Source organism: Castor canadensis, chromosome 4 (genome assembly GCF_047511655.1).
Source record: "Castor canadensis chromosome 4, mCasCan1.hap1v2, whole genome shotgun sequence".
NCBI classification, from domain to species: Eukaryota; Metazoa; Chordata; class Mammalia; order Rodentia; family Castoridae; genus Castor; species Castor canadensis.
This window is the reverse complement of record NC_133389.1, coordinates 135,032,995-135,105,083: the sequence shown is the minus strand read 5'-3', so window position 1 is coordinate 135,105,083 and position 72,089 is coordinate 135,032,995. Positions and strand designations below refer to the sequence as shown.

Sequence of the window (72,089 nt, the reverse complement as noted above, 5' to 3'; positions counted from 1 at the left end):
GGAGGGAGGAAGGGATGATGTCGGGAAGGAGAGAGGGAGAGAAAAGGGAAAGAGAGAAAGAAGATACTCAAAGAACTATAGGAAGATGTATGAAAATGGAAATGTCAATAAACACTTAAAAAAAAAATCCTAAAGAGCAACCAAAAAAATTTCTGGAGATGAAAGGTACAACTGAAGTAGAAAATTCACTAGAACGATTTGAAAGCGGATTTGAGCAGGCAGAAGATTCAATGGGCATGACAGAATTGAAATCATCATATTTGAGGAAGAGAAGGAAAAATTACTGAAGAAAAGTGAACAGAGTTTAAGAGACCTGTGGGACAGTATCAAGCATATGCATTGTGGAAATCCCAAAGGGAAAGACAGAAGAGGGGACAGAGACTATCTGAAGAAATGATGGCTAAAAACTCTCCAAATTTGGGGAAAAAAAAAATACAGATGGTCCCCAAAATACGATGGTTCAACTTTAAAACACTAAACTTTATAACAGCATGAAAGCAATGCTCATTCCGTGAAACTGAGCTTTAAATTTTGAATCTTGTTCCTGTTCCCAGCTCATGATATGTGGTTTGATACTTTCTTGCTATGATGAGCAAGCAGTAGGTGTCCGCACATCCAAGTCAGACCCATGGTCACAAAGGAAAACAACTGATTTGCTACAGGTGGGAAGCTATGACATCTGGTAGATAAAGTGTATTAGATTTACAATATTTTTAATTTTTAATGGGTTTATCAGGACATAACACAGTGATAAGTCAAAGACCATCTATATAAACATCCAAGAAACAAACTTCAAAGAGGAGGAATACCTACATACATTGTGATCAACTTTCTAAAGTCAAAGAGAGAAACTTGAAAGCAGAAAGAGAGGAGGCAATTCATTATATGCCAGGGATCCTCATAAGATTTTCACCAGATATTTCATTAGAAACTTTGGAATTAAAAATGTGAGGCCCTGCCTCAAATTAAAAAGGAAAAAAAAAAAAGGAAGAAAGTGGGTTGATATGTTGGAAGTTCTAAAAGTGGGGGGGGAGGGGGCCAACCAAGAACCCCTAATAATACTGTCCTTCAAAAACAAAAGAAAAATTAAACAAAAGCAGTTTATTATCACCACCTATCCTGTAAGAAATACTCAGGAAACTCCTGAAGAGTGAAATGAAAGAACACAAGACAGTAATTCAAAGCCATAAGAATGATTAAAAATCTCAATAAAAGTAAATACATGGATAATTTTAAAAGCGAATATTATTTTAACAATGGTTTGTAACTCTACCTTTTGTTTTCTACCATTTAAGAAACTACCACATTTAAAAAATATTATTGTTCTAAAGCTTATCATTATTGTAACTTTGATTTATAATTCCACATTTTGTTTTCCATATAATTTGATACCAATGTATTTAAAAGAATTAGTTTATTTGGGGGTGCATGATATGTAAACATGTAATTAAGTGTAACAACTGAAACAGGAAAGGACAGAGCTATAAAGAAATAATCTGTTTATATGCTACTGAAGTTGACACAAATTAAAGTTATAGTGTTACTGAAACAAAATTAGAAATAAGGGCAAAATAGTTTCTGCTGGGTATTGGGGGGGAGAGGGAGGGGGCGGTGTGGGTGGTAAGGGAAGGGGTGGGGGCAGGGGGGAGAAATGAACCAAGCCTTGTATGCACATATGAATAATAAAAGAAAAATGAAAAAAAAAAAGTTATAGTGTTACAATGTAAGATGTTAAATGTAATTCCCAGGTTAATCACATGAAAGAGCTATAGATAATACACAAAAGGAAATTTAAAAGGAATTTAAACATTCCATTACAAAAACAAGTCAGCTAGCCAGGTGTGATAGTATATGCTTATAATCTCAGCGCTCAGGAGGCTGAGGCACAAGGATCATGAGTTAGAGTCCAGCCTAGGCTACAGCAAGGTCCTGTCTTAATAAAATAAATAAAATAAAAATACAGTCATGTGGACTGGAGGCTGTCTCAAGCAGGAGAACACCTGCCTAGCAAGTGTAAAGCCCTGAGTTCAAACTCCAGTACCACAAAAATACAGCAATGCAGGAAGTGAGGGGGAAAAAAAAAAAAACTAAAAGGCAAATAGAAAATAAACAGCAAGGTGACAGAAACAAGTCCCTCCTTACTAATAATTACATTAAATACAAATGAATTAACTTCTCCAACCAAAAGACAGAGGTTGGCAAAATAGATAAAAATACATGATCCAAATATGTATGTTGTCAACAAGAGACTCACTTTCCATGAAAGCATGGAAAAAAGATATTCCATTTAAGTAGTAACCAAAGGACTGGACTCAATTATGCTAATATCAGACAAAAATAGACTATAAATTAAAAAGGTTATAAGAGACAAAAGACATCATATATTAATAAAAAGTTCAATCCCATAAGAAGATGTAATAGCTACAAACATCTCTGCACATGACAGACCATCAAAATACAGGAAGCAAAACTGATAAAACTGAAGAGGAAAACAGGAGGGAGGATAAGAGTAATAGAGGTGGTGAATTTGATCAAAGTATACTATATGAATGTATGGAAATATCACAATGAAACCCATTTGAACAACTAATATATGCTAATAAAAAAGAAAAATATAAAGTAAAAATGGTCCTAAAATAATAATTGGGCTTAAATATCTTACCCCCAATAGTGCATAGAACAATAAAGCCAAAAATAAGTAAGGAAATAAGGAACTTAACACAATAAACCAACTAAATATAATAGATGTGTACAGAACACTATACCAAGCAACAATATGCACATTTTTCTCATATGCACATGAAGTATTCTCCAGGATAAGTAAAGCCTAAAAGATTTAAAAGGATATCATACAAACTATCTTTTCCAAGTACAAAATGAAGTGATAAATGATTAAGAGAATTAAAATGAAAATTCACAAAATTGGGGAGATTAAACACACAGTATTTTAAAACCAGTGGATCAAAGAAATAGAAGGGAAATTAGAAAATAGTTAGAAGCAGGCTATGGGTGTGGCTCAAATGGCAGAGTGCTTGTCACTAGGTTCCAGGTTGTGATTTCAAACCCCAATGTATTTATAATTACAAATGTTTGCATTAGAGCATAAGATCTCAAAACAATAATCTAGCCTTATAATTAAAGGATCAAGAGGGTGGGGAAAAAACCCTAAACTCAAATAATATGCATTACAGCAGAAATAAATGAAGAGAATAATGAATAGAGAATAGAAACACAATAAAACAAAAAAAAAAGAAGAAATTTTGAGATCAACAAAACTGACAAACCTTTAGTCAGACAGACATCTAATTTTGAGAGAGAGAGAGAGAAAGAGAGAGAATATATACTTAACCTACTAAAAACCACAAATGAAAGTGGGGACAATGCGACCGATTGTATAGAAATAAGAAGAATTCTATGTACAATTGAACATGAATAACCTAGATAACCAAGATAAATGGACAAAGTTCTGAGAAATACAAAACCTATCAAGACTAAATAATTAACAAATAGGAATATGAATAGACCTGGAGGACATTCAGTCATAAGTCATTAATTAAAACTCCAAAGAAAAGTCCTTCATGATACTGTCACGGGCCTGATTGTATCAGATGAATTACACCATTAAAAAAAAGAACAAAACACTTTCCTATAAAAGAACTACCATCAATCCACTCAAACTTTTCCAAAAAATTAAAGAGGAGCACCTCCAAACTCATTTTAAAAGGCTGCATTATCTTACAATATCAAAGCTAGATAAAAACACTATAAGAAAAGAAAATCATAGTCCAATATCCTGGTCACAATACACCATGACTGAAGGGGATTTATTCCTGAAATATAGTGACAGTTTAATACATGAAAATCAGTGGAACACACATTAATAGTATGAATGGGGGAAAACGTGATCATCAATTGATACAGAAAAAGCATCTCAAAAAATTCAACAACCTTTCATGATTAAAAGTCAAGAAACTAAGAAAAAGTAAACTGTCTCAACATAATTAAAAGCCCTAATTGAAAAACCCACAGTAGGGCTAGGGATATGGATTCAACATGGTAGAACACCTGCCTAGAATGTCTGAGGCCCTGGATTCAATCCCCTGCAGAACTATCAAAAACACAGAAAACAAAACCAATGGTGAAAAACTGAGCTGTTCTCTAAGATCAGGAATAAGGTAAGAATGTCCTCTCACCATTTCTATTTAACATAGTACTGGAAGTTCTAGCAAGGGCAAGTGGAAAGAAAGAGATATAAAGGAATCAAACTTAGAAAGAAGTAAAATTTTCCATTTGTAGATGATAATGTTTTGTTTGTTGAGACATGGTCATGTTAGGTAGCCCAGACTGGTCTTGAACTTGTGATCCTCCTACCTCAGCCTCCTGAGTGCTAAGATTGCAGGGGTACACCAGAAGATATGATCTTCTAAAAAGAAAATCCAAAATAAAACAGTGGCCAGGGAGGGTTATTATTTAATGGCTATAGTTTCAGTTTTGAAAGATTAAAAGAATTACACAGCTGGATGCTAGTAGTGGTTGTACATTATAAATGTAATTAATACCACTGGAAGTACTCTTAAAAACTGAGTAAGATGGAACTGGGTGCCATTGGCTAACACTTGTAATTCCAGCTATTTTAAAGGCTGTGATTAAAGAGAGATCCAAGCTGGCAACTAGGGTATGACAGCAGAAAGCCTAAGCTCCGTGATTCCAAAACCCTCCCTGAGACACTGGAGCCACACTTGGGTAATTCTGACTGCTTCTAACCAAAATAACTGCCGTCACATTAGGTGCAGGAAAAAATTCAAAGACTGACCCTCAAATCAGCTTTAATTGCACCTAACAGCTGCAACCCAGGGCACAGCCAGCAAGGCAGGTCCAGCCATGGGAAATCCTCCTCCCCTAAGGCGATTTTTTTTCTTTTTTCTTTCCTTCTCTTCTCCTTCCTCCATCAAGCAAAATAAAGCATCAACCAGAATCAAACTTTCAACATCCTGAACCCCCTAACCCGTGGAAACCCTCCCTACACTCTCATGAGCTTCGTGAGTTCCTGTCCTACTGACTCCCTGGGGACAACTGGAGATGCAGAAAGGACAAAAGATAGAAGACAAACAAGCAGGAAGTTGGCATCAGGAGTGCTGGGCAACTCAGATGGAGACGCATGACAGCCTTGTTATTTCTTTTTTACTTCTTTTACTTTGCTTCTTTTCTCTATTCTTTAAAACCTTACTTCTTTTAAGTCTCGGTCAGTCCTTAGACTCACACTGTCCCATGTTTTCTTTAATAGCTCTTAAAGTCTCAGTCCTCAGACTTGCAATGTCCCATGTTTCCTGTAATCTCTAGCATAACTTCTAAAGTCTTGGTCCTTAGACTCTCAGACACACAACAGCACCGGTCCCTCTCACTAGCAGCCTGCCGCTTCTAAAGCAGCCAAGCAACCATGTCCTCCTCCACTGAGTCTTTTATATACAGTGGCAAACAAAGAGGTGGAGCAACAGTTCTTGGGGAGGGCATGACATCATAACACAAGAAACCTGCAATGAGTATTCTCTGAACATAAACATCTTAGGAAAAACAGCTGTGCTGCATTTTGCCCTCACCCTCTTCTGCAACTGGGCCCTGCCAAATTCAGCCTGCAGATTATTTGACATAGGTGTGCTTATGTAAAGTTCTCATAGGCTTCTCATACTCTGCTCCCTACCACGCCATGCTGCACTGAGAAAATCTGGAGCCATTTCTCACTGCTGCAGCCACCAGCTCCAAACCTGCCTGCACATCAACTGACAGAACAAACAGGTGAGCACCATGCACCACATGGGACTCCCCTATCTATTCCCAGGAACATAAACCAGTGCAGCCCAAGGCAGTCTGATTCCCCTCCAACAAAACTGAAAAACAAACACCTTTAATCTACCACAGAAAGCAGAGGGGACTGGTGGAATACTCAACCTGCACCAGAGAAAGGGGGCTTGGGAAGGAGCTAAACTTAGCATTGAACATTCAGTAAATAAATACAGGAAAGGCAGCAAAGACTGACAGCAGGCAGGCAATAAGCCACTCCCCAAAACAGGGCAGGTAATGGATCACAGAACTGATCTTCTCAGCCAGAGAGCAGCATCCAAAACCAAACAGTACTGCAAAACTGAAAAACAAACAACAAACTGTAATCTAGCGCTGACAGCAAAGGCAGCGGGTGGCACGCTGAACCTGCCCCAGAGAAAGGGGGTGGGGCAAAGAACTAAACTCCCAATGCTGAACTCCCAGTAAACAAACACAGCAATAAGCCACCTCCAAAGCAGACAGCTCACAGAGCTAATCTCCTGAATCAGAGGCACCATTCAAAATTAAACTGTCCCACCTCACTAGGGCGGAGCTGACCAAACAGCTGTAGCTGGGAAAAATAACAGCACTGACAACCCTGCATGACCTGGCAAACCTACCTCACCTCACAATTTCAATTAAACTGGTAGACAGAACAACAAAACACTACTTGCAAGCCAATCACCAAGTGAGACCACATCAGAGCTTCTGCTTATATGCCAATACCAGGACAGGATGCCAGAGGAGTAACTCCAGAACTTAAACTAAGACTGAAATTCTATTGTTCCTGAACCTGGTGGTTTTTTATTGTTTGTTTGTTATATTATTGTGGATTTTTAAATTTTTATTCCTTTTTGTTTCTTTCTGTAACATCAACTTTGCAATCACTATCTTCTCATCCCTACTCTCACCCCCTTCACTCCTTCTCTGTGCTCAAAGCAATTGCTCTCCTTCCCAACTACTCTTTCTGCCCCTTCTCATCAATTCTGCCCCCCCTGCCCTCACCTTCCCCTCCCATTCTCCCCGATCACCAGACTACCCCTCTTTCCTACACACACAGCACCTGCTGACCAACCTACTGTACCAACTTTACCCAACCCCAACCCACTGCAATCCCTGACACAAGCACCCTACACTACAACAAAAATACAACAAAACACACACAAGGGCCACAAAATCCATCAGTCCAACATCGCTTCCCCCACTTATCCACTCCACTTCCTGCCTCCCCTTTCAGTGCCACCCTAACCAATTCCCCAAATTTCTATAGCTTGCCTAATGAACATTAACCCCCCAACTCCTGCTGTTGATACATAACACCACCAAGGGGTGTTCTACATAATATATAAATAACTGGTGAGGTATTGAACCTGTGAATTAGTTATTGCAAATTATACCTCCAGCACAGGGACAAAAATAACACACCAACCTAGCTAACAACCAAGACAGTAACAACACAAAAATTAAATCAAGGGAAAGAAAAACAGGTGACTAAAATCACCAACTAGCCAATCAAGAACATAGTTTCACAGTACCAAGTAGAGCGATGGGAAGAAGAAAAAGGGATGGAAACCACTCTACTCAAAAAAGTAATTTAGGGGGAGATTCCAATATGGTGGCTAGAGGGAGGAAGGAGAAAGCATGCATCCTATAGTGAAATATTGGTGAGAAGCTGGAGACACACCTTGCAGGCAAAACCACCGAGAAAAGGCAAAACTTTGACCCCTCCACACGTCTAGACAGCGGAGAGAATCTCCACTTCATGTTAAATGGAGAAACCAGGAGGGCCCCAGGGCCGCCAGTCACCCATGCCCAGATGGCTTAGGAAGACACAGACAAGGCAAGCTTAGCGGTACCGTGGTACTCCCACAGACAACCCTGGGCCACATCAGCATAGCCCCCTGGACAGACCGACCTCCACCTGAGGAAAAAAGAGAAACTGAGTAATAAGCAATAAGAACAATGAAGACACGTGGGAAACAGGGTGGGGGGCACTGAGTGCCGAAGGGGGGGGAAGGGAATCCTTCCTGGGACTGTAAATAAACAAGCCAGGCCTGGCCGGAGAGTGTGGGAGCGGGGGCATGCGCCCAGAACCAGGAGCAGGAAAATTTGTGAGAGTGGCGGAGGGTGGAAAACTCCACAGGACGAAGGGAAGACCCACCTCCCATGTGAGCTGTAAACAAACATGGCAGCTGGCAGGGACAGCAGCACCACCCAGTAATCAGGAGCAGAAAAACTTGTAAAAGTGGTGGTGGGAGGAAAACTCCATAGGAGAAGGGGAAGACCCACTTCCCATGTGAGCTGTAAATAAACACGCAGGACAAAAAAAGCGAATGCAGTGTCACCTCCCCCAGTATGCTTGGAAAGGGGAAAGCTTGTAGAGAGGCGCATGCACAAGAGAACTCTGAGTAAACAAAGCCTGCAGGGCCAGGTGAGTGCTAAGCTCACCCCAGAGATCTGCATAAATAACGCCTCCAGCAACAGCAGGCTGACAGCAGTGGGCAGGCAAGCCACAGCCACAGATACCATTCACAGAACTGTCTCCAGACACTTTTTTTCCTCTCTCCCTACCTTTGATGAGAAAACAACTGAACTACACCTGCATGCTGAAAAACTTACTGCAAATGTATAGCATTTGAACTTGGGACACTTTGTGGGGTTTTTTTTATGTCTCTGTGTATGCAGTTTTGTTCTACTTTATGCGTTCCCTTCGATGACACAACTACAGAACAACATCTGAGGCACCAACTCCAGGACTGGAGACTGAGACGGACACCAAAATTATTAAGACTGAAACTTCATTGCATTTGAACTTGGAGTTTTTTTTTTTTGTTTTGTTTTCATTTTTTTATTTACATATATATATTTCATTCACTTATTTTTAATTTTTATTCTTATCTTTATTCTATTTTTTATTGTCAATACTCTGTCTCTCTAATGCCAGTTCAGCTTACTATCGATTAGTACACCAACGCTCCCTGTTTATATCTTTGAAACTTTTTTGTTTGATTCCTTGTTTTGTTTTTTCCTACTTGTCTGTTTGTTTTTCCCTCTTTCTTCAACTTCTTCCTTTCCATCTCCTCTTACCCTTCCATTCTAAATATTACCACTAACATTATTACAAGCTAGAAAATACTTAATTGCACACAGTACAGGGACAATAACACCACCAAGGACAATGACGGGAAGACAGAAAAAACAGGAAAACCAATTTCCCCACAGCAAAAAATTAGTACAGGAACCAGAGAGAAATAAAGAAAACAGATACTCAGATCCAACAAAATGAAGATAAACTATGCCAAAGAACCCAATGAAGCCCACAAGAATAATTTAAAAGAAGACATACTACAGGTACTCAATGAGAATTTTATAGAGATGATACTGGATAGGGTCAACCAAAATGTACAGGAGACACTCAAGAAATTCCAAGACAACAAAAATAGAGAATTTGAAAAAGCAAAAGAAGAAATAAAGGAAACCATAGAAGCAATGTATAAACGCCAAAGTGAAACAGAGAACACGATTAATAAACAGATAAATGAACTCAGGACAAAAATAGACAACATTAAAGAGGAAACCACCCAGGATATGGAAAAGCTCAGAAAAAAAGAACGAAACAAAACTGCAAAACAAAATGGAAGGCCAATCCAGCAGAATAGAACAAACAGAAGACAGAATCTCAGAACTTGAAGATGAAATGGTAATTAAAGGAAAAACCAAGAACTAATAATTAAACAACTCAAGACTTGTGAAAAGAAAATGCAAGAACTCACTGACTCTATCAAAAGACCAAAGTTGAGAATCATGGGCATTGAAGAAGGAGAAGAGGTACAAGCACAGGGACTGCGTAATATATTCAACAAAATAATAAAGAAAATTTCCCAAATCTAGAGAAAGATATTCCCATACAGATGAAAGAGGCCTCCAGGACACCAAACAGACCAGATCAAAACAGAACTACCCCACGACATATCATCATTAAAACAACAAGTTCAGAAACTAGGGAAAGAATATTGAAGGATGTAAGAGAGAAAAAACAAATAACATACAAAGGTAAACCCATCAAAATCACAGCAGACTTCTCAACAGAAACATTGAAAGCAAGAAGAGCGTGGGGTGAGATCTTCCGGGCACTGAATGAAAATAACTTCAACCCCAGGATACGCTGCCCAGCAAAACTATCATTCAAAATAGATGGAGCAATAAAAGTCTTCCATGATAATCAGAAACTAAAACAATATGTGACCACAAATCCACCACTACAAAAGATTCTTCAAGGGATTCTGCACACAGAAAGTGAAACCCAACTTAACCATGAAAAGACAGGCAGCACCAAACCACAGGAAAAGAAAAGGCAAGACAGTAGAGAGTAACCTCAACTTAGGTACACACAATCAAACCTTCAAACAACTAAGACAACTAAATGACAGTAATCACCACATATGTATCAGTAATAACACTTAATGTTAATGGAAAAAATTCCCCCATCAAAAGGCACCGCAAGAATTTGTTGCTTACAGGAGACCCATCTCACTGACAGAAATAAGCATAGGCTAAGGATGAAAGGCTGGAAGATTTACCAAGCCAATGGCCCCTGAAAACAGGCAGGAATAGCAATACTTATCTCTGACAAAGTAGACTACAAACCTACATTAATCAAACAAGATAAAGAAGGACATTCCATACTAATAAAAGGGGAAATAGACCAAAAGGAAATAATAATCATCAACCTGTATGCACCCAATGTCAACGCACCCAATTTCATCAAATATACCCTGAAAAACCTAAAAGCATATATTAACGTTGTGGGGGACTTTAACACCCCATTATCATCAATAGATAGATAATCCAAACAAAAAATAAAGAAATCCAAAATCTAAAATATACAATAGATCAAATGGACCTAGTTGATGTCTACAGAACATTTCATCCAACTTCTACACAATATACATTCTTCTCAGCAGCCCATGGAAACTTCTCCAAAATAGATCATATCCTAGGGCACAAAGCAAGTCTCAGCAAATATAAGAAAATAGAAATTATACTGTGCATACTATCTGATCACAATGCAGTAAAAGTAGACCTCAACAACAAAAGTAAAGACAAAAAACATGCAAACAGCTGGAAACTAAATAACTCATTACTTAGAACAATGGATCATTGATGAAATAAAAGAGGAAATTAAAAAGTTCCTGGAAGTCAATGAAAATGAAAACATAACCTACCAGAACCAACCTATGGGACACAGCTTAAGTGCATATATTAAAGACTGAAAGATCCCAAATCAATGACCTAATGATACATCTCAAACTCCAAGAAAAAAAAGAACAAGCAAACCCCAAAACAAATAGGAGAGAAATAATACAAATAAGAGCTGAAATCAATGAAATAGAAACCAAAAAAAACATACAAAGAATTAATGAAACAAAAAGTTGGTTCTTTGAAAAAATAAACAAGATCGATACACCCCTGGCAAACCTGACTAAAATGAGGAAAGAAAAAACCCAAATTAGTAGAATCAGGAAGGAAAAAGGGTAGATAACAACGAACACCATGGAAGTACAGGAAATCATCAGAGACTACTTAAAGTACCTATATTCAAATAAATTTGAAAATGTTAAAGAAATGAACAGATTTCTAGATACATATGATCATCCAAAACTGAACCAAGAGGAAATTAATCACCTGAATAGATCTATAACACAAAATAAAATTGAAGCAGCAATCAAGAGTCTCCCCAAAAAGAAAAGTCCAGAACCTAATGGATTGTCTGCTGAATTCAATCAGAGCTTTAAAGAAGAACTGATACCAACCCTCCTTAAACTGGTCCATGAAACAGAAAGAGAAGGAAAACTGCCTAACACATGTTATGAAGCCAGTATTACACTTATCCCAAAACCAGGCAAAGACACCTCCAGAAAGGAGAACTATAGGCCAATCTACTTAATGAACATTGATGCAAACATCCTCAACAAAATAATGGCAAACCGAATTCAACAACACATCAAAAAGATTATTCACCACGACCAAGTAGGCTTCATCCCAGGAATGCTGGGGTGGTTCAACATACGAAAATCAATGAACGTAATAAACCACATTAACAGAAGCAAAGACAAAAACCACTTGATCATCTCAATAGATGCAGAGAAAGCCTTTGATAAGATCCAACACCATTTCATGATAAAAGCTCTAAGAAAACTAGGAATAGAAGGACAGTACCTCAACATTATAAAAGCTATATATGACAGACCTACAGCCAGCATTATACTTAATGGAGAAAAACTAAAACCATTTCCTCTAAAATCAGGAACCAGTCAAAGATGCTCACTATCTCCACTCCTATTCAACACAGTGCTGGAATTCCTAGCCACAGTAATTAGGCAATAAGAAGGAATAAAAGGAATACAAATAGGTAAAGAAACTGTCAAAATATCCCTATTTGCAGACGACATGATCCTATATCTTAAAGACCCAAAAAACTCTACTCAGAAGCTTCTAGACATCATCAATAGCTATAGCAAGGTAGCAGGATATAAAATCAACATAGAAAAATCATTAGCACTTCTATACACTAACAATGAGCAAACTGAAAAAGCATGTATGAAAACAATTCCATTTACAATAGCCTCAAAATAAATCAAATACCTAGGTGTAAACCTAACAAAAGATGTGAATGACCTCTACAAGGAAAACTATAAACTTCTGAAGAAAGAGATTAAGGAAGACTATAGAAAGTGGAGAGATCTCCCATGCTCATAGATTGGTAGAATCAACATAGTAAAAATGTCTAGACTCCCAAAAGTAATCTACATGTTTAATGCAATTCCCATCAAAATTCCAATGACATTCATTAAAGAGATTGAAAAATCTACCATGAATTTTATATGGAAACACAAGAGGCCACAAATAGCCAAGGCAATACTCAGTCAAAAGAACAATGCTGGAAGTATCATACCTGACTTCAAACTACATTACAAAGCAATAATGATAAAAACAGCATGGTACTGGCACAAAAAGAGACATGAAGACCAGTGGAACAGAATAGAGGACCCAGATATGAAGCCACACAACTATAACCAACTTGTCTTTGACAAAGGAGCTAAAAATATACGATGGAGAAATAGCAGCCTCTTCAACAAAAACTGCTGGGAAAACTGGTTAGCAATCTACAAAAAACTGAAACTAGATTCATGTATATCTTCCTATACCAATATTAACTCAAAATCGATCAAGGATCTTAATATCAGACCCCAAACTCTAAAGCTGATACAGGAAAGAGTAGGAAATACTCCGGAGTTAGTAGGTATAGGTAAGAACTTTCTCAACAAAATCCAGGCAGCACAGCAACTAAGAGACAGCATAGATAAATGGGACCTCATAATACTAAAAAGCATCTGTTCATCAAAAGAAATGGTCTCTAAACTGAAGAGAACATCCATAGAGTGGGAGAAAATATTTGCCAGCTACACATCAGAGAAAGGACTGATAACCAGAATATCTAGGGAACTTAAAAAACTAAATTCTCCCAAAACTAATGAACCAATAAAGAAATGGGCAAGTGAACTAAATAGAACTTTCTCAAAAGAAGAAATTCAAATGGCCAAAAAACACATGAAAAAATGCTCAGCATCCCTTACAATAAAGGAAATGCAAATTAAAACCACACTAAGATTCCACCTCACCCCTGTTAGAATAGCCATCATTAGCAACACCACCACCAACAGGTGGGAATATAACCTAGTACCCCCAGTATGGAAAAAAATTTGGAGGCTACTTAAAAAGCTAGACATTGATCTACCCTTTGATCCAGCAATACTACTCTTGGGGATATACCCAAAAGACTGTGACACAGGTTACTCCAGAGGCACCTGCACACCCATGTTTATTGCAGCATTATTCATAATAGTCAAGTTATGGAAACAGTCAAGATGCCCCACTACTGATGAATGGATCAAGAAAATGTGGTATCTATACACAATGGAATTCTATGCAGCCATGAAGAAGAACGAAATGTTATCATTCGCTGGTAAATGGATGGAATTGGAGAACATCATTCTGAGTGAGGTTAGCCTGGCCCAAAAGACCAAAAATCATATGTTCTCCTTCATATGTGGACATTAGATCAAGGGCAAACACAACAAGGGGATTGGACTTTGAGTACATGCTAAAAGCTTTAGCACACAAGGGAGGGGTGAGAATAGGTAAGACACCTAAAAAATTGGTTAACATTTGTTGCCTTTAACGCAGAGAAACTAAAGCAGATACCTTAAAAGCAAGTGAGGCCAATAGGAAAATGGGACCAGGAACTAGAGAAAAGGTGAGATCAAAAAGAATTAACCTGGAAGGTAACACACACGCACAGGAAATTAATGTGAGTCAACTCCCTGTATAGCTATCCTTATCTCAACTAGCAAAAACCCTTGTTCCTTCCTATTATGGCTTACACTCTCTCTACAACAAAATTAGAAATAAGGGCAAAATAGTTTCTGCTGGATATTGAGAGGGTAGGGGGGAGAGGGAGGGGGCGGAGTGGGTGGTAAGGGAGGGGGTGGGGGCAGGGGGGAGAAATGACCCAAGCCTTGTATGCACATATGAATAATAAAAAAAAAAAAGAAAAGAATATAGAAATATAAAGACAGCATTTTTATTCAATATTTCACTTAGAGTCAGCCCTTCATTTCCATGGTTCTGTGTACTCAGATTCAACCAAATGTAGATAAAAATGTTGGAAAAAATTACATCTATTATGAGTATATACAGACTTTTACCTTATCAGTTTCCCCTAAACAATGGAACAACTATTTACATTGTATTAGATATTCTAAGTAATGCAGAAATGATTTAGAGTGTACAGGAGGATGTGCATAGGGTATATAAAAACACTATGCCATTTTATATAAGTGACTTGAGTATTGGATTTTGGTATCCTCAGGGGCCTAGGAACAAACCCTCACAGACACTGGGGAACAACTGTCCTTGACATAAATCATTATTCAGGACTTTCAGGAGGTTGTTGAATACTACAGATGATAGGAGACTGGTTTTTTTTTTTTTGCTGATTCCAATGATAACTATTTTACTGTGCAAGAAAATGGTGGTTACTGAACTTTTAGCTAATTTTCATTACTATAGACAGTTTTTATTAGGAAAGACATTTTCATATTATTGATTACTTTTATGATATCTATGTAGATAATGCAATCCTGATTACAATATGAACTAAATGATGAATGGATTAAGAAAATGTGGTATCTATACACAATGGAATTTTATGCAGCCATGAAGAAGAACAAAATGTTATCATTCGCTGGTAAATGGATGGCATTGGAGAACATCATTCTGAGTGAGGTTAGCCTGGCCTCCCTCATATGCGGACATTAGATCAAGGGCAAACACATCATATGTTCTCCCTCATGTGCGGACATTAGATCAAGGGCAAACACATCAAGGGGACTGGATTTTGAGCACATGATAAAAGTAAGAGCACACAAGGGAGATACAAGGATAGGTAAGACACCTAAAAAATTAGCTAGCATTTGTTGCCCTTAACGCAGAGAAACTAAAGCAGACACCTTAAAAGCAACTGAGGCCAACAGGAAAAGGGGACCAGGAACTAGAGAAAAGGTTAGATCAAAAAGAATTAACCTAGAAGGTAACACACATGCACAGGAAATTAATGTGAGTTAATAATAAAACAATAAAAAAAAGAGAAAAAAAAATTTTTTAAAGTAATTTAATACAGGATTCAGAGAGAAATGAAGAAAATGGATACCCAGTTCCTGACCCCAACAAAACAATGATAAGCAACACTAAGAAACCCAGCGATGCCCACAAAAACACCCTCAAAGAAGAAATCACTGAGAATTTCTGGAGAAGATGCTAGACACTCAAGAAATTTCAAGGCATCAAAAATAAAGAACATGAGAAGACACAGAAACAAACAAATGAACTCAGAGGCACCCTAAATAAACACCAAAGTGAAAAAGAGAACACTAGAGAGATAAATGAATTAAAGATGAAAATAAAAAATAATAAAGAGGAGGTGACCCAAGATATGGAAAACCTCAGAAAAAAGAACCAAACAGAAACATAAAACACAGTGGAAGGTCACTCCAGCAGACTAGAACAAGTAGAAGACAGTTTGAGAACTTGAAGATAAAATGGAAATTAAAGAAAAAAGCTGAATTTTAGTCAAACAACTCAAGAGCTGTGAAAGGAATATGCAAGAACTCAACAACTCCATTAAAAGACCAAACCTGAGAATCATGGGCATTGAAGAAGTAGAAGAGGTCCAAAGGGATTTGTAATATATTCAAAAAAATAATAACAGACAATTGGTACAGGAAGCCTCTAGGACACCAGACAGACTTGACCAAAATAGAACCTCCCTGTGGCATATTATCATTAAAACAAGCACAGAGAACAGAGAAAGAATACTGAAGGTTGTAAGAGAGAAAAAACTGATCAATATCACAGATTTCTCAATGAAAACTTTAAAAATAAGAAGGGCATACAGTGAGGTATTTCAGGCACTGAATGAAAATAACTTTAACCCTAGGATACTCTACCCAGAAAAACTATCATTCAAAATAAATGAAGCAATAAAAATGTTCCACAAGCAGAAACTAAAACAATACATAACCATCAAGACACAACTACAATAGATTCTATAAGAAATCCTACACACAGAAGATGAAAGCAAACAAAACCATGAGAGGACATGTAGTATTAAATCACAGGAGAAAAGACAAATAATCAGAGAGTAGCACTGATTCAGCTGCACACAATCAAACCCTTAAAAAACAAAAACAATTAAATGGCAGGAATCACAACATACCTATCAATATTAACACTAAATGTCAACATACTCAACTTCCCCATCAAAAGACACTGTTTGGCAAACTCGATTAAAAAGGGAGATCCAATAATCTGTTGTTTACAGGAGACCCATTTCATTGACAGAAATAAGCACTGGCTTAGGGTGAAAGGCTGGAAGAAGCTTTATCAAGCCAATGGCTCCCAAAAGCAGGAGGAATAGCAATTCTTTTATCAGACAAATTAGACTTCAAACTTACATTAGTCAAAACAGATAAAGGACACTTCATACTAATAAAAGGGTAAATATACCAAAAGAAAATAACAATTATTAACCTATATGCACCCAATGTCCGTGCACCCAATTTCACCAAACATACTCTGAAGGACTTAAAAGCAACACAGTGGTAGCGGGAGACTTTAATACCTTCTTATCACCAATAGGTCATCCAAACAAAAAAATCAATAAAGAAATTCTAGAACTAAATCACACCATAGATCAAATGGACCTAACTGGTGTCTACAGAATATTTCATACATCATCAGCACAATATACATTCTTCTCAGCAGCCCATGGAACTTTCTCCAAAATACATATCTTAGGGCACAAAGCAAGCCTCAGTAAATATAAAAATAGAAATAATCCCCTGCATTCTATCTGATCACAATGCATTAAAACTACAACTCAACAACAAAACTAACAGCAGAAAATATGCAAACAATTGGAAGCTGAATAACACATTGCTCAATGATCAGTGTGTCACTGATGAAATAAAAGAGGAAATTAAAAGGTTCCTGGAAGTTAATGAAAATGAAAACACAACTACCAGAACCTATGAGACACAGCAAAGGCAGTCTCGTAAGAGGAAAGTTTATAGCCATGAATGCATATATTAAAAGGACAGAAAGATCTCAAATCAATGACCTAATGCTACATCTCAAACTCCTAGAAAAACAAGAACAAACAAAACCCAAATCAAGCAGGAGACAAATAATAAAAATAAGGGCTGAAATTAATGAAATAGAGACCAAAAAAACCATAAAAACAATCAACAAAACAAAAAGCTGGTTTCTTTCATTGACAGACCCCTGGCAAATCTAACTAAAATGAGGAGGGAAAAGACCCAAATCAGTAAAATCAGAAACGTTTATTGCAGCACTATTCATAATAGGAAGTTATGGAAACAGCCAAGACACCCCACTACCAACAACTGAATTAAGAAAATGTGGTATTTAAACACAATGGAATTTTACTCACCCACAAAGAATGAAATTTTGTCATTCACAAGTAAATGGATGGAACTAGAGAACAACATCTTAAGTGAAGTTAGCCAGGCTCAGCAGACCAAAAATCTTATGTATGTTCTCCCTCATATCCAGATTATATACCTAAAACAATGCAGTAATATTTTTGGACATGCGTTACACACTAAGAGGAGAACACATACAGGAGGAATAGGAAAAGGGAAGGAAACCTAGAAAGTATTTGATGTGCCCACTGTAGAGGAGCTAATAAAGCAATCTTAAACTGACAGAGGCCACTATAGGAAGGGGACCAGGAAGTAGTGAAGAGGTCTGATAGAGATGAACCAAATTTGGGTTGCAATATACATGTGCATGGAAGCAATGCCAGGAATCTCTTTGTATAGTTATCCTTATCTCAAGCTAGCAAAAATGCTACATCTTTCTTATTATCTCTTATGCTTCCTCTTCAACAAAATTGGAGAACAGGGTAAAACAGGTTCTGCCTGGAAATGAGAGTGGTGGGAGGGAGGGAGGGGCATGGGGGAGAGATGGCCCAAATAATGTATACACATAATAAATGAATAAACAATAAAAAAAAGAAAGAAATTTGGTCTCACGAAGAAAAAAAAAAAAGTCTGTGATTGGGAGTATCATGGTTTGAAAGGCCTAAAGGGGGTACTGCCAAATCTCATCTCAACCAATAGCCTGGGGCAGTGGTTTATGCCTGTCATCCCAAGCACTAGGGGAGCTGAGATGGGGAAGATGGTGATTCCAGGGCAGTCTGGGCAGAAAATTTTACAAGAACCCACCTCAACGGAAAAAAGCTAGGCATGGTGGTACACACCTGTCATCTCAGCTACAGCAAGAAGCCTAAAATAAGAGAATCTCACTCCAGGCCAGTCTGGGCAAGAAAGCATCTCCAAAATAACCAGAGCAAAAAGGGCTGGACGTGTGGCTCCAGCAGTAGAACACCTGCCTAGCAAAGACAAAGCTCTTGATTTCAAACCCCAGTACCACAAAAATTAAAAAACAAAAATAGTAAGGTGGTAAATTTTATGATACGTAATTTATCACTAATTACTTAGTTCAGTGCTGGGTATCAAACCAAAGGCCTCAAGCATGCTAGGCAAGCACTGTACCACTGAGTTACTACAATCCCCTTAAAAAATTTCTTTTTCTGGCAAGTATTCTGAACACTTTGGTAAGTCATATGCATCACAGAGAATAGAGAAAAGCTGAAAAATTCAGAAATTGCCACATTGGTGAAATTATGTGGGGTCTGTTGGTCTGGAACATGTTGGGACAGCCCCTCTCTAAAAGTAAATCATTGCACTTTGCTCCTTCTACTGCTAAAAAGATACAGCCCTTGGCTGATTAAAAAATAGCTTCCACCATTTCCAAGGTGACTCAGAAGACTTTAATAGGTCCCAGAGTTAGAGGGCTCTGGAGCAAGTACAGACTGCAGTACAAATAGTCCTGCCATTTGGGCCATATGAGCTGCCAAACCTCATAATGCTAGAGATATCTATGGTGGACTAGAATTCTATATGGAATCTCTTGCAAGCCCTGATTGCAGAAGTCATAATACAAATCTCTGTTTCTGTAGCAAGGCTAGTCTTTCTGCATTCTTACCTTTCTGTAGCAGTTAACTATTGGCTGTGTAAAACAGCTCCTGGCATTCCACTGGTTCCTAGCAGGGACTTAGCACCTAGCCATCAATTACATCATAGTACATCAACTACAGAGCTACCCATCAAAAGCTGGGTATTATCAGATCCACCAGATCCTAACACTAGATCAGCACAGTAGCAACTCATGGTACATTCATCTTGGGGCCCAAGAAGTTCTCAAAGCTCCAAATTAACAAGGCAGTGGAATACACAATGCCACTTAACCTCCAAAATATCAACACCTCTCCCTAATCTCACAAGCTATGATTTCAGTGGGATTCACTTACCATATGCTTAGGACAGACAGAAAACACAGGCGTGGCTCACAGAGGAGTCAGCCTGGTATTTTACTTTAAACCAAAAGTTACTGCCATACTAGACTCTAAGCAGGTCTTCTGAAAGAGAAAATCAACCCATTTGACTGAGCTTTAAGCAACAAACCTGGGCAGCACTTTGGTCTAGTGATGTGATATCAAATATTAAATGCTCACCACAGATGATAAACATTACCTATTTAGTTATTCGGTTTGCATTCATTCCTCGGGAAACATGTTCCCTGAATTCTTGTATCTAGGTGATTTATGAGACAGTGATTTTTATCCTTAAAAGTCAGTTTTGCTTCATATAGTCTTCTGCTCACATTTTCATTCCACATATATCTTAAATGTGTTAATCTTTTTTTCCCCCCTGAAATAGTGCTGCTGTTAAGTCTTGTTCTTACAAGTCCCTTGCTATTTGTGCCAAGATAGCCAAACCTGAAGTTTGTATTTTGCTGTTGGTTTCTCTGGATAATATTCTAAGATAGGCAGGGTGCTCATCCAATATGTAGTTCCAAACCTTTGCGGGGTTTAGCCAGATAGTCTTTTGTTCTGTACATATGACATATCTTTTTCTTTTCTATTTCTAAAATTTATCATTTCCCTATTGATCCTTATCTCTTTTCTTTCTGATTTCCAATTTAATTTTTTTTTTATTTCTATTTTTGCAGTGCTGAGGACCAAATCCAATACCTCGTGGATGGCAGGCACGCACTCTACCACAGAGCCACCTCGGCCTGCCATCCTCCATTCCTTACGTGCCCTTCAAGGTACTCTCTTATTCATCTGCATTTGTTCATTCTAGTTTAATTTTTAATTTCTGGGCCATTTTTCCTTCTACTTCTAATACTTTCTCAAATTTTTCAAATTGATTTTTGCTATTCTTTCACATCTTGTTCTAGTTTTTACCCATTTTATGAGCATGACTTTCTGGTGTGCTCTCAATGTCTATGGGAGTGTTAGCTTTTACTCCTTTTTTTTTTTTTTTTTTTTGGTAGGACTGGGTTTGAACTCATGGCTTCGCACTTGCAAAGCAGGCATTTTACCACTTGAACCACACCTCCAGTCCATTTTGCTCTGGTTATTTTAGGGATGGAGTCTCTTGAACTTTTTGCCCAGGCTGGCCTTGAACTGAGATCTTCCCAATCTCAGGCTCCCAAGAATTAGAAGCATGAGCTAAGCACCTGGCTCTTATCCTCCTTTTTTTTAAAAAAATGTAAGTTAGTGAGACTATAATCTTTTGTTATTCTTATGTGAATCAGTTTCTGAACTTTCAGAAGGAGGCTTTGGTTCAGGACCTTTCTAGCTTTACAGGGATCTCACTTCTCTTGTTTTTGTAATTTCAAAAAATACAGAAGCTTTCTTCTTGAGATTTCCCTGGCACTATTTAAGTAAATGTGATAGATACAAACATACGTAAGATGGTATTGGGGGAAGCAAATCCCAAATAGAGCAAACAAATATTTTCAGCCAAAAATCAAATTTCGTGTTCCATGAAGGCCTATGCACATAAAATGTACCCTCCAATAAACAACAAAAACAGCCCTTTTATAAAAATGTATATAACTCCAAGTTATATACAGTGAAATTTATACCTAGCTCTATCTTAAAAAATTGAGTTTCTTCAAGTAATGAAACGGGATATAAAATATAATCTTATTTTTAAGTTGAAAGAAAAAGACTTCAATATATAAATTTTTGGATGAACTGGGCAGGGTGGTACATACTTATAATCCCAGCACTCAGGAGACCAAGGCAGGAGAACTGCAAGTTTCAGGCCAGCCTGGTCTACCTGGCAAGACCCTATCTCAAAACAAAAAAAGATAACAGTTAATAATAAGTGGATTTTCAACCATGCTGGTACATTCCTTAGTATCACTTCATTTCAGAAAACTTAATTTTACATTCCTGTGATTTTAAAAACCTATCAAAATGGTCCATATATGTTCTTTTAGTTAACATTTATAAAAATGTATTAAAGGAAAGATGCAGATTATCTAGAGTATTTCAATTAAAAACCTCTTCTCACAAGATCCACAAGATCCACTTTGATAGATTTACTGGCCAATGGGGGATAATTTGAACTAAGAACAATGACAGCAATTGAATGAAACAGCAAATTAAAAAAAAAAAAAGCCACAAGTATAGTGATATAAAAAAAAATGGTTTTTAGGCTTATAGGATACCACTGGTGGTTACCAAGGCACCAAAATATTACTCTGAAAAGTAATAAAGGGAAAGGATTAACTATTTACTATTATAACCAATAATCCTAGGAAAGCAAAGATCTTCTATATAAAAGAATTACAGCTTGCAAATTCAAAAACAAATTGAAGATTTAGGAAAATCACTATTTTATAGTCCTTAGTGAAATAACAGATACAGGCAAGCATCAATAATACAGACTTTTAAAAAAATATTATGTATAAACGTTACAGGAAACTTTATAATAAAGGTGTCAGCCTTCTGCTTGTGTACCCAATGATTAAGCAAAACATCATTAAAAGTTAAACTACTAGAATTGAATGCTTCTTGACTTAATATAACATGTACCATACTACTACCAAGTATTCTTGCTAAAACAGTGAACTCAGAGTCTAATCCTCTCTAGATTAGGTAACTTCTAGTACATGGAATAAGTGACAAATAAGCTGAACAAAAGCAAACTGACTACAGACTGTGGAGCATTATAGGCAATTCACATGACTGCTTCAACAAGTCATGGTGTTTGACAGTGGAGAGTAGAGGGAACTAATTAATTAAGATATCTAAAGACAAACTAATGAGTAATATTGTATAGACCTAGTTTAAATCGTGGTTTGAATAAACAAATATTTCATTCTGGAGACAATTATGAAATTTTTAAATGAACTGGACATTTACACATCAAGAAAATTATTAACTGTTAAGTGAAACATTAACATTGTTAATTATATATGGAAATGTGTTTTTTTAATATCTCAAGTATTTAGATTTAAAATAACATTAAAATGTGCTTTAAACAAAATAAAAGAGTAAAAAAAAAAAGAACTAAGTATGGTAAAACATAACAGTAATTAGAGCTGGACTACAGATATATGAAAGTTAAAGACATTTCTATGTTTCAGTAAACAACTAAAACTTTTTATAACTAATAATAAATCACCAGTTCAAAAAATATTTCAGTACTTATAATTGACAAAGTTTATTATCAAGAAACTTTACAAGTAGGTTTTTAAAAAGAATGTTTGAGTTTTATAACACTAAAAGATGACAATCCATGACAGGACATATACAAAGATAATTAAAATATTAAATACTATCTAAAATAAAAGACCATAATTCAAATCACTAATTATAATCTTTGTGTCTTAATAGAAGTGGTTGTAGTTCTCATTCATGAAATCTACCACCTTCTCATGAAGATTAGGAAGCCTCACCACAAAAATCAATCATTTAATTTACAGTTTTTTATGCTTAAGCATGCACTATCACAGAAAGCACAAATCCTATTTAGAGTGATTTTTAGTTTTCTTCAAAATGTATCTCAAGCATTTTTTAAAGTGCAAGCTACAAACAGGCTGTATCCTTAAAGAAAGAGGCTTCTGAAAGAAATAGCTGCTATAGATAATTAACACTGCCACCAATGGTTATACAACTAACCAAAGGAAACTGGCAGTAATCTGATTTAGTGTAGCAACCTCCGCCTTGTAGATGAGTTCTTAGCTCTTATTATACTACCAGCCAAACATGTACTCCATTGCTTTGGATACAAGACTTTCATCTTTTTTTGGTGTTTGTCTGTCAGAAATAACCTGTTTAAAAAAAAAAAAAAACACACATACACATAGGAAAAAAAGAAATGTTAGGTTACAGTTTCTTCAGGGATGGTCAATTTTACAATTAATGGTTAATTTAAATACTAAAATGCAGCTGTAATACTGAACAGAATATTTTAAAGATCAAAATTTAGGAAAAAAAAGGGAAATTTGGGATTTAAAACATCTTTATGCTCCTAAGAATGGCAAAATCTCATTCCTTTTGGAAAAGCAAGTAACATTTCCTCCAATTAGAAAACTAAATTTGAAATGCTACAAGAAATGGGATTTTTAAATACAGGTTAAAAGAAATCAATTATATAATGATCTCCAAACTTCAGGAAAATCAGAAAGACCTGCATTTAAATTCAGAACTCTTGCTAATTAATAAGGAACAACAATATACTGAATAAAAGTCACAATTTCTTCCACTGTTCTACAAAAACCATCATGAACTGTAATCGTGTTTGAAATGAGCACTTTCTTTCTGAATAGTAAGAGCTGGCCAACGCCTTCTTTTGATAACCAAAGCTACTCCAACCTAAGGTTTTATAACTTGGGATATATCATCAGTTTTGTCATCATTTAACACGGTTTTTTGTTTGTTTGTTTCTGGTGGTATCGAGGTTTGAACTTGAACTTAGCAAGTGCTCTACCACTTGAGCCACCCCTACGGTTTTACCTGGATTTTAATATTCTAACATGACAGCAATGTGCACAATAGACACTTTGTTATATATGCAAATACAACTTAGAAAAACAACAGACCTGCAAAAAGGTTTAAGAAATGGCAAGGAATTGTTTTTTTGTTTGTTTTTATTTTTGTTTTTATGATGTTGGGGAATCAAACCAAAGACCTTGCACATGGTTGGCAAGTACTCTATCACTGAGCTACATCCCCAGCCCAGGCAAACTTTTAAACTTTTAAAGAATTCAAAACACTTTCTAACTATCTAAGATTCTAACTTTAAAACAGGAAATATAAGAAGTTTAATGACTCCCACCAGGAAACCAATCTTTCAAATACCTGATAGTCACTAGTAGAAGCTTTGTACGCTGTAGCAAGAGGTCTCATGGTAGAAATCCTAGGAGTACTTCCAGGCTGTGTTGGTGTACCTAAGGTCTTGATTGGTGGTGTAAAGGCTAGAGTTGGAGATGACAAAGCACATCTATCACTGCTTTCCATAACACTCTGGAGAAACAAAGAAACAATCCCTTATTTTAAACAGAACATATATTATTCAATATTGCACAAAACTTCCAAAGAAAATTTTATTAAAGAAGGCATACTTTATTTGAAGTAACTAACCTTCAAATAACTTTAGGTTTGAGAACATGCTTCTTGGCTAGCATCTGAGATCTGCATTAGAGCCAGAAATCTCAGTTCAGTTACCTCAAACAACCCCAATACAACTATAAACCACAAGAATAAGAATCTCTTAGCAAATACTAGGAAAACTCAGCAAGCACAAAAACAGAAAATTCTTGGGGAAACCTGAATTGGAAGTGAGAATCCAAGCCTAAAGCTATTTAGTACCCAGTAACCCCAAAGAACCCTCTACCCTCTGCGAACAGCCGTTACAGCACAATACGATACAGCAATTATACAATCACTTAGTAAAGGCAGAAACATGCTTGCTAACAGCTTGCCAGGAACAAGCACAGTGTCCAGTATGAAGTAAAAAGTTAGCATATACTTATTGAAATATGTACACAATGATTTATAAGCCAGGAAAGAAAGTTTAAACTACACCTAGTTATTTTTTTAATTTATGTTTTTGTCACATGTTATGATTGATTCACTACACAAGTTTTGATTTTTCTTCAAGATAGCCCTTTTTAAAAGATGCTTAATGCAGTTGTCCTAAGAGATGATAACACATCAACCAAGAAAAAGCCCCTCTACACAGTTACATAATGTTGTAAAATCTCATTAGCAACAAAATAGCTATTAGAAAAGTCCTGAGACTTGCACAGTTACTTCTGTAAGGTGACACTGTTCCCAAAAGAATGATTGCTAACAAGGCAGCACACAGAACTCAGTATTGTTTAATAAGGATTTAAATACAAAATAATTTTAAATATTTTGAAAAAGAAGAGTAACAAAAAGATTCAGCTACTTAAAAGCTAACCATCAGCTACCATTTTTGTGAAATAGTTCATCCTAAAATAGCACTATTCCTTTAAAGTATCTAAAATTTTTGATGTTGCTTTGTACAACAGAGAATGGGTTAGTAGTCAAGAGACCTAAAAACCTAGACCTCATTTTTAAGAAAGCTGAACAAGTTATTTATGCCTTCTTGGTCTCTTTTCTTAATTTAAAACTGAAGGAGTTGGGATTGATTATCTCCAAAGTCTTATGATTTAAGTATTTTTGGCTTAGTACAAGAAATACTTTAAAATCCTATCTTAAAAAAGAGGCACAGAGAGGCCAGGTGACATAATCACCAACGTCAGTATTTGTCTTATGCTCTTCATATAGATTAAGTTAATTTCTTCATATTGCCCAAAAACTTACTTTATCTATACATGGTTTCACACCAATCATGATGGATTCTCCAAATATCCTCCCATCTTTGCTTAAGGCTTTCCGGGCCTGCAGTTTAGATTGATAACGAATATGCATCCAATTTCCTGTGTTAGACATCTGCAAAGAATGAAGTCTCTTAAGATAAAAAACATATAAAATCTACACCTAATAAATTTCACTAAAAAATAGAAACATGAGACTTTATACTTGCACTTTTTATTTGATGCTCTGTAAAATACTGTATTAGAAATCAACAAAAATCCTATGAAAACAGTTTCAATGATCTCTATCCAGCTTCTCAATTCTAGAAAATAAGAGTATATGGCAAATATTCTCTGAAAGTAAAGTAATTCTCAAAAGAAAATTATTTCTTGTAAAAGATTCTTGCTATGAAAAATCTTATGAAAAGACACTTGCTATGAAAAATTTTAAAAATTTATTCATCAACACAATTTTGTGTAGAAGTTAGTTTACAGTTCTGGAAAAAGAATTGATATGTATTGTGCAAAGTACAAACATTGTTTTAAGTCCTCTATAAGATAAAAACCTCTAAAAGCTATAAATTCAGAACTTCCACCTCTTCCTTTATTCCCAATAAAGCAAGCTCAAATTAGAAAGTAGTACTATAATACATGGTATAATCCATCTTTTTTAAGAGACTGAACTATTTAAGAAAATAGGAATGGATCCTGAAACTCTCACTCACTTATCTTCTGTTTTTATTCATTTTCCTCAACTATGCAATTTTGAGTCTTACAAAATTTTAAACAAAGAAAAATTTAAATTTAAAAATACATACAAAATTCAGAAATAGTTTTCTCTTAATTCACAGCTTCTTTTTCCTTAGCCAAAATCTTAAAATTGAAAAAAAAAAAAAGTAAGCCTTACCACATGTTTTAAGATATTTCCATATTGTGCAAATTGTAGCAGTATATAGGAAGCAGATGCTTGCGGAAACCTGAAAAAAAGTTATCCAAGCAAAACAATCAACTTCCACTATTGATACAAAAGCAAGTTACCATAGTTACAAGTATTTCTAAATAAATTATTCCCCCTAACTATCTAGAACATTAAGAAGATAACCCAAACCATCCTGGTTTCTTCTACGCAAGCTGACTCTGTAAATGACCAGGCAAATAGCTTTTTTCTTTTCTCAAAGGGAAATATCTTAAAGTTAGTTTTGACTCAGCTATGCTCCATCCCCAGATCCTGTATCTGAAATTTTCAAAATTCTCACTCTCATAGCCATTATCACAGATCTTCCAAAGCACCTATGAAGCTATACTTCTGTAGATAATGTATTTTACAGCAGGTGTGTTCATAAGCAACATTTAGGTATATATGGTTATTATAAGGGAAAGAATTTTAAATTACATCGTTACCTGAGTACTACCTAAGTTTTCTGAAATTTAGCCCTCAAACAGACAAACAAAAAATTCAACACCAATAACAATGATATAGAATCATTTAAAAGAAGGGTAATCAAAAATTTAATGCCATATCTTTATAAGGGAAAATTCCTTATAAAGTTCTGTGTGATCTGAATATTTTGCAATAAGATTACTACTTTTATAGTCTAAACAATAAGGCTATTTTCTATTTGAAAACAATAGCTATCAGCAGTATAAAAATCATTTATCTGGAAGTTCTTTAGCCACATACATAAAGTAATCTAGAGTTGGACTAGAACACTAAATGAGTCAAAATATCAATGAAAATTAAGCACATTAAAATTTATGTGTATTCACTACATTCAGAACTGGGATTTTATTTTTAATTTACTTATACATCTCTGGAAATGGAATTCTAACCCCAAGGGAAAAGAAATGAGGCAGAGTACCTCAGCCCACAAAAATTAAAAGGAAAAACATAATTTCAAATTAGGATAGTACCTAAGAAATAAAACTGAATTCTATCACTCTAGGACCACTTTGAGTAGAAACTAACATCCCAATACTCCTTAAAGGATCACCCAAAACAATGAATGATAGCACAAAAAAAAAAAAAAAAATCAAAGAAAGGATACACGAAGCACTTTAAAAATAGTTCCCTATAAATGACCAAAATAAAATGCCTTCTCACTTAAACGAGAATACGTCAGTATTGCAACTAAACTCATATAGAGAATTACTAAAACATAAAAGTAACAAAATACACAAGTGGAGAATGTCTTAAATAGGAAAAAAATACTTTAAATAATACATAATTAAGAATCTTGAAAGTGACAGTTACTATTGAGCCTAAAAAAAAAAAGACTCAGGAATAGACATACATGTTCAAAAACATGTAGATATTTTTATAAAAGAATATAAATTTTCAAATATAAAACAAGGGGAAAAAACTCAAGAAGCCAGCCAAAATGGTATAGGGATAGGGCAGAACATTAGTTTTTTTTGGTTTTTTTGTTTTTTTCAGAGAACAAGGGAATGAAATGACCCTTTTATCAAAAATGGAATCAATAACGTATAGAATCACAGGAAAAAAAAAAAGGTGGCAATCGATGCCTTAAAAACAAAATTATAGCTAGGAACCAAAGTAAAATGGAAGATTCTATCATACATTCTTACATAAATTTGAATTTTTTAATTTTAAATAAATACGTAAAATCCACAGAACATTTTCTGTGCATTCTTCTTCCTTCAAGGAGCTTGTGTATAATCTTTGTATATTTTACTCCAAAAATAAATATAGTAAGGCCGAATATAAGTATGGCAAAACATAATATGATAAATAAACCATATACAGCATACTCTAAATATCAGCTTGAATTTAAAAAAAACTGGAGTTATCTGCTAAAGCTTTGCTATTCACCAGTGATACTCTGAACTAACCACTTAATTTGTCTTTACTCCAGTAAGAGTAAGAAATTACACAGTATGCTCTCTAAAGTGATTTTAAAGTATTATTTTATTTTATTTTTTTTTACTGTAAAAACTATTCTAAATAATTCTAGGACTGTCATCTTCTGCTTCTAATTTTAATATTCTGGGACTAGAATGTAACAACCCTATGATATAATGCATGCATACAAATGAAGTTCAATTTTGTTAATTTAAAACTGGTAAAGTCCAGTGGAAGTAGAGAAATAGTAAGCCACCAGAAAGTGGGAAAGGCCCTTCGCACCCTAAGTCTAAAGGGACAGCCCTACTCTAAAAACTAATAAATACGTTTAAGAGATGACAGACAGATCATAAAGCAGTAAACTGTTAACAACTATAAAAATTTAGGTGGTAGGTATTATGAGTGTTTCCTGCCCAAGATTTTCAACTTTCATGCACTGTTTGGTAATACTATCAAATGCTGGGGGAGAGAAAATATTTTTAAAAGGTACAAAAACCTTACCCAAACACAGTCACCCAAGTGTCATCGAGGTGATCTTCTGAAGTCAGAGAATCTCCTTGAGTATAAAAGGGATCCAACTGGGCAGGAGATAGTGTCGTCTTTCGTGGTTGACCAATACTTGCTGGACTAAACATACTTTGCCCTATATTAGTATATTTAGTATATAGTTAGTTAGTTTAGCATATAGTTAGTTAGTTACCAATATAAACACATTGGTTTACTTTAAAGCAAGGATCTTTGTTTCAAAGGAAAAAGTGTATTAAACATTGGCAATTACATAAATAGCTCAAAACATACAACTGTGATCAAATGGCAATTTGACACTAACACACAATGAGACAAAGTTATTAGTAATTGGGCATAGTTTATGATTTTCCAATTGTTTTATTATATATTTTAAATGTGCCAATGTTTTATTAATTTGTAGTTAAGATATCAGAAGAATTTCTCAATCAACCTAAGGACTTCCGTTGATTTCATCTTCCAAGCCTACCACTTTCATACAGTACTTTAAAACTATGCAATAACTGCTCAGAACCAAACATGGTAGCTTGTGCCTGAATCCCAGCACCTGGGAGGCTGAGCAAGAGGTTCAAGAGTCCAGCCTGGGATAAAAAGCCTGGGAGACAAGGTCAGCTGTCTCCAAAATTGCAAATCAAAAACAAACTGCTCATTACCACAGAGCAAAGTCCAAATACAAGTGTGCCGCTCAACAGGATCTCCCACACCCTCTAAACTGTGAATGCAGGTTTTTTTAAACTTAGGTTATTTCTATCGAAAATGTCTTAACCTATGGTTTCTAATCCTTTAATAATAGCTACCACTTAATAAGTCCAACATACCAAGTCAAACACTTCTTTGTTTTGTTTGGTTTTTTTGTTGTTGTTTCATTTGTGACACAGAGTTTCACGATGTAGCCCAGGCTGACCCGAATTCATGATACTCCTGGTGGAGGACCATGTGCCACCACGCTTAGATGTATGTTCATTTTATCTCAGAGGGCCTATCCAATGAAAACTATGCATTTCTGAAAAGCATAAACTATTTTCCTTTCATTTTTATAATAATTCACTCAATCAAGAAATATTTTCTAGTACGAAATAAATGTATTAAGCATCAAACTTGGTATTAAGGAGATTTAAAAAAATTTAAGTAAAACAAAACAAAACCATCCCTAATGGAGTCTAAGTTCTAAAAATAAGGAAGACAAGCAAATTCCTAGTGTTAGAAAACACAAAATCCTATGCAGATTTCAAAAATAAGCAGAAAGAGGAATCAAGTTTGTAGAAGGGTTAAATGAAAAAAGATTTCACATAGGTGATAGATATTAAAGAAAAAAATCTAAAGGAAAGAAAGAATAAATCATGTCAGTATCTAAAAAAGTGGATATTAGGTGAAGAATAGCAAGTCCAAAGGCCCTGAGAAAGCAGGAGCTAGTGTTGAATGAACAGCACAAATGCTACTTTTTGCTCAGTGAGCTAATGGGATTTGGGATCAGGACAAGTAGATGAGAACAGAGAGGTAACAATACAGCAGATCACAAAGGAAAACCTTATAAAAGTCACTGCAAATACTTTGGTTTTTACCTTAAGTGAGGCTGGAAACCAGTGGAAAATTATGAGCAAAGGTAACATAACAGGACTAAAAATTTGAAAGGACAAGGAGACAGCATCTCATTAAGTACTTACTATCACATCATTCCTTATTTATGTAGTTCTAACAATCCATATAAGATAGGGCTCATAAGTAGCCTCATTTAAGAAAACTATGACACAAAATAATATTAAATGGCACCCAGAAAGGAAGTAGGAATTCTGATCCAGACAATCCAAAGCAAAAGCACGTAGAAATCTAGTTAACAGTCATTTACTATAGCAGCAGCACTACAAGTATCGTCCAGAGATCCTTGGCTCCCAAAGACGCTTTCTTGAAATCAAGTCAAAATTATTTTCATGATAATACAAAGTTTCACTTGTCTTTTTCACTCTCACTCTCATGAACACAAAGAGCACTTTTTCAGAGCCTACTTTTTTTTGATTCAATGGATTCAGGATGGATCCAGAAACAGATTCATGAGAATTCAGCTGTACTTTATTAAGCCAGACTTTAAGATTTGAAGAACATAAAACAATGTCACTCCTATCATAAAAACATTTTCTCTTAGAAAAGAGTTGTATTTCACTTCAGAAAGCATTATTTATGTGAAATGGATTTATTGTGTGGGGGTAGAGAATTCTAGGAATCAAACCTGAAGTCTTGCACATGCTAGTCAAGTGCTTTACAATTAAGGCATATCCTAAGCCCTGAGGGTCTATTATTATCAAATTAATCAACACATTTTAAATGTTTCAATTTTTTGATGATACAGGACTTCTTTTATTAAGCAAAAAACTTATAATCACATGCTTCAGTAACATCTGACTCTCTCACCTAATAGTGATAAAGAAACCCAGGGGAAAGATCCAAAGGCAAGCTCCCTCCCTCGACAGACCCCAGTTTCACAGATGTGCTCCCTCCCCTAGCCGGCCGGTTTCACAGATGTGTTAGTATGGTATGCTGTAACCTTGTGCTAGTATGATATGTTGTAACCTCCCAGCGAAAGGCTAACTGCCACGTCTGCTTTTGTCCTTCCTGCTTGCTTGCTTCCGCATTCTGAGGCATAAAAACCCCGCAGCCCTGAACTACAGGGCCGGTTCCATTTTTGGAGAGATCAAGATGCTGGTCCACTAGCATAACAAATCTTTCTTTCTCTAACCACCTGGGTTTAAATCTTGCTCTTGCTGGTCCGACATTCTTCCCGCAACATTTCCCCAATAACCTCTGCTCCCTGGCTATCCCACTCTACCATTTAGTAACCCACACCCCATGCTTATACTGATAGAAAGAAATCAACTATGAGCTAACCACTGGATTACAGGTCAAATGTAGCCACTGGTGGGCCAAGTCCAGAGCAGAGTGCTAGAGGAGGCGAGTCTTCAGATGACATCAATAAGCCTAAGCAGACACATGGCCCTTTTATAGTAAAACATCTATATGACTTATTACTGTAAGAAGAGAAGCCAAGAGAAAATCAAATTTCAATGGTTTCTTTTCTTTGATGGAACAAAATGTTCTCTCACACTTCTTAGAATCCGGTTTAAAGGATAAATCAACCAAATCAATGGAAACGATAAATTTCAAGATTTTTCTGCCAGAATACTGAGCTGGACAACCCTGAAGCCCAGTTTCTTTATCTTGAGTTAAGTTAATTCTCCATTTGGTAGCGGGCAAAGTATTATCTTTACTGATACTGTTATATGTTAGTGTAGACTGCACATCCTATAATTGTGACAGTGCCATCTCCTTAACATCCATGGCAATACTGACGGCCAAGGTTGGATTTCTTGCCGACCATCAAGTGTCCCAGGACCTCTCCAAACCTGTGTACAAGGTGGCCATGTGTACTTGGGTCCTCCAATTTTATCTTCTGATGCATTAAACATCAACAGTTATAATCTATACAAACAGAAGGAAAAGGTCTTTGGTCTTAGGTGGGGGGTGGGTGATTTAAACTGAGAAGTTTGAGAACCACTATTCTAGAAGGCCACACACATAATTCATACTCCATTTTTACTAATATTCTGCTGGTTCTTTGCTCAACATATTCTAATGATATATCTGCAGCCTTGTCATTCATCCACTATTCCCAACTGAACTGAAAATGACCCTAAGTCATTCCAAAGTATTTACACTCTATTTCATCTATAATCAAATGGATTGCTCAGAATGTTTTAATTTTAAAAAAAAATAGTAAAGAGTTTCTGAAAAGAAAAATAGCTACTGTGATGAAGGTTTTATAAAAAGCAACACATTCTGTTATTCTAATAGATTTACAATGCATATTGAAGTATTAAAAACTCTCAGGGTTATTCAATAAAGAAATATTTGTAACTTCATTCAACTCAAAAATTCCTATACTGACCACATTTCACCCTCAACGTTTGTTACTGAACTAATGTCACATTCGATTACTGCATTATAATGCCTGACAGAAGAAATTTACAGAGACCATGCCTATTAAAGCCCTACTCAAATCTAACCCTAAGATGCAAAAAGGGTTACCAATTTTGAGTTTTAATTTTCTATTCATGAGTAATGAATGATTTTCTCAGAGCTATACAAAAAGCTTAACAAATGATATACAACAGACAGTTGCAATCAAATGCAGTGACATAGTATTAACCCATTACGAGGAAGTTTATCCCCTGCCCCTTTACTGTACACACACACACACACACACACACACACACACACACACACACACACACACAGGACTGAAATAAAGGCCTGGAATTTTCTAGGTAAGCTTTCTACCACTTGAACCACACCCCAACCACTTAAAAATGTCACTCAAAAAAAAGGCCTAAACAGTCCCCAAAATTTTATTTTTCTCATGTTATTTTATTCTAGTTCTTCATGTTCCAACTACTACAGAATTGCAAGGAATAAAGAAAATCTTTGATATATAAGGAAGACAGGGTAACATATCATCTTGACTTTGGGAAGGTAACACGTAATTGTGTTAGGAGACCAGAACTAGACTGGACTGAACGGCAGAAGGCTAACCCTGAGTCTATCATTTATCTGGATAGAGAGCATCACATGGTGAGAATACTGTAAATTTTGTAATCAGTTTCCATTACAATTACATTGCTTAACTATCAGAAGTAAAGCCAGTTGTTTAGCCTCAGGTCCCAAATAATACAAAACAACAATGAAAAGAACATTAATGAAAACTGTCAGCATGCACTGAGCGCTTATCATATACACAAGGTGCTACTTCAAGTACTTTTCACATATTCATAGGGTAGATAGTCTATACAGCATAGACACACTGGATGATGCCTGGCAGGAATTACATTACTCAGAATAGTGTGCAACTTAAAACTTATGAATTATTTATTCCTGAAATTTTCCATTTAAATTTTCTGGCCCAAGGTACACAATGAGTAATTGTCTAGATCTAACAAGAAAAGGAAAGATGATCAAAACTACCTATATCTTCACGTTCAAACGGCAGTCAAGTAACCAGGCTAACAAACAATTTATCAGCCAGAGCATTTGAAAAGGTAATATTCAACTATTTTATAAACTCAATCAAGCAAATATATGGAACAAAGTATACAAGTGAATGTCTTATAGAATGATCTGAATTTTAAATCTGAGTTTATACTTGATTTTTTAAAAAGACAAAACGAAGTAACTTTAAAATATGCCAAATTACATATATGGTGTAATACAATTATTCCTTTTTCCTCATCACCACAAACACATCAAATAGGTACAATATATTTCTAAAATAAGACTGATTTAAAATGAAACATTCCACTTTAACAAATGTTAAAGTTTTAAAATATCTCCTTATTAATCTATAAACACTCTAGCCTTAAGTAAATTTAGTTTTTACTACAAAAAATGCCTTTAATAAACCAAAGACAGTAAAAGGCACTTTAGTATAAAACCGGAAGCAAATTCAATTTATGTCCCCCATTACCATTAAGAAGATACAATTTAGCTATGCTACATCATGTAATAACCTTCAAGCAAGAAATTAATGAAGGCTCAAATTGAGACAACCATTATGACCTTTAAAAAAAGACAAATCAAAATTAAAGTCTCAAATGAATAAGCAATCTCATTTTTGCCTTGTCAACTAATATAAAAAATATAATTACTTATACATAATCTAAAAGTATTTACATAAGTTTAGCATAATTGCCCCCCACCTAGGTAATGTTTAATTGCTCCACTGATTTCACTTCCACTAAATCAAACTTCTGGTACCCACATGCTATGCTTTATTAGATGGGGAAAAAAAAATGTGCCTATCAAACTACATTAGATTGGACTGTAATTTGTCTTCCTTGATCAATCACTATTCAAACATTCTATAAAAACAGATTAAGGTGGAGGGCAAAAGACCTTATTACCCTTTATGCAAATGTCTTCAATTAAAGAACAGATTCAATTATTTTAAAATAGACCACTAACTTAAATGAAAACAAAAGATAAAAGAGTAGTAAATTTTAAACAGATGAGGCAAATGAACACTGAAGGGGAAAAAAATCCTGGCAATGTTATCTACTTACCATGAAACAAACTTACATAACATGTAATCAAGGATGTGTCCTCAACAGAATGTAAAGCCTGATCTTTGGTTCCTGGGAAGTAATATCTAAACCTTGGAATTTCCACACAAATAGGAGTATGTTTATTATTCGTAGCCCCTCAGAATGGACCTGATAATTTACGCTAACTAGGTGACTCATGGTAGGAGCTAGTCACTCCAGAAAGATCAGCCAATTGCTAAAAGTGTTAGAGCTTTGAGCCACATGGTATCACTCCCTCTTTGGGAAGAGAGGGACTGCAGATCAAGTTCAATCATTTGATCAATAATTTAATCATACCTATGTAATGAAACTCCAATAAAAACTCTGAAGGAAGCTACAATGATTTTCCTTACTTTGTCATATTGTGTGTTTGTACTGACAGAATACCACACCCCCTAAGAACAACGAAAGGGAAGCTTCACAGGTAGAACTCTCCCAGATACCACTCTGTCTCTTCCCTTACATAGTTCTAATTTTGAATCCTTTTACTATAACTATAGTCATCAGAATAGCATTTTCTGTGGGTTCTGTGAGTTTTTCTAGTAAATTATCAAGCTTTACAGTATAGTCTTTGGAACTCCCAAGCTTAAAGCCAAACAGTCTAATGTGAGGGCAGCTCTAGGGAGCCCCAATCTTACACCTGTGTCTAAAGTGAGGGTAAACTTATGGCGACGTTTTCTTCACACTTCAAGGTTAGAGCAATCACTATACCCAACAGGTATAACAATGAAGAAACACCACCCACGTAAGTGTGGTGACCAGGGATTTTATTTCTAAAGAAAAAGAATCTAAACTGCACAAGTCAATGAATCAAATCACAGAAGAGAACAATATTAAGAAGATTAAGCGGAAATCTACACAAACCAGCCCAAATAGTTCGCCAGACCCTATCTCAAAAATACCCATCACAAAAAAAGGGCTGGTGGAGTGGCTCAAGGTGAAGGCTCTGAGTTCAAGCCCTGGTAAATAGAGTTTTCTTTGGCAAAACTTGAAAGGGAGAGGAGAAAAAAACTCACATATGCTGAAATCATGCTGTCTCAATAGTAGCAACAACAATAAAAATCAGCATTCTGTCCAATCCTCTTACAGTTAAGCTCAGTAAGAAGCAAAACAGCTTCTCTCCATCAATTCTCCACCCACCCACCCCCACTCCAGTAACAGTGAACAAAGGAGAGTCCAAGTAGCTATTTAATAAATGTATGTTCACCAACAATGACAGAAATGGAGGAAATAGAAAAAAAAAGTAAGAACTAAGAAGGAACAGAGTAGGCATTAAAAAAAAAAAACTATTACAATACAATAATGAAACCCACTTTAAAATGTTTTTAAAAAGAGGGAAGGGGGAAAGGATGATCAAAGTACATTATATGTATGAATGTAAGCATCACAATGAGGGCTGGTGGAGTGGCTCAAGAGGTAGTGCCTGCCAGAAATAGCGAGGCCCTGAATTCAAACCCTAATATCACCAAAAAAAGAGAGAAATATTACAATGAAACCCCTTTGTATAGTTAATATACAGTATTAAAAAAAAAAAACTTTTTTAAAAGATCACTCATTATTCACCTCACTGCTAAGACATTTTACAAGAAGAACAGGATACTATATTTCTAAGTGCATTCAAAGAGCACAGAGAAAAAAAATCATGTAAATTAAAATGATAGAATAAAGAAAAACTTATTAAGGAAATCTCAGAAAATAAAATGTGAACAACAATGTAAGGGAGAAAAACAAAACTACAACTCTCCAATGATCCAATATACAAACAAAAGAAATTTCCAGAAAGAAAGAAAGCAAAAGGAAGGCAAATATTAAATAAATAACACAAGAAAGTTTCCCAGAACTAAAGAATGTACCTTAACTGTTCCATCTATGAAAGAGTTCCACACTAAGGCCCATTTGTGAAATTGAGCCTGCAAATCAGAGATCATAAATTTTTTCCCACAACAGGCCACATACAAATCACTGTAAATAACATTCAAGGAATACTGGTAGGCAGAGGCAATGGAACAAGCTCCAAAATTCCAACTTCAAATACTATACCTACCCAAACAATCAAGTGTAAAGTCCAAAAAATAAAGTATTTCCACTATAGTGGAAATTTTACTTACTATGAAAGCTTTTTTGGGAAAGTTACTCAAATATGTACTTCATCAAAATGAGGATAAAAAGAAAGAAGACACGCTGTATAAGCAAATGAGCTCACTCCAGAAACTAAGGCAAATCATTGGATGATTACTGTACATCACGCTGAAAACAGAAAACAACTAAGAGAGGCTAAGAGTTCTCAGTTTGAAACAGAAACGTTCCTGAAACTGAGCATTCTACAGTAAGACACACATGCATCATGGCAACAGAATGTTTAAAGGAACAAATGGCAAACTAAATTAATGGCAGCTGGGGATGTAGCTCAATGATAAAGGTTGCCTGGCATGTGTAAAGCCCTGGGTTCAATCCCCGGCATTACTAAATAAATAAATAAAACTAAAACTAATGGGAAAAAATAAGGCAATTATCAACTATTGGAAAACCATGAGTTCTACAAAAAAGATAAACCATAAACCATAACATACTACTTGGTTCAGCACTGAATAATATTTACAGTCACAATAATATAAGCATGCACAAAAGAACAGGTATAATTATATTCAGACAAGGGAGAGTTAAGATATAATATCATTAATTACCATAAGAGAAATACAGTAAATTTGCCTTATTTGCAGATTTACCACATACAGTTGTGACCAAGCACAATCAAAAAAACTCACACATTATACAGCTCAGTTGATACGTAGCTCTCAGCCAATCCACCTTATCCTCAATTGTGTTTAACCTCTATACATTTGAGCAACTATGGTTTTTCCTTACCAGCAGTCTCACTGGAACTGTATAGCCATGGAGAAAACTGAAATTCAATTAACTAGCAATATAAACATATGTGTTGGCTAAATAACAGCCCTTCAAGATGACCACATCAAACATCCTAAAACCTATGAATGCTGCCTTAAATGGCAAAAGGAACTTTGCAGATGTAATTATGAATCTTGAAATGGAAAGATTATACAGCATTACCCAGATGGACTTTAAATTTGACAAATATACTTACAGAAGTCTGAGAAGACCTTTACTACCAAAAAAAGGCAATGTGATGATAGAAACAGAGATGAGAATGATATACCTTGGAGATGGTGGATGGTGCCACAAACTAAAGAAAGAAGCTAGAAGCAGGAAAAAAAAAAAAAACTGAGGAAGCTGATTTTTCCAGAAGGAATTAATCCTCATAGAATTAATTTTGGACTTCAACTTTCAAAACCATAGAGAATAGATTTGTTTCAAGCTACTAAATTTGTGATAATATGTTACAATGGCAACAGGAAAAGAATAGAATTTCTCAACTAGATACATGGAAGTAAATTGCATAAGGAATAGTTCTAACATCTCAACTAGTTAGTTCTGGAGGAGTAAGGGCAAAGACTACTGCAAGTTATTACAAGTATTTAAATACCATTTGATTTTTTAAACTGTATTTTTAAACCATATTTTCACTAAAGCATAAATATTACCATACACACCACATAACTAGAGATCACTCAATGGTTAGTATGTCATGAAACTAAAAAAAAAAAATTTTGGTGACTAAAAATAATTACCCTAGATTATCTGAATGGGCCCAATATAACCATAAGCGTCCTTATACAGGGAACAAAGAGGGAGAAGAGTGATATAATAAACAGTCACTGGCCATTGCTGGCTATGAAGATGGTAGAAGCCACGAGCCAAGAATGTAGGCAGACTCTAGAAGCTGAAAAAGATACTCATGTATACACACATGCATACAAAGAGAGAGAAACTGAGAGAAACAGAGAGAGAGAGAGGGAGGGAGAGAGAGAGAGAGAGAGAGAGAGAGAGGGAATTACTCTGCTCTAGAGCCTCCAAAAAGGAATACAACTCTACCAATGTTTGATTTTAACCCATACAGACCATTTTGACCTCTGACCTCCAGAAGCATTAACATAATAAATCTGAGCTGTTTTAAGCCACTGATTTGTGAGAACACGGTTAGCAGTAAGAAACAAAGTTAGGAGGCTCCAGAGGGGAGGCCACTGTTTGTGTCCTCCAGCTTCTGGTGACAGATAGACAGTACACTTTGACAATATTTCAACTTCTGCCTCAGTCTTTACATCGCCTTTCTCTCTTCTCCTGTGTGTGCCAAAGCTCTTTCTTCCTCTAATAAGGACACTTGACTGACTTCAGGGACCACCCAGATAATGCAAGATCACTTCTGCCACCATCAGCCATTTCCTTAACTCTAAAAACTCTCCTTGATCACACCTCATCTCAAGACACTTAATCAAATTTGGGGAGCCATATATGGCAACAGTCATAGGTTCCAGGGATTAGATGTAGACACACTGTTTTAAGGACAAACATTCACCTCACTACAACTATATCCATCAACATACTCAATGAACATTTACTGAGGTCCCTTTGTACCCAGCTCTGTAATGAGTAGACACTGAAGATATAGAAAGTTTCTGTCCTAAAGGAACTGATAATCTAGTAATGGAGAAAGACAAGAACCAAGCAGATAGAGCTTTATACGAGCATGTTTAAGGAGCAGCTAAACTAAATCAGAAAAATAAAAGTCCCTTTTTCCCCCACTTCTGGGACCACTGTCAGAACTTGAGATCTTCCCCATCCCCCACCAAAAAAAAGTTACCAGAAAGCAGAAAGAACTACACTCTCTCTTATCAATTAACATCACATTCAATCTATTAACAATACACTAAGACAAATAGGATTCTAGTTCATCAATGACCATTTGATCTAGCATTTAGAATGACAGCTGGTAAGTTAAAAAAAAAAAAAAAACTTCAAAAAAATAGAAAAAAGAAAAGTAGAAGAAAATTTAAATTGCAGCAAAAGAAATTTGATGGCTAAGATGGAGAAAGACAGAGCAAACATACTCAATCTTCTCTACCAAAAACAGTAACAGACCATGGTGAAAAGTATTTCTAACATTCTTTAATTCAGAGTTCTTATTTTTCCATATTACCGTTTTTCCTGCACCAGAAGTAAGACTATAAAAAGGACCTTAATATCAGCTACAGAATTTAAAACAAAAACTCGATACAAAAAAACTAAGTGTAAAATAGCCATAATATCCCATGACATCTCTTTATAAAAGCAACCAATCTCAAAAACCTAAATTTTACAAATTATACAAGAAACTAACATTTATTTAACACTAAGTATAAGAACTAAGAGAACAGTTCTAAATAAAGTCTAGGTTTTTCCTTCAATTTCCTCAAGTCAACTCCCTTTTTCTATAATCTTGCTATTATTGGTCATGCATGAGTCCCCACACCTTCATAACTGTCCAAAAATGGTTTTTTTATTTATGCCTCATTAAGATTTTCTTCACATAAATTCCTTCAACTCAAATCAGAGGCAGCAGTGGCTCCCAGTGGCCAATTTATGAAAGGTATATTTTCCTATCATAGTTCTTGTATGTTCATAAACAATTTCTGCAACTTTAAGAACCTTACAGAAATTACTATATTAGGAAAAAGTTAACAAAAGGATATTTAACTTTAATCCTGTACTCTTCCACTTGACCATAACAAATTATAATACACAGTTTTTTAGCCAACTAAGAGATTTTAAAACATAAAATACACTACTTAACATTAAGGGTTTGCTATGGTTTGTCTCTTCTGAAAGTCATTGTGGAGAGTTAAGTCCTTATTATAAAGAGTTAAGAGGGCAGAAACTTGACTGAAAACTAGCGGCTTTGTAAGAAAGACCAGAGGACATATACTGTGCTCCCTTTCTGTCACCACGTTATGTCATGTACCAACCCAGGACTCTGCGATCAAGAAAGCTACCAATACATGTGACCCTTCAACATTGTTCCAGAACTGTGAGCCAAAATAAACCTATTTTGTTTATATCATATCAGTATTGTGTTGTTAGCAACAAAAAATGGACTAATACAATGTTTCTGCATTTTCAATATTCCTGGGATTAATTACTGACTCAATTAAAGAACTGAACAATATTTATGTGTGTTACAAAGTATTATCATCTACTTACTGTTATAGAAGTTTGATGAAGTTTAGGGTAAGACCAGGACTAATTCCACCAGCACCCTTTACCTCAATTATATAGCTGAGAGGACATTTTACATTTTTTACCACAATATGCAGTCATCCCTCACTACCGGGGGGGACTAATTCTAAAACAACCCTCCCACACCAAGGATATCAAAATGCCCACGTCTCTTATATAAAATGACACAGTATTTGTACGTAACCTACACACATGTTCACACACTACAAATCCTATCTACATTTCATATAACTGAAATAGTGTAAAAGCTATGTAAGTAGCTGTTATATTGTTTAGGAATAACGATAAGGGAAAGTGTAAGCATGTTCAGTACAGATGCAACTTTTTTTCCTAAACATTTTTCATCTATGATTGATTGAACACACAGTTATCAAGAGTCACCTGTACATGGTAAAAAGACTTCTAAAGATGTCACCAAGATTCTTTGCCTGGCTTAGACTAATAAATTCAGCTGAACACTAATCTTGGCACTGTTGTGAAAGGACTTTGTGATAGAATTAAAGTTACCAATCAACTGAAACTTAAAAAAATAATCTGGAATGGGAGAGCTTGGTGGTAAAGCACTTGCCTAGTTGGATCCCTGGCACCACAAAAATAAAATACAAAAATAAGAAATTTTCCTAGATTATTTCTCTTGGCCAAGTGACCCACTGCAATCAAATGTACCCTAACAGCAGCAGAAAAGTCAAGTCATAAGAAATATGAAGCAAAAAAAGGGACATGATCTGCCATTGCTGCCTCTGAAGATGGAGGAAGGGGAGACACAGCCATGAAACAAGAGCAAACTCTAGAAGCTAAGAAATACAGCCAGCAGGGAAACAGGAACCTCACTCCTACAATCAACATAGTACTTGCCTCACACTTCAAGATTGTGAACAAAATGTTACTTTCCCTAACTACCTGGGGCAAGTATAATAATGGACTCCCAAAGCTGTCCATTAACTAACTCCCAGAAGTCATGACTATCCCAAATGAAAGCACAAAAGGTAATTACAGCTTCAGATAAATCAAGGCTGCTAATCACCTAGCTTTTAAAAGAGGGAGATTATTCTGGATTATCCAGAAGGACCCAATATATTCACAAGTGTCCTTAAAAGACTCAGATGTTATTACAAAAGAATGATTAGAGATGCAAAGCTACTAGCTTTGAAGACAGAGGAAAGAGACCATGGGCCAAGAAACGTGAGCAGCCTCTACAGAAGAGATAAGAAAACACGTTACTTCTGAGAGCCCCCATGAATTAACACAACCTTATCAATGTCTGAGTTTTAGTCTACTGACTCCTATTTCAAACATCTGACCTCCAAAAGTACAAAGTAATACCTTTGTATTGTTTAAGCCACTCTTAAGTTTATGGTAACTTATTAATCAATAGCAAACTAATATTCTACCCTAATTAAGGGTATGTGCCTGGATAGGCATGGTAGTACAAGCTTGTAATCTCAGCACAAAAGAGGCTGGAGCAGGAGTATTGCCAAGGACAAGGAGTATTTAAAGGACAATCTGGGCTATCTAGTGAGAGACTGTGTCAAAAAAAAAAAAAAAAATTTTAAGCCTTCATACGCTCTACTCATTTTGTTAATTTTTTTTTCCTTCAGAAAATGCATTACCTTCTAATTAACTTTATAATTTACTTATTTTGTTCAATAAAGGCAGGAATTATCCATTTTGTTTACTTTCCCAAAGCCTGGTACATAGTTGTATTCAAATGTTTGCTGAATAAACATTCAATGGAACAACAAAAATTTGAATATACAAAGAGTTGCAGCAGCCAGGCACCAGTGGCTCACACCTATAATCCTAGCTACTTGGGAGGCTTAGATCAGGATGATTGTGGTTCAAAGTCATTCCTGGGCAAATAGTTGGTGAGACCTTGTCTCAAAAAAACCCATCACAAAACTGGACTGGCAGAATGGCTCAAGCAGTAGAGTACCTGCTTTGCAAGTACAAAGCCCTCAGTTAAAACTACAGTCACGAGAAAAAAAAAAAAACAAATTTGAGGCCAATCTGGACTACACAGTGAGTTCTAGACCAACCTGAGCTACACTGTGAGACCCTGTCTAAAAGAATGATAAAGATGATTCTGGTAGTGATTAAAATGTCATTAATCTTAAAGAAAAACTATAGCAAGTAGTTATTTGTATTCAATGTCATTCAGATTTATAGCAATGCATTAATACCTCTCAAAACACCTTTTTTCTTCACAATTCCAACACCTTTTGTATCTTACAAATTAATAACTCAGGAGACACTTCAAACATCTATTAAGTATGCAATTTTTTTAAAATTCTTAATATTTTCAGTACCATATCCTATAATACCTACAAATTCAGAAGGTAAATATATACAAAGTGTTTTCTTCCTAAAGGAAGTTACTGACAACTTGAAAAGTCTCCCTGTTTAAATATAAAATTCCTGGAGGCATGGCTCAAGCAGTAAAGCACCTGCCTAGCAAGTAAGTGCAAAATCCTGAGTTACAACTCCAGTATTGCCAAAAAAAAAAAAAAAAAAAATCCAAGAATTTTACATATAAAAGAAAAAATTCTGGCAATTACCAGTCAACGGTCTTCTGTTATCTTTTGTTGGAGTAGTAGAGAACAGACTTTGGTGTTACAAAGAGTCACTCACCTGTACCAGGAGTAGTAGTTGTAACTCCAACAAGAGGACTCTGCATTACTGAAATGTTAGTCTACATGAAAACAGAAAAAAAGTGTTATGGTAGAAATCCAAAGTTCTAAACATACATAGAGACAGTAATTATTAAAGGCTTTCTTCCAATAGATAATCGTATAGTCCCCAATACATTAGACCCATCAGCATACTACTTGTCTAAAATAAGAAAAGCTGGGGCTGACAGAATGGCTCAAGTAGTAGAGAAGCTGCCTAGCAAGTGTGAAGCCCTGACTCAAAACCCAGTACTGCAAAAAAAAATGAAAAGGGAAAAAAAAAAAATTACATTGGGTTTAAAAAAAAAAAAAAACAAGGCTGGCAGAATGGCTCAAGTGGTAGTGTCTGCCTAGCAAATGTGAGCCCTGAGTTCAAACCCCAGTAGAATCCCCCCAAAAAACCTACTTTATAGGAAGTAACAGTAACATGGTACTTTGTTTTCAGTTCCTAATGTTCAATAATTAAAATAATGGAGATAATGTGATTCCTCAAATCACAAAGTTCATACAGAAAATCAGAAAGATAATGTTTTAGACAAACTATGACATACTATAGACTAAAATCAGCATGCACAGGACTGGAGGAATGGCTCAAGGGGCAGAGTGCCTACCTAGCAAGCACAAAGCCCTGAATTCAAACCCTAGCACCACCAAAAAGACAAAAACAAAAGTCAGCCTGCACAATGAAAAACAGCATACCCTTACAACTACCAATAAAAAATTACAAAGCTAGAAAATTATCATTACTAATCCCTGTAAATATGAGAAAGGTAAAAGAAATTATAAAACTAGCTAAAATCCTTCTATAAATAAAAAACCAAAAAAAAAAAAAAAAAAGGGAGAACAGATTCTCTATACAAGTAAACATATAGATTTTTTTAAAAGCAAATTCCAATTTTTCTTTTTTAGGGGGATACTAGAGTTTGAACCCTTTTGGCCCTTTTTGCTTTAGTTTATTTTTCATTAGTTTTTGCCTAAAATAGCCTAGGAATGCAATCCACCTACCTACACCTGAGATTACAGGTGTGCCCCACCACTCCCAGCCCAAACAGATTCTGGTTAAAGAAATCTATAAGCTAGCTATATGTGGAAACCAGAACCAAATGCTGAGAAAATGTAAAGAGAGATACAAATTTTATTGTTCAATTCTTTTGCTTGTTTGTTCTTGGCAGTACTAGGGTTTGAACTCAGGGCATCCTACTTCCAAGGCAGGCACACCACCACTTAAGCCACACCTCCAGCCCTGTTCAACTCTCAATGCTACTGTCTTTCACGCCTGGACAAGTTAAGCCAAGTTTCAGGGCACATGATTAATTTTGGTTCTAATCAAGCAATAATAGTCTTACCAACTTTCAAGTCAAAAACATTATCAATTATGATCCATGAATATTTTAAACATTTCCAACATAGTAGTAAACTACCTTTCTTTTTATTTATCAGAGAAGCAATGAAAACTAGCATAGATTTAGAAGTCAGTGGTTCTCACACCAAATTAAACATTAGATTTACTTAACTTTTAGAACTTTCCCTGATCAGGATACTCTGTATTTAGTAAATCTATAATACCACCATCCATTAAGAATGTAACACATGTTATAAAAGTAATTTTTTTGGAGGTACTGGGATTTGAACTCAGGCTCTCACAACTGCTAGGCAGGCACTCAACACTTCAGCCATTCTGCCAGTCTTTTTTTGTGATGGGTTTTATTCAAGATAGGGTCTTGGGAACTATTTTCCCAGGCTGACTTTAAAACCACAATTCTCCTGATCTCTGCCTCCTGAGTAGGTAGGACTATACCCACCAGTGCCAGGCAAATTTTTTTTTTTTTTTTTTTTTTTTGGTGGCGTTGGGCCTGCTAAACAGGCGTTTTTACCACTTAAGCACTCTGCCAGCAGCTTTTGGGGTTGTTTTGTTTTGAGACAGGCCCTCTATTTGTAATCCAGGCTAGCTTGGAATTCATGATCCAATAGCCTCAGTCTCTTTAGTGCTGGGATTATATTATATAGGTAATTTAAATTTTTGAACAGGTACTTTAAAAAGTATAAACAAGCTGGGCACTGGTGGCTCATGCCTGTAATCCTAACTACTCAGGAGGCAGATCAGTAGGATCACAGTTCAAAGCCAGCCTGGGCAAATGACTCACGAGACCCTATCTCGAAAAACCGCATCACAAAAAAAAGGGCTGGTGACATGAGTAACATGTAGTTGTCAAAAGTGTATCTCCATTAAGCCAAGCACTGGTGGCTCACACCTGTAATCCTAACTACTCAGGAGGTAGAGATCAGGAAGATCTAGGTTTGAAGTCAGTCCAGGCAAATAGGTTTTGAGACAGTCTCAAAAATACCCAACACAAAACAGGGCTGGTAGAGTGGCTTAAGCGTTAAAACGCCTGCAGAGAAAGTATGAGGCTCTGAGTTCAAACCCCAGTACAGACAATAAAAAGTATATACTAAGTAAGATTAGTCACATTTTTTTCTTTCAGTACTGAAGTTTTGAACTCAGGACCTACACCTTGAACCACTCCACCAGCCTTTTTTTTTTGATGGGCTTTTCAAGATAGGGTCTGGCAAACTGATTGCCTCTGCTGTCTTCGAACCACTATCCTCCTGATCTCTGCCTCTTGAGTAAATAGGACTATAGGACTGAGCCACCAGTGCCCAGCAAGACTAACCACATTTCAAGTATCAACTGCCATTCCTGGCTAGTGACTACTGTACTGGACAGGAGGATAGGTCTAGAAGTATTGGAAAGAGAAGGTACACTAGCTGGGTGACAGTGGCTCATACCTGTAATCCTACCTACTTAGGAGGCTGATGATTATCAAGAAGATTAAGGTTCAAGGCCAGCCCAGGCAAATAGTTCAAGAGACCCCCGCCTCCAAAAATAACCAGAGCAAAATGGACTAGAGATGTGGCTCAAGCAGCACAGTGTCTGCTTTTCCTGAGTTAAACCGCCCCACCCCACCCCCAAAAAAATTAAAAACCAAAGAATTATCTACATGAGAAAAAAAATCTAGAATTTTTTTTCCCTTGGCTTTTTGAGACCCTGTCTTGCTATGTAGCCCAGGCTGGCCTTGAACTCTGCTCTGCCTCAGTCACCTGAGTGCACCATTCCTGGCTTAGCACGTTATCACATTTTTAAGTACATTTCATGATAAACACAACTTAAGTAGACTCTGATAAATTGTGATTAATGCTTATTCTGTACAACACAGTTACTCTAGAACAGACCTTAGGGAAAAGTTCACCTAATTACTGACTCTCACTGTGTAGTCACTTAGAAACAAAATGAGTTAATCAGGATCATGAGGATATGTGTATCACCTGTCTTCGTGAAGTTAAAGGTGTTGCCCCAAGACCTGGGCTGGAAATGTCATCATATATACTTCTAACAGGCGGAGCTCCACTTTTATCCTTATGAGCTGGTACAACTGGTTGTGGTGGTGACCCACCTAGAATGTAAAAAAAAAAAAAAAGTAAGAAAGCAAAGGAATCTTTCATTTTTATGCTAAAATTTTTCAAATTTGTTTTTGAAATAATGAACTCTTGTCTCCTGGGGCTATTCAAACTTTAAAACCAAAAATTACCTTGAAAGCTTGTTAAAATTCGGACTATACTCAGAAGGCTGGAGCTGAGATTATTCAGCTCTGAAGCTCCCAGCTAATGCCAATGCTGCTGAGCCACAATGCACTTTGAAAAGTAGTAGTTAAGACAAATCTTTGTTTTTAAAAATCATAAGTAACGTTTGCTTTTCCACTAAATGCTTAACATTTCAGTACAATACGTGATTACAGAGGCAGGTACAGTAGCCCACGCCTATGGTCCCAGCTACTTAGAAGGTTGAGACTGGAAGATCACCTGAGCCCACAAATTCAAGATCAGCCTGGACAACATGGTGAGACCCCCATCACAAAAACCAAAGAACAAAATATAATCCCATTTCTCACCTGCAAGTACAACTCCATTTTGCATTTGCCTGAATAATTATAATCCCCCAGTACAGAATGTCTGTCAAAATTAAACTGCATTTATGTTTCTCACATTAGAAATGTATTTAAGTGGTTAACAAAAATGTAGAAAATGACCAACTTTTGTGACATAAAGATTCTTTATAAGTCAGAGAGCCAGCAATGCTAAATAGTGAAGCAGCCCAGGCCCTCTATAAGACTATATGAGACCCTGAAGAGTACACATAAACTGCTTAGAGCACAGGCTATAGGTGAAACTGACCTGGACTTTAACATTCTGCTATCACTAATAAGTGAGTACAGCAAATTACTTATTACACTTAGCCATAGTTTCCTCTTTTGGAATGTGGGGATACTACTTTTTGAAAAATGAGGCTATTACTTACTACCCATCCTTTAAAGTTGATTTTTAAAATGAGATAACATATATAAAATGATTAGCATACAGCCTGGCTCATAAGCACTCAATATATGGTGGCTACAATATACAAAAATATATTTTTATATATTTAATAAAGGTAAATAATAAAGGTAAATAAAATTTACCTTTGAAAATTTTAAATCTGTCCAGAAAATAATGTTCTTAAGTAACTCATGATAACTCTCCTTGATCAATTTTAAAAATAGGTGATAAGCCACTTATACCAAATAGTACTTTATACGGCAATTAAAGTGGAATGGTTTTCATTTAAATGTATTAGTTATTAGCTCACAGCTGGAATTCTATCATTTTTATAGTTAATTCTCACTACTCATAACTAAAACTTCAAAGTTATATTTTAAGGAATAAATATAGGATGCATTTAGATTATTACCTATTGTGCTGGCAATTGCAAATTCTGTGCAACAAAAAACCTTTTCCCCAGTTTACAAAGTCAGTCCTTTCATTAAACACACAATATGAGAATCCTATTTCACTATGACTAGAAGTAGAGTTCTTCTCTACAAGTTCTCAAACTAGACTTTTGACCATTTATTATTTATCTATTCTAAATGAGTTACTTAAATTGAATCCAGTTAAATGACCATATTTCTTCAAATCTTAGATCACTTTTCCCACACACACTTTTTTTTATATAACATCTCTAAAACAGGGATATATTTTACCAAAAAAATGGCATCTTAGCATTATGTCATATTTAGTATTTTTCTTTCCTAGTCGTATTTAAAACAAAGGTGAGTTTTAAAACCAAAGCATCTTAGGTCAGATGAAATATAACGTACATATTTTTAATTAGTGGTACTTAAAATTATAGTAGCTTATACTGCTTACACCTGTATTCCAAGAACTGTAAAATAAAGAAAGAGCTTTAGAATAGAGGTATTACTTAATTTTTTAAATTAATAATGTATTGATGAGGGTGAATGCTGCACCATTAGTCTTTTAAAACTTCTACTACAGGTACTGATACCCGAAAACTATTGTAAGCAATTCACCTACCTGCAAGTAAAGGTGATCTCATTTCCACTACTCCTACTGAAGGGCCACTAATGGATCGAGGTTGAGGAGTCACCGGAGCAGGCAAATCCCCCATTAAAAATCCAGGTAAAAACTGGGCATTAACTCCTGGCTTTGGAGACGTGGGGGAACCCAGCATCATTGGTTCCGATCCTAAACCAACGAAAAAATAAAGACATTTCCATTACAATACCCAACAAAAAAGACACAACAATCTGATTTTGACAACTTAATCAAAACTCTTAAATATTACAGAACTTTAGATGGATTTATTTTAAAAGCCAAAATTAGTCCTAAAAATACAAAATGATCTTATAGTCACAATATTTATCTTCAACAGCTGGGTTCTTTTTCACATGTCACTGATTTACAAATCAATACTTATTTGTAAATTTAAAAAATTAGCTACATCTGTAATCCCAGCACTCAGGAGGCTGAGGCAGGAGGAATAACAGTTCAAGGCCATCCTGGGCTATGTAGCAAGATCCTGGGGAGGGTGGGGGGAGAAAGTTTACTTTCTTTTTAAAAAATCCCTAATATAAACAGAATAATTTCTTTCCACTTCTGGGTCAGTTTCTACGAGGTAACACCACAAACAAAGAGAGAACCCTAGTTTTACATACAAAGTCTTAGGGAAATCAGAAACTAAATATCCCATTTCTTCTTCCCCATACACAACAGTGAGTAATTTTTGTGATAACAGTGTAATCACACATACAAATTATAGCACTTTATCATCCTAACTCAGAAGTACATTGAAAAGAGCTGCAAAAATTTTTTTGATATTTTTAAATTACTAGTTTAAAGTTTTGGAATACTATAAAACAGTAAGTTTTCCTAATATATAACTAATACCTCATGATAATCAATTCAAAATTAATCTTGACAATTTACAGGGCAGCTATTCCCATTATGAACATGGGAAAGTTATAACTTACTCTAATTTCAGGGTAAAATAACACAGTAAGGAAAGCACAGGCTAGGTAGTCAGAGACATGGGTTCAAGTTCTCTAAGCAAAATGAGCATAAGTGTAACATCTACTCAGAGCTTTTATTAGAATTATAGCAAATACAGCACTTGGCCTGATGTAACTAGTTGCTATTATCATTCTACCAGTATCTTAACGTGTAAGTGTAGAATTTGCATTTTCTGCTTATGAAAACTTAATTCTTCTGGACTGGTGAAGTGGTTCAAATGATAGAGCGCCTGTCTAACAAGCATGAGGCCCTGAGTTCAAACAACGACAACAACAACAAAAAAAAACCCACCCTGAAAACTTAATTTTTCCACTAGGTGACAAGCCTGAGTATGATTCATAGCACTCAGGTCAAATGTTTGGGGTGTTATTTGGGTGGCTTTTATTAACTATTACTTAACTTCTAAAAAAGCCTCAAACTTCTTTCTTGCTATTAAAAGTTGTTTATTATTTATTCTTCCTCTTATTTCTCATTAGAAGAAAAAAAGCAAAGTAATTCAGGAAACGGATAATGTAAAATCTGAAATAAGATGTGAAGAATGGTAGTTACATTGTAACTACTTTGTAAAGTGCTAATTATGCTACATAGTACTACATCTAAAGAACATACACTAAACTAAACTAAAAGTCTAAACAAAAGCATACTCTGAACAGATATTTAGAAAACCATAGTAATAAAATATAAAAATTTTAGTAACATCACAAACTACCTTCACTCTCTCATCTGCCAAAGGAAAAAGAAATTCTGGAAGAATTAAGTCTTCCTAAGAAAAGTTCTGATACATCTAAATATATATTGGTACAATAGAAAGCACTAAAGACACAACAGGCTCTTAAACCAAACTGCCACTAACTATCCCTCAGGGCTAAATTTCACTTAAAGAGAGAGCTAGACCAATGGATCCTGCATGTCTTAAATTTCACTTCACAATCTGTATTACTAAATCCTAAGTACTGTATTCGTCTTACTCAGCAGAATTTACTGATGTAAACATTTAGTTTAATATGCCAGTAGGAATTAGCAAGTGTGAAGCCCTGAATTCAAACCCAGTATTGAAAAAAAAATCATTTAATACGCCAATGGGTGCTGAGAAAACGTTACAACCGTAGGTACCTGCAATATGTGGACTAGTACAATATTTTTGGCCAGACAACAAACAAGTATGGTTTTTCCACATTTCTAGCCCCAACAAATATTCATTCCACAATGTCTTTGTTGAACAGAAAACTCTGGAACTTTAATTAGTTTCCCGATCTCTAAAATATAAGAAAAATAACTACACAAACATTTGTACACAAATTTTAATATAGCAAAGTACCTGTATTATTGGCACTATGCATTAAGCTTTTTAAAACATGCTAAAAACAGTTCCAGTTACTTTATTCTCAAAAGGAACTTATTTTACACAAAACATGCAAGCATTACATGCCATTCAAATCTAAAAAACTAACGACACAATATATTTCATACTTTCTCTTTTTCCAAACTCAGAAAGTCACGTTAAGTCTCTAACAGTGGACATTTTTATTCTCACAAGTCACAAAAAGCCAGCGAGGGGAGTTAAAGAAGGGGAAGAATCAACGTGTAGTTAACTTGGTAGATTTTTTTTTTTTTCAAAGACGAGGAAGCTTTCAACAAAGCTCCCCAATTTTAAAAAAAAAAAATGTAAACTCTTTAAATTGAGCCACTTTTCCAAGTTAAGGCTAGGAAAACCATGCGAAATCTCAGCTTACTATGAACATCAATACTCAATGGCCCCACCACCTGAGTGGTGTGTGTCACCCAACTGGGGCTACCTCTAATAACAGATTCCTTTCGTAAAGCCGGGATGGGGGATCAAAGCAGGAGCTGGAGCTTAGAAGACCCAGTAGCCTGGGAGGGCACCCGACCCTCCCCGGCTCCGCCCACCCACGTGGGTTCCTTCCCGTGACGCTTCCGGGCCGGGGAACCCTGCAACCCAGCAAGCCAGCCTTCCCAGCCCGGAGCTGGGGGGAGGGAGGCTTAGGGGTCGGCCGGCGGAGGGGCGGCCACCACCGGATGGCCAAGTCCTCCCTCCCAGTTCCTGACACTTCCCAGTAACTGCAGGCTGGCGACGCCTGAAGCGGGATTCTACTAGCAAGCTGGGAGAACCCCAGAGGCTCCCTTTCACAACCGAAAAAGCGTAGTAGAGGCTGACGGCTGCCGCCTTCCAGTCTTGCCGCTTCCGGGCCTACGACATGGATGACAGCGCCATCGGAGAATAGCAGTTACTTTACTTACCCAGCGCGGGCGCCTGGGGCTCCACAGCAAAAGCTGCCATCCCGACGGCGGCAACTACAGTTATCCCGGGACCGTCCCAATTTTCAAAAATGGCGGAAACTCTTCCCACGGGCAGGGGCGCGCTCGCTTGAGGGGTTGCGCAATTTCCGGACATGCGCCCTAGAGACGTTGTGGGCGTGGGAGCCATCTTGGCAAAGGGCAAACGTGGGGGGGAAGGGCGTGCTTTTGGTCACGTGTCACAGAAGCACCTATTCTTTTAGTCTTAAGGTCTGCTTGCGTTTCACTAATGTTTTGTCATCTTCCCGTTTTTCTGAGTAATAGCTGGAAACGTAGGTTTGATGAAACAGACTTGCCTCTTTCCCATGTCCATTTCTGCACTTAATACAGGACGCTTCTTCCTCAAAGCATATTTTGTACCACCTGTATGCCATTTCCTTTAAAGTTTGTGTGGTATAGGCACACTTTCACATTAAAGCATAACTCGCATGCTGTTTGATTGCATACTACATCCAAAAGAATACATGTACCAAAAGCATGTGTAGGTAAATAAGGGATAGAGATAAAACTGTGAGGCCACCACACCTCTGTGTGCTCCTGCCCATGCCATCTTCCCTGTCGTCCTCTTCCTCAATTTGCTGCTTTCTTTAAGGCCTATTCATATATTGGTCACACACACACTTTCTATTATGTATGAAAGTGCGTTGTTTTGCTGTTTACAAATTCTATAAAAATAATATGCTACTTTCTGTGATGCTCCTTAGTCCCCACAAAGCTCATTATCCCAAAAAACCTCTGGGACTTTCTGAAGTCCCCAGTCCAGAAAGAATTTTTGTCACTGGAGCGAGGCAATAGCAATGCCAGCATTATATGACAGGTTCTCAGAATTCTAGTTTTAAAAACTCTTACAGGTTCAACTTTTTTTTTTTTTTGGAAGTACTGAGGTTTGAACTCAGGGCTTTTGGCTTTCAAGGCAGGCACTCTACCATTTGAGTCACACCTCCAGCCCAACTTTTTTTTTTTTTTTTTAAAGTGAGTGTGTGTGTAGAATTATATCACCAGGAAAGTTATGTTCAAGTCTTAACTTTGTACCTATTTGGAAATAGTGTCTTTGCAGATACAATAAAATTAAGACAAGGTCATACTAGATAACCACCAACTGGACAACTTTAAACAACACTAATTTGCCTTTTTACTAAAGAGGCCAGAAATGGAAAATGAGTCTCACAGAGCTAGTAACTAAGATATCTACATCAGCCCATAATACTCAGCTATTCACTATTTAGAATAAGTTACCAAGAAAGATTTCTCAATAAAGGAATTTCTATTCAAATTATGATCTAGCCAAACAAAAGAAAACTAGGCACATGTTAAAAAGTATAAGGTGGATTTAATATGTGTGTTTTAACCTTGAAAGACCTATATGATATATATAAAGAAAAGTAACTTATAAACATAGGTATTTCTATAGCATCATTTCATTTTCATTTGGCAAAAAAGAGGTCTTTAAGGGAAAAAACTGAAACTATTAACAGGACAGTAGAGAGGGGTCTGTAAATTGGAGAATTTAAGGACTTTTAAGGGCTGGCAGAGTGGTTCAAGTGATATAGCACCTGCCTAAGTTCAAACCCAGTACTGCCCAAAAAAATTTTTTTTAAAGAAGGACCTTTAACTTATTTTCCATAATTTTGTGGTTGATTGCTGATGTTGTTTACTATTTTCAGTAGATTTTAAATTAAGAACTTTTTTCCTTTCTGTTTTGGGTAAAGCTACATTTCCTATTTCTCACCTAACTTTGTGCTCCTTACCTTATTTTTCAGTAATGAGCCTATTTCTTTCAGCCTGGAAATACTGTTTGTGAAGCCTTTGTCTCCTCTCCTTTTTCAACTCTTAGTATTAACATTCTTTGACACTCATCAATTGTTACATCTATGCAAATAATTTCCCATATTGTATGCTCAATCTCTTTATAAGCCAACTGTCATTTTTCCAGATACTTGCTGAACAAAATCAGTACATTGGACCACAGAAACAACTCATTACTCTTAAAATTAGCCTCATTCCTGCTCACTTTCTGTTAGTGTCTTAGAAACCCAACATTTAAATCACAGTATATAAGAGAGCAGAACTGAGAGTCAAATGTACTTGCATACAAAACCCAATGCTCCTGTGTAGACCCTGGGTAACTTGGGTTTGTAATTAATGTCTACATTTTATTTCTTGTAAAATGGAAACCATATCATTATTTTACCATAGTGCCTCGTCCACTCTGCTTTTACTGACATTTACCTTTGCTGCCATCATACATTCAAATACCGAACCCTATTCCTTCTGCCTCCTTGATTTCAAGACAACTGCAGCAAAATCTTCACTTCTCTCTGCCTTCAGTGTCTTTCACCAAGCCTAATATACCAACAGCGAAAAGTCCCCTCTTTGTACCTACTACCCAGCGGTCCCAAAAACCCTCACTGGGGATCTAGGGATATATCAGTCTGGGTTCAATCCCAGCACCTCTCCCAAGAAAGAAAAGAAACCATTCTGACTTCCTATTTCTTACAGCTGCCTCCTTTTCTTGAGCTTCCGCAAGGTTCACATGTGCAGCAAATGCCAATAAACTAGGTATGTTTTCTCTTGAGCAGCAAAGGAAGGGAAAATCAGAATCCCTCAGAGTGGGAGAGAATCTCTTAGAAATTTCAATAGGCACCCCTAAAAGCAAACATCACCTTAGTGTAGTTGATAACGCTGGCTCCAGAAGTAAGTGTTCTTCTGACCCTAACCTCTTCCAGTGAGTTCTCTGTTGTTCCCCTTTGCAAACCCTCATGTTCTTGTGATGCCTTGCACACAACAATCCCCCCTACCTGACACCCTTCACTTTCCCCACCAACCTACAAAGCCCTGTTCTTCAGCTATAAGCATGTGTCCCTCAGAAGGAAACCTCATTCCAACCCTCAATCATCACTGTTTCAGGTCACCCAATGCATTGTCTCCACTACTCCTTTACTGTAGGGTACTTATTTTCTACGTTTTCTTTTCAGCCCTACTGGGTGGATTTTCTTGAGAGCAGAGACCACTACCTTTTCTTTCTTGTATTTTCAGTACATATACATTGAAAAAATAAGTGATCAAACTAATGAGAAGCTCTAAATATTGAACAATGAATAACTACCTAACACACCTTATTATAGGCAATTTTGCACATTTGAAGATTTTTTAAATTATAAACTCTACACATTAATTCTATTAGAAGTGTTTATTACCTTTAATGAAGACCTGTTTATAATTGTTTTTTTAATACTAAGATTTTCAAAACTTGGATTATCTTAAATGAAAAACACTTGTACAATTTTTGTATTTCTTATTAAACTACAATCTTTAGAAATATTGATTATTGCCAGGCATCAGTGGCTCATGCCTATAATCCTAGCTACTCAGGAGGCAGAAATCAGGAGGATCTCAGTTCCAAGCTAGCCCCAGCAAATAGTTCTCAAGATGCTACCTTGAAAAAAAACCCTTCACAAAAAAAACGGTTGGTGGCTCAAGGTGTAGGCCCTTGATTTCAAGCCCAAGTACTGGATGTGAGGGTGATCTGGCTGCAACATCTGTCACCCCATTGATCGCCAGGGTTGATTTGGCTGATCTGGCTGGCTAGGCTGGTGTCCCCTTCCTCCCTCACCGCTCCATGTGCGTCCCTCCCGAAGCTGCAAGCTCAGTTGAAGAGGACGACCATCCCCGATAGAGGAGGACCGTTCTTCGGTCAAGGGTATACGAGTAGCTGCGCTCCCCTGCTAGAACCTCCAAACAAGCTCTCAAGCCCATGTACTACAAAAATAAAAATAAAAAATATTGATTATTTAGCATACTGCTGTGTACACAAATATTAACATCTTAATTACAAAACTTGCTTTTCTACTTTCTATTCTGAACATATTGAACATACTGAATAAAATGTCATATGAAGTAGAACCTGTTCCCTATTTCTATTCTGAATTGGAGAACCAGGTAGAGTACAAGCCCCATCAACTCATAGCTCCTGCCCCCTAACCTGTCCTCTGATAGGACAGGAAAGCTTAGCTGGAGAATCTAAGCTGCAGCGAGCTTGACCTGAAAATTAATTCTGGGTCATCTATATTTCTACTTTCGTCTAAACTCATATTTTTTTAAAATCTGAAATATATAAAATCTCAAATTTTATTTGTAATAAATGTAATATATTCATAACCAAATTCTTGTGTACCTATCACTGTTACTGAAAATTCATCAACCTATTTATAAATATCTACTAGTGTAAAGTATTGATATACAAATATTAAATCAATGGTCTTAAAAGCTCACTTTCAATCTATTCTATTAAAAAAAAAAACAAAGAACTTTTAAAATTCAAAGTGAAGACAAAAGATATCCACCTTTAGTAAGACTTTAGGAAAAAGATGGAGTCTGTCATCTTCAGAAAGAGAGCAAGGGATGGGAGTGTTTGCTGGCTCGTGCTCCCTTCATCTCTGCCTTTGCCAGCTAGTGTAGCATGGGCTGTCACTCAGACTGTGATGTCACAGAAAGCACAGAGGAGCCCTGACTGCACAGGGCTCAAGGACAAATGATCTCCAGAACACCTACATAATGTTTAAGATTTAAGGAGTATCTCAAAAAAAAGAAAGAAAATACAAATCCATTACATGTTATTTGCATTCTCTGATCTCCATAAATAATAATAACTGAAGTCATATCTTTTTTTTAAATAAACTATGGCATATATAAGTTTGTGAGGTTTTGCTGATAATTTCATTATAGTAAGCAACTGGCAGAAAAGAAACAGCCAAACATCAAAACATATATCAGTTGATTCATCCCTTGTTTCTAATCAATTAAATGATCCTTTTACTTTTGGAAGTGAAAAAGTAATTTCAAAATTTACATAAGTTTCATGAGTAATTTTATTTCCTGGTCATCTATTTTAATTGTCAGGTAGATTTAATCAGATATTTGAAAACCTCAAGGAAATTTATATGAGGTAAAATGGACAATGGAGGGGGGATTGATTTTAGAGAATTATGTCTGGAATTTGCCTTGAAATCTGCTAAAGAGGAAGGGCAAAACAAGAGGGATAATGCTTTGGGAGGAACATTAAACAAGAAAATCCATGAGTTTACAAATGTTGGTGGCAATTTTATGCTATTCTCTACAATTTTGCATCTTTGCCATTTTCCCTAAAAATTTTTTTCAAAAAGTAAGCCCAAATGTTAGGGTGTTCAAAAATCATACACTTTTTTCTCAGTTTTTGTGAAAATTAAGAGGGAAAAGTCAATGAAAAATAGATTCTTCCTTGCCTAATAACTGTTTTCATTTAGAGAACTAGTATTTTGTTGAGGACAGGTACAAATCTTGATTTTTATGTACTTTTTTTTTGATACAGGGACTCACTATGTATCCAGGATGCTCTCAAACTCACTATCCTCCTGCATCAGCTTCCTGAGTACTGAGATTATAGGCATGTATAACTGTGCCCAGCTTTATTTTAAATATTTAATAGTTATGTGACAATAACTCTAGGACTTAAGTTTTTTCATCTGAATTATGGAAATATGAACCAACCTCTTATGTCATATATTGAATTAATCACCCAGTGATTGATACCTGTTATGTACTACATGTATTTTACAATTGTTTTATCTGTCATTCAGCATACTACATAGTGTTTAATAAACTAATCCATCAAACAGATCTTTGTAATTACTTCCATAAAGCTAAATCCAAGACATTCTCTGTTCTCATCTTACAGAACTGCTTAGCAGTATTAGATCTTGTTGATCACTCTCTTTGAAGCACTCCTTAGTTTCTTTGACACTATACTTGGTTTCACACCTTCTGTAATGATGTGATTAAGTCTCTTTCTCATCTCTGGCCAGCCTTTAAATGTTCTCCAAGGCTCAATCTACTCTGGTATTACTCTAAAGCCTCCCTTATACTATGTTATCCATGCTCATCCCCTTCAATGACTCTTTATACCACCAGCCCACATTTACACATCCAGTTACCTATTTGACATAGCTCCTTGACTTGGATGTCTCAAAAACGCCTCAAAATTAAATACGCAATGTGAACTTATGGTTTTCTCTTTTTCTTTTTTGTGGTACTGGGGATTAATGCAGGGCCTCCCAAACATTCTAGCAATCTAGCCATGCTTCCAGCTTGTTTTGCTTTGTTTTGTTGAGATAGAGTCTGATTAGATTTGTCTGGGCTGGCCTCCAGTTTGTGATCCTCCTGCCTCCACCTGTTGATAGATGGGATTATAGATATGCACCAACACACTGAGCCACTTATGGTCTTTTCTGTAAAACATGAGTATTTATCTCAAAGAATGGCACCATCGGCTAGCTAGTTATTAATGCCAGAAAACTTAGAAGGATTTTGAAAACTTCTCTTCACAAAATAATTTGTGCCAACTCCCATGAGTTCTACCTCATAGATACCTTTCAAATGCATGCACTTCTTTTCATTTTTATTGTACTAAGTAAATCCCAGCTTCATCTGATACCTGCACCTAGCTTCTATATTGGTCTTACTTTCTCTCCCTAATCTACTCTAAATGGTGCGTTTACAGTGATCTTTTTTATTGTTATTATTGATGTGCTAGATGAGGGTACATTGTGGGATTTACAAAAGTTCTTACAATGTGTCAAATACATCATACTTGAATTTACCTCCTCCACCATTATACTTGATATCCTCTTCCCCTCTACAGTGATCTTTTTAAAATAAAATTATGAGCAAGTTTTTCCTGATTAAACCTTTCAATTCCTTCCACTATTCTATAAGACTCATATTATAAAGGTGACTCCCAGCCCCTGCTTGATCTAACAGTCTAGCCTCATTTGACACTATCTACTCCACTTTGTTCACTGCTCCAGCCATTCAGCCCTTCACCTGTTACTAATGTCATGCTCTTCTTCAATCCTGGGTCATGTATTTTTTATGGTACTGGGATTTGAACTCAGGGCTTCACACTTTCGAGTCACTCTACAAGCCCTTTTTTGTGTTGGATATTTTCAAGATAGGCTCTCAAAAATTATTTTGCCCAGGCTGGCCTCCAATCTCATTCCTCCTTTTATCTCTGCCTCCGGAGCGGCTAGGATTACAGGCCTGAGCCACCAGTGCCTGGCTTGATCCTGGGTCTTTATGGGTGTTCTTCACTCAGTTCTGGAAGGTCTGCACTGATCCACTGACCCTTAGTTATCGCCTAGTTATTTTTTAGAATTGATCACAAGTGTCACTCAAAAGCAAGAATGCATTCTCTCATAACTAGGCAAGGTTATAGTTTGAAGGATATACTAATGTAGTTTTTAAAATAATACTTATCCCCTGCCCCCAAGTAGATTGTAAATTGTGTGAACTTTTTATTTGTTTACTTGCTTGGTTTTTCTAGACAGGTTTCACTATGTAGCCTGGCCTTGAACTCAGTATCCTCCTCCTTCAACCTCCCTAGAGCTGAGATTACAGGTGTGTGCTAGCATCCGCAGTTTGTAGTTTTTTGTTGTTGCTGTTTTTGTTGTTGTCTTTTAAGTTTTTAACTTTTGAGATATTTAGAGATTTACCAATAATGTAAAAGCTATTGCAGAAAGATTTCTTGCTGTCAATGGTAATGTCTTGTAAAACTATAGAGCACTATGTCATAACCAGAATATTGAACATTGATACATTAGGAGAAGGGACATTTCCATTTCCACAGGATCTCTCATGGTGGCTTTTTATTTTTAATTTTTTGGTGATACAAGAGTTTGAATTCAGGGCCTCATGTTTGCTAGGCAGGCGCTCACTTGAGCCACTCCACCAGCCCTTTTTTGTGATTTTTTTTTTTTTTTGGATATAGGATCTTTCAAGCTATTTTCCTGGGCTGGCTTCAAACTGATCCTCTTGATCTCTGCCTCCTGAGTAGCTACAATTACAAGCATAAGCCACCTGGCACATGTTGCTCTTTTATAACCACACCCACTTCCCTGCTGGTGCTAGCACCTTTTTAACCACTGGCAACTACTAACCTATTCTTCATCATTTTAAAAATGTTGCATTAATGGGGTCATACAGTATGTGATATTTGGGGCTGACTTTTTTAGTCAGTGTAATTCTCTGTTACATATATCCAGCTTGTTACATATATCAATAGCTCATTCCTTGTTGCTGAGTAGTATTCCATTGTGTGGATGCATCAGAGTTTAATTAACCATCCAGCCACTGTTTCCCATATGGGAAACAACCTGATGTTTTGATTATTGAAAATTAAAGTATCTACAAGAGAGGAGAATGTATCTCAGTGGTAGAGTGGTAGACAACTTCCCTAGCATTTGCAAAGCTCTGGTTTCAATCTCCAGCACTATAATAAATAAATAAATAAATAAATAAATAAATAACCCTACATGCAAATTTTTGTAAACTATACATCATCTTTCCGATAGAAATGTCCAGTGTCATATAAAAATGCTGGGCGTCATAAGGTAATTGCATGCCAGTTTTTTAAGAAACTGTCAAATTATTTTCCAGAGTAACAATTCTATTTTTCATTCCCACCAGCAACGTGTAAGTGGTCCAGTTTCTCCACATCTTCGCCAACATTTGATGCTGTCACTGTCTTTTAGCTGCTCTGGTAGGTATGTTGTGAAACATCACTGTAGTTTTAACTTGTACTTCTGTAATATCTAATGATGAACATCTTATCATGTGCTTATTATTATTTTGGTTTTTGGCAGTACTGGGGTTTGAACATGGGACCTTTCCCTTGCTAGGCAGGCACTCTACCACTTGAACCACACCTCCAGCCCTTTATGCTCTGGTTATTTTGGAGACAGGGTCTCCCTTTTTTGCCCAGGTTGACTTGGACCACAATCCTACTATGTTACACCTATAGCAATAGCTGGACTGAAGGCACACACCTCCAACAACCAGCTTTTTCTGTTTGAGATGTGGTCTCCTAGACTTTTTGCCTCAGCTGGTCATGAACCACGATCCTCCTAATCTCAGACTCCCACACAGATGGAATTACAGGTACATGCCACCACACCCAGCTATTAGTTGAGATGAGGTCTCATGGACTTTATTTTTTGTCCCAGAGCTGGCCTAGAACCATAATCCTACCAAATCTCCCTCTCCTGAGTAGCTAGAATTACAGGTGTGAGCCGCAGGTCTCAACTTATTTATCAGCTCTACATCCTCCTCAGTAAAATGTCTCTTCATGTCTTTTGTCCATTTTTCTAATTAGGTTTTTTTTCTGTTGAGCTGTGAGGGTTCTTTATATATTTTAGATGCTAGTCTTTTGTCAGATACATGGTTTGCAAATATTTTCTTCTATTATTTGGCTTGTCTTTTCATCCTCTTAAAAAGGTCCTTCACAAGAAATTCAAATGGGCTGGTCATGGTGGCATACGCCGGTAATCAACAAGGTGAAGAGGATGAGGCAGGAGGATCACGAGTTCGAGGCCAGCCTGGGCTACACTTAAAAAAAAAAAAAAGAAATTCAAATGGCCAAAAAAAAACATGAAAAAATGCTCACCATCTCTAGCCACAAAGGAAATGCAAATTAAAACCACACTAAGATTCCACCTCACCCCTGTTAGAATAGTCATCATTAGCAACACCACCAACAACAGGTGTTGGTGAGGATGTGGGGAAAAAGGGACCCTTTTACACTGCTTGTGGGAATGCAAACTAGTACTACCACTCTGGAAAAAAATTTGGAGGCTTCTTAAAAATCTAAACATAGATGCCAACACAGTGGTTGTGGGAGACTTTAACACTCCATTACCATCAATAGATAGGTCATCCAAACAAAAACTCAATAAAGAAATCCAAGATCTAAAATATGCAATAGATCAAATGGACCTAGTAGATGTCTACAGAACATTTCATCCAACCTCTACACAATATACATTCTTCTCAGCAGCCCATGGAACCTTCTCCAAAATAGATCATATCCTAGGGCACAAAGCAAGCCGCAGCAAATATAAGAAAATAGAAATAATACCGTGCATACTATCTGACCACAATGCAGTAAAAGTAGAACTCAACAACAAAAGTAAAGACAAAAAACATGCAAACAGCTGGAAACTAAATAACTCATTACTTAATGAAGAGTGGATCATCGATGCAATAAAAGAGGAAATTAAAAAGTTCCTGGAAGTCAATGAAAATGAAAACACAACCTACCGGAACCTATGGGACACAGCTAAGGCAGTCTTGAGAGGAAAGTTTATAGCCATGAGTGCATGTATTAAAAAGATTGAAAGATCCCAAATCAATGACCTAATGATACATCTCAAACTCCTAGAAAAACAAGAACAAGCAAATCCCAAAACAAATAGAAGGAGAGAAATAATAAAAATAAGAGCTGAAATCAACGAAATAGAAACCAAAAAAACCATACAAAGAATTAATGAAACAAAAAGTTGGTTCTTTGAAAAAATAAACAAGATCGATAGACCCCTGGCAAACCTGACTAAAATGAGGAGAGAAAAAACCCAAATTAGTAGAATTAGGAGTGCAAAAGGGGAGATAACAACAAACACCATGGAAGTCCAGGAAATCATCAGAGACTACTTTAAGAACCTATATTCAAATAAATTTGAAAATCTTAAAGAAATGAACAGATGTCTAGATACATATGATCATCCAAAACTGAACCAAGAGGAAATTAATCACCTGAATGGATCTATAACACAAAATGAAATTGAAGCAGCAATCAAGAGTCTCCCAAAAAAGAAAAGTCCAGGACCTGATGGATTCTCTGCTGAATTCTATCAGACCTTTAAAGAAGAACTGATACCAACCCTCCTTAAACTGTTCCATGAAATAGAAAGGGAAGGAAAACTGCCAAACACATTTTATGAAGCCAGTATTACACTTATCCCAAAACCAGGCAAAGACACCTCCAAAAAGGAGAACTATAGGCCAATCTACTTAATGAACATTGATGCAAAAATCCTCAACAAAATAATGGCAAACTGAATTCAGCAACACATCAAAAAGATTATTCACCACAACCAAGTAGGCTTCATCCCAGGGATGCAGGGGTGGTTCAACATACGAAAATCAATGAACATAATAAACCACATTAACAGAAGCAAAGACAAAAACCACTTGATCATCTCAATAGATGCAGAAAAAGCCTTTGATAAGATCCAACATCATTTCATGATAAAAGCTCTAAGAAAACTAGGAATAGAAGGAAAGTTCCTCAACATTATAAAAGCTATATATGACAAACCTACAGCCAGCATTATACTTAACGGAGAAAAATTAAAACCATTCCCTCTAAAATCAGGCACCAGACAAGGATGCCCACTATCTCCACTCCTATTCAACATAGTACTGGAATTCCTAGCCAGAGCAATTAGGCAAGAAGAAGGAATAAAAGGAATACAAATAGGTAAAGAAACTGTCAAAATATCCCTATTTGCAGACGACATGATCCTATACCTTAAAGACCCAAAAAACTCTATTCAGAAGCTTCTAGACATCATCAATAGCTATAGCAAGGTAGCAGGATATAAAATCAACATAGAAAAATCATTAGCATTTCTATACACTAATAATGAACAAACTGAAAAAGAATATATGAAAACAATTCCATTTACAATAGCCTCAAAAAAATCAAATACCTAGGTGTAAACCTAACAAAAGATGTGAAAGACCTCTACAAGTAAAACTATACACTTCTGAAGAAAGAGATTGAGGAAGACTATAGAAAGTGGACAGATCTCCCATGCTCATGGATTAGTAGAATCAACATAGTAAAAATGTCGATACTCCCCAAAGTAATCTACATGTTTAATGCAATTCCCATCAAAATTCCAATGACATTCATTAAAGAGATTGAAAAATCTACTGTGAAATTTATATGGAAACACAAGAGGCCACGAATAGCCAAGGCAATACTCAGTCAAAAGAACAATGCAGGAGGTATCACAATACCTGACTTCAAACTATATTACAAAGCAATAACAATGAAAACAGCATGGTACTGGCACAAAAACAGACATGAAGACCAGTAGAACAGAATAGAGGACCCAGATATGAAGCCACACAACTATGAGCAACTTATCTTTGACAAAGGAGCTAAAAATATACGATGGAGAAATAGCAGCCTCTTCAACAAAAACTGCTGGGAAAACTGGTTAGCAGTCTGCAAAAAACTGAAACTAGATCCATGTATATCACCCTATACCAAGATTAACTCAAAATGGATCAAGGATCTTAATATCAGACCCCAAACTCTTAAGTTGATACAAGAAAGAGTAGGAAATACTCTGGAGTTAGTAGGTATAGGTAAGAACTTTCTCAATGAAACCCCAGCAGCACAGCAACTAAGAGATAGCATAGATAAATGGGACCTCATAAAACTAAAAAGCTTCTGTTCATCAAAAGAAATGGTCTCTAAACTGAAGAGAACACCCACAGAGTGGGAGAAAATATTTGCCAACTATACATCAGACAAAGGACTGATAACCAGAATATACAGGGAACTTAAAAAACTAAATTCTCCCAAAACTAATGAACCAATAAAGAAATGGGCATGTGAACTAAACAGAACTTTCTCAAAAGAAGAAATTCAAATGGCCAGAAAACACATGAAAAAATGCTCACCATCTCTAGCAATAAAGGAAATGCAAATTAAAACCATGCTAAGATTCCACCTCACCCCTGTTAGAATAGCCATCATCAGCAACACCACCAACAACAGGTGTTGGTGAGGATGCGGGGAAAAAGGAACCCTCTTACACTGTTGGTGGGAATGTAGACTAGTACAACCACTCTGGAAAAAAAATTGGAGGCTACTTAAAAAGCTGGACATCGATCTACCATTTGATCCAGCAATACCACTCTTGGGGATATACCCAAAAGACTGTTACTCCAGAGGCACCTGCACATCCATGTTTATTGCGGCACTATTCACAATAGCCAAGTTATGGAAACAGCCAAGATGTCCCACCACTGACGAATGGATAAAGAAAATGTGGTATCTATACACAATGGAATTCTACGCAGCCATGAAGAAGAACGAAATGTTATCATTCGCTGGTAAATGGATGGAATTGGAGAACATCATTCTGAGTGAGGTTAGCCTGGCTCAAAAAACCAAAAATCGTATGTTCTCCCTCATATGTGGACATTAGATCAAGGGCAAACACAACAAGGGGATTGGACTATGAGCACATAATAAAAGCGAGAGCACACAAGGGAGGGGTGAGGATAGGTAAGACACCTAAAAAACTAGCTAGCATTTGTTGCCCTTAACGCAGAGAAACTAAAGCAGATACTTTAAAGCAACTGAGGCCAATAGGAAAAAGGGAACAGGTACTAGAAAAAAGGTTAGACCAAAAAGAATTAACCTAGAAGGTAACACCCACGCACAGGAAATCAATGTGAGTCAATGCCCTGTATAGCTATCCTTATCTCAACCAGCAAAATCCCTTGTTCCTTCCTATTATGGCTTATACTCTCTCTACAACAAAATTAGAAATAAGGGCAAAATAGTTTCTGCTGGGTATTGAGGGGGGGGAGAGGGAGGGGGCGGAGTGGGTGGTAAGGGAGGGGGTGGGGGCAGTGGGGAGAAATGAACCAATCCTTGTATGCACATATGAATAATAAAAGAAAAATGAAAGAAAAAAAATCTAAACATAGATCTACCATATGATCCAACAATACCACTCTTGGAGACATATCCAAAAGAATGTGACTCAGGTTACTCCAGAGGCACCTGCACACCCATGTTTATTGCAGCCCTATTCACAATAGCCAAGTTATGGAAACAGCCAAGATGTCCCACTACTGATGAATGGATTAAGAAAATGTGGTATTTATACACAATGGATTTTTATGCAGCCATGAAAAAGAATGAAATCTTATCATTTGCAAGTAAATGGAAGGAACTGGAGAACATCATTCTGAGCAAGGTTAGCCTGGCCAAAAAGACCAAAAATCATATGTTCTCCCTCATATGCAGACATTAGATCAAGGGTAAACACAAAAGGGGATTGGACTTTGATCACATGATAAAGCAAGAGCACACAAGGGAGGTATGAGGATAGGTAAGACACCCAAAAAACCAGATAGCATTTGTTGCCCTCAATGCAGAGAAACTAATGCAGATTCTTTAAAGTGACAGAGGCCAATAGAAGAGGACCAGTAACTAGAGAAAAGGTTAGTTCGAGAAGAATTAATTTAGAATGTAACACATATGTACAAGAAAGCAATGCAAGTCAACTCCCTGTATAGCTATCCTTATCTCAATAGAAAAAAAACCCTTGTTCCTGCCTATTATTGCTTATACTCTCTATACTCTCTCTTCAACAAAATTAGAGACAAGGGAAAAATAGTTTCTGCTGGTAGCAAGGGGGTGGGGGGGAGAGAAAGGGGGTCGGGGGAAGGGGGTAGAAATTACCCAAACATTGTATGCACATATGAATAAAAGAAAAAAAGAAAATGCTAGTTCATGAAAAAAAAAGGTCCTTCACAGAGCAAAATGTTTAATTTTGATGAAGTCCAATTTACAAATTTTTTTATGGATCATAAGTTTGATACCAACTTATAAGGAAGTTCTGACATGCCTTAAATCCCAAAGATTTTCCTCTGTTTTTTTCCAAGAAGTTGTACAAGTTTACATTTATGTGTATGCTCCATTTTGACTAAATTTTTTTTTTGCCTATGGAAGTCCAGATGTCCCATTGTCCCAGCATGATTTATGAAAAGGCTATCTTTCCTCCACTGAGTTACTTTTACACCATTGTCAAAAATCAGTTGAGCATATTTGTGGGTCTAGTTCTGGATTCTCTGTTCTGCTATTGGCTCTGTGTTTATCTCTTTCCTAATATTATACCATCTGAATTACTATAGCTAAATAGTTAAGTCTTGAAATCAGATACTTTATTCTTTTTCAAAATTGTCACAATTCTTGTTCCTTTTGTACATTTTGTCTATATAAAATCTCAATGGGATTAGGATAGGAATTTCACTAAACATGTATATCAACTTGGGGAGAATTGACAACTTTATCATGAGGCTTTCAACCCATAAACACAGTTCTCTTCATTTATTTAGATCTCCTTTGATTTCTTTCATAAGCCTTCCATATTTTGAGGAAATTAGGTCCTGTACACATTTTGTTAAGTGTACACTTAAGTATTTCTTCCATTTTTGGTGAGTGTGTGGTGATGGTGATAGCAAATGATATATTTTTAATTTTGGTGACTCTCATTTGTTGCTAGTCTATAATTCTTCCTGTGACCCAAATAAGTGCTTAACCTATTCTAAAGATATGGTCTGTTTAGAGAGAAAACTTTATTCCTGGGCTACTCATCAACTTAAAAAAAAAACTGAGTGCCCTTTAAGTCACCATAAAAAGAGGAGTGGTATAGGAGGGAGAATAATGGAGGGGATGAACCAATTCAGGGTATAATACATGTATATGTGGAAATGTCACAAGGAAACTCCCTCAATAACTACTATAATCTTGGGGTTTTTTTTTAAATGAAGGATAGGAAGGTAAAATAGGTTCTACCCCAGGGGTGGGTATAAGTGGGAAGGTGGAGGGCATAAGAAAAGGGTAAGGGAGGACCAATATAGTGAAAGTATTTTGTGTTCATTTATGAAAATAAAACAATTAAACCCACTGAAATTGTTCTAAGAAGGGGAAAAGAGGATAAAGGAAAAAAGATGGAGGGAATGAATCTGATTAAGATTAAGCAAAATTACCTCAGTACCACCAAAAAAAAAAAAAAAAGACTAAGTCAAAATTGATGCTGAAAGCACTTCTGTAGCTGAGACAGAAGGTACATGTTTAAACTGTAACCAGATCACTGCAGGCAACAACTAAGTGTACAACTATAGGCTATGAACAAATTATAGCAAAGCTAAATATGATGACACTTAAATGGCTAAAAACTAAATAGCACTCAGCCAAAGAAAATGTATTTAAATCAGTGCCCTCATATGAATGGTGTAGGCTCTCCCAGCATACCCTCAGCAGAGCCATTACACATCAGCTTCTTATTTAAGGGTATTCTTCCCGACTTCAAATAGCTCCCTATATGTTAAATATAGGTAGCTGCTTCTTCATGGAGGTAAGGAATTCATAGCATTGCACGGCATGGCATCTTGTCAGATTGTAAGCAAAATCAAGACACAACTAGTAATTATTGCTTCTAGTTTTTGTTCATGAGATGTACAGATGTACACAATGCACAGATGTACACAATGTATACTTTCCAACTTATGTATACAGCATTTAAGAAGAGCTCAAGGCTTTTTAAAATAAAATCTAAATGGCAATCATAGTTCCTAAGTCATAAAACGCTACCTGAAAACTACTAAATAAATTCTGTTAATTAGTATAATTAATTTCAAGTACAATTTGTGAAGAAAAAACTTCAAAATCTTGGAGCAAATTTATAATGTGTGAAGTTCAGTGTAGCTAATATGGAAACATTAAAGAAAAAGAAAAGAGAAACTATTTGAAGCCTCTGGCCAGAGATAATTGAAATAATGTTCTTTCAAAATCATAACTTTTCTTTCCTTAGAAGTATGTTCTCTAGTAAAATACTGAATTATAAAACAGATCACTGAACAGAGCATGTCTACAAAATGATCTTTCAGTATAAAACATTTTCCTACAGACCCGGTGAGACCAAAAATAGAATGCTAGGCACCCAAGATAAAAAGCACAAAATGTAAGCGAACATAACACTCAGTTAATGAATCATAAACTTGTAATAACACAAACGAGAGCATCTACACTAATATCTAAAAAATAAAAAGAAGTGTTAATAAGATGCAGATAAAGAAGTACAGAATTAAATTAAAATGAAAAGTAGGAATACTTTCATCAAAGGATTTAAAATGCTTTTGAATACTGAAGCCAATATATAAATGATGTATGAGCCTTTGATTCTGTTACTCTTATGGAAGGTTGAAGTTATTCATTTTTAATCTTAAAAATATTCTTTACACAAAAAAATTGTTTCCCTCTAAAATAGTAAGTCAAGTAGCACTTCAAGTTTTGTCCTTCATGAGAACAGGTTCTGGAGTAGATAAATACTAAAAGACTCCTTTAATTGATGTATTATTTCCATGCTTTAGTATAGATTTTAAATTTAAACCTTTTTCTTCTACAAAAACTAATGATTGCTAATGTATTGTAATTCCCCTTAGTAATTCAAAGAAATACTTAACATTATTATAACAAAAAGAAAATATTTAAAATCTAAAAATTTATTTATACAGTAGCTCAGGACAACCAAATCAATCTTTATTTTATTTCCACTTGTAAAAGGCAAGAGGGAATGATTTTTTTTTCTAGTTTACTCTCCAAAACAGAAGAAAGATGGCTCCCTAAGCCAAGTTAGAAGTTCCATTTGTCCATCATCTGTTAGAATGAAACTCATGAAGTATTGTCCCTTTCCACTTCTGGTATTTTGTCATACTTATTGCTTTCTTTGCTCTCTTGATATGTACGAAGCTGCTCCATGAAGCCAGAATTTGGACATATGGAAGGCCTTGCATTTTTCACCAAAGAAAAAGCACTAGTAAATGAGATTTCTTCAGAATTCATCAAGAAGCCTATGACTATTGTAGCAGCCCTAGAAACTCCTGCATTACAATGGACAAGAACCACACCATCCTGCAATAAAAGAGGAAATTTTCCATTATTCATTTGAGAAAGGTTATTACATCAATTACATATTCTTATGCTAGTTGAAATTATAAAAATATTCCACTTTGTTGATTTATTTGACTAATAAAAATATAATCATTGCAAGCAACTAATGGAAAAATCAATCAATTAATCCCACCCAGAAGTGAAATGCTATGATGATGTCTTTGGAGCTGTGAAACAATATCATTTATAAAAACTAAAGCCTAGGAACTTAGTAGCATATAGATGAGAAAAAAAAATCACCTGCAACATATACATGGAAACATAAGCAAATCATAATCATAAACTAAACAGAAAACTAGAAACATTCCAGGTACACATAGTATTCCCATAAAGAAACTAGTGCCGGCTGAGGTGTGGCTGGGTAGACTGCCTGCCTAGCAAGTGCCAGGCCCTGAGTTCAATACCACTAAAAAAAAAAAAAAACAAAAAAACTTGTGCCACTGACTAGGAAATCTATACATAAAATCAGGAAAGGAAAAAATTTTCTAACATCGGACATTATTTTATTCTGGAAGGAAAATATTTACATTTATGAGTTGGTAAAATGATGCCATGAATAGCTTGTAAGAATGTGAAACAGAGTAAGTAATCAGACACCAAAATGAGGTCAATAAATGAAAAACGTGTCAGATAACTTGCAAATGATACTTTCCAAGTGAAAAGGGACACAGTGCAAGACCAATGCTGATGGGGCTAATATTGCATTAATAATGAATGTGATAGATCTGATGGAACAGCATTGATACAGCTTGGCCTATCTCAGGCTTTTGAAAAGTTAATGATCTCAATGAAATGTGGTGAACTGTGAGCACACCCTGCAGAATTAAACATTCCAGTTACTTTATTTCTTGACTATTTGGTACAAAAAAGGAAAGGAATAGGGGAAAGAAAAAGACAGTACTACCTGAAATCCTCTACACAAAGCACACATGAACAATACTCTTGCTGTGACTCACTCTCTTATTTTACACTTGCAAGGCAGTTTTCTCACATTCATGTATCTGTGGCAAAATTCCTTTCCTTGACCCATTGTAACAAATATGAAAGTGCATCTCTTTTCAAGAATGATTAGCAACAAGATTAATCAATACTTTGAAAATTCTCAAATCAAGAAAGATAATTAAAATTATTTTCTTATAGTTTTTTATGATTCATGTTCAAACTTTATTTCTGCACAAGAAAAGCAGAACAGTATTTACTATATACTTCTGGAACTTTTCTCACTTTATAGCAATAGCTCATTTTAATGACTTAAG

General features: G+C 36.1%; 2 protein-coding genes across 4 annotated transcripts in view; both read right to left on the bottom strand.

The window, feature by feature from the left end:
• Positions 1–23,023: 23,023 nt before the first annotated feature.
• Positions 23,024–53,293, bottom strand: Nup35 (nucleoporin 35). Of its 2 annotated transcripts, none has more exons than XM_020186407.2 (9): positions 53,142–53,293; positions 49,887–50,057; positions 47,802–47,929; positions 44,440–44,500; positions 29,534–29,675; positions 27,080–27,149; positions 26,180–26,308; positions 24,689–24,853; positions 23,024–23,658 (listed from the first exon to the last, which is right to left on the bottom strand). In XM_020186407.2, the coding sequence occupies exons 1-9, from the start codon at positions 53,179–53,181 to the stop codon at positions 23,581–23,583; spliced, it is 984 nt and encodes a 327-aa protein (XP_020041996.1). In that variant the 5' UTR covers positions 53,182–53,293; the 3' UTR covers positions 23,024–23,580. The 2 variants fall into 2 exon arrangements, with proteins under 2 accessions (XP_020041996.1, XP_073927335.1); XM_074071234.1 differs by lacking the exon at positions 53,142–53,293 and adding an exon at positions 52,679–52,701.
• A 17,078-nt stretch (positions 53,294–70,371) lies between these two features.
• Dusp19 (dual specificity phosphatase 19) overlaps positions 70,372–72,089 on the bottom strand; it is a 21,674-nt gene continuing 19,956 nt past the window's right edge. For both annotated transcript variants that reach the window (XM_074071236.1, XM_074071235.1), the window contains one exon: positions 70,372–70,794. In XM_074071236.1, the coding sequence (XP_073927337.1) occupies positions 70,555–70,794 (240 nt within the window). In that variant the 3' untranslated portion in view covers positions 70,372–70,554. The remainder of the gene's footprint in view (positions 70,795–72,089) is intronic.

Bases quoted from the DNA above. Each gene is read 5' to 3' on its own strand.
- Nup35 (XM_020186407.2), bottom strand. From the start codon at position 53,181: ATGGCAGCTTTTGCTGTGGAGCCCCAGGCGCCCGCGCTGG. The intron at 50,058-53,141 runs GTAAGTAAAGTA...TCGTTGGTTTAG, and splicing joins GCCCCAGGCGCCCGCGCTGG to GATCGGAACCAATGATGCTG. The intron at 47,930-49,886 runs GTAGGTGAATTG...TTTACATTCTAG, and splicing joins GAGATCACCTTTACTTGCAG to GTGGGTCACCACCACAACCA.